The 72,089-nt window shown below is 45.1% G+C and overlaps 1 protein-coding gene across 1 annotated transcript; it reads left to right on the top strand.

The window, feature by feature from the left end:
• Window positions 1–20,346: 20,346 nt before the first annotated feature.
• Window positions 20,347–35,017, top strand: mei4 (meiosis-specific, MEI4 homolog (S. cerevisiae)). Its single transcript, XM_067989189.1, has 3 exons — window positions 20,347–20,431; window positions 25,050–25,304; window positions 32,876–35,017. Exons 1-3 carry the CDS (start codon window positions 20,368–20,370, stop codon window positions 33,508–33,510), a joined length of 954 nt encoding a protein of 317 aa, XP_067845290.1. The 5' UTR covers window positions 20,347–20,367; the 3' UTR covers window positions 33,511–35,017.
• Window positions 35,018–72,089: the final 37,072 nt, after the last annotated feature.

The following is a 72,089-nucleotide window of genomic DNA, read 5'->3' as shown; positions in this document are numbered from 1 at the left end:
GTCAGCCAGGATTTTAGGTCCTGACCATTAACAAGTGACCCTTTCTGGAAAGTGCACATCTTCTGTATGCCAGAGAATAGGATTGCATTTGCTTGTTCAATCAAATAGCCTGTCCTGCTCACTGCCCAGTCTCACACATGAAGAATGGCTACTTGGACATGGTGCCTGCACCCATAAAATTGTACTCGACGATGAGGCAGAAATGTTCCGAAGTGGAAAGGAGAAAAAGGGAGAAAATTGAAGCAAAAAAGGTATATTTTATAGTTGAACAGGAACACTATTATTCCAACAAAGCACTTTTTCTTAAAATGAAGGTGACAAAAATATCTGGTTAATATCCTCATTTTGCTTCACATCAAAGGAATGGTATGCTTACAGTGGAATTGCTAATACTACATTTTTACCACCACTTTTATTTTTACAATTACTGGCAGATCTCTCATGATGTTGCTCACAATGAGTCAGAGGTTTTATATGAACATTGGTGCTATGTCAAGTGGTATTACCAGGGGCACTGACTTGTCGGTACATGAGGACAGTCTTGAAATCTGACAGCACTTGGCTGCAAGCCAAGACTCTGGCAATAATGGGATGGAGTCTGAGCGTCAAACAGTATTTTTAGGAGGTTTAAGGGTCTGGGAGCACTGTAAGGCTGGGGTGGGGGGGGGCGCAGGAATATTGGGGAAGGAGTCCTGGTAACACTGGAGCAGTCCCTGGGATCTGTGATCACTGAGAGAGAGAGGCGTCCTGAGATCTAGAAGATTTGTGGGGGGGGAAAGTTCAAAATCTGGGAGCAGTCGAGGTGGTCCTGGGATTATAGAGTACTGGGAATATGGTTGAGGGGTTTGTGAGCACTGAGACGTAAGCCTGGAAGTGGGAATGGAGAAGCCTGAGGTTGGCTGGCATCCATAAAGTCTGGGGAAGGGGTTTTGGAGCATTGGGTGAAGAGTCTGGCATTATTGGAGGATTGCGATGATCTGGTGTTATGGAGGGGCACAGGATCTAGCAGCCTGTAGGGATGAGGCTCAGGAGAATGGGACCTAAACTACCCTAGCCTCCTTTTAGACCATTAGATGTCACCTTCCGCCTCCTTCCCTGACCCATTCGCAGCTGCTTTTGTGTCCTTCGATACTCCCCCACCATTGGTAGTACCCGTTTTTACATTCCTACTTTAAAGCATTTAAGGATGAGCTTTGTGAATTTAATCTCTAGTTGTTTTCAAAGTCTTTAGGAAAAAGCAAAGAAACTCTTAAATCCTCCTATTGTTGCACATATTGCATGCTGTAAACTCAATGCACAGATGTGGTTGAATCCTAACTCCAACTGTTGTGAAATAAAAAATATCCAGTCAAAGCCCAGGCTTTGAGACAGGTTGAGGATTTGAAGTAAAAACTTTAATGAAGATATTAAAAGACAATTCAATGGGAAAATTGAATTAATTTACTGTAAAATATGTAATTTTTTTGATTCTGTCACAAAGAAAAAAAATGATTTTTTTTCAAAAAGCATTTTGTGTGAAACAAACTCTGGCATACTCATCCTTTAAAATATGCTATTACAGACCTAATCCATTTCACCTAAAAAAACTTTGAACATTTGTATGCAATAGTTTATACATTGTTTTTTATCCATGCTGTGATGATACAATGATGTGGAGATGCCAGTGATGGACTGGGGTGTACAAATGTAAGGAATCTTACAACACCAGGTTATAGTCCAACAGTTTTATTTGAAAATCGATTTTCAAATAAAACTGTTGGACTATAACCTGGTGTTGTAAGATTCCTTACATTTGTGATGATACAATAGTAGTATAACATTGTTAACAGCACTATGATTAATCAACCGGCTATGTCAGACAATAGCACAATCATTGCAGCCCAAATGACAGCCACTGTTCACGCATAAAAGTGTACAGTAACACTAATAATTAGTTAAAATTGTTTTACCACAACTAGGCTCACTTATCTGTCATGCTTAATATGTTGCTTCAATATGAAGAAAAGCCTCCTTCCTCCCTAGACATCAAGGGGTTAAATTTCTGAGGGGATTCTCCCGCTCGCCCACTGTAACTTCGGCAGAAGAGCTGTGGGAGCCCCGGAGAAATGGTGTTAGTGGTGTTTACGCCATTTTCTGGGATTTCTGCAGCTCTTCCACCATACTTATGGTGGATGAGTGTGAGAACCCCACAGAAATTCATCCCTTTATGCTCTCCATTAGCTAGACTTTTTTGATAACCTGGACGAACTTGGGTAATTGGAACAAGAACACACGGTTGATGAATTTTATGCAGGCATTTGGTCAGAGGAAAAAATTATACTGGAAGATCAATGGACAAATCAAAGGTAGCTTACTACATGTTCCAAATGTGAAATGTAGGAGAGACTGATTAAATGAAACCTCTGTCCAGACCACAGAACAAGACTTTATCAGGAATTACTCTGCCTGCTAGTCAAGTAAATTCAGACTCGATTTTACATATTTTACTTCTCAAACCCGATAATGAAAGAACTTGCATTTATATAGAACCTTTCACGTCCTCAGGATGTCCCAAAATGCTTTATAGCCCAATGAAGTATTTTTGAAGAGTAGTCACAGTTGTAATGTAGGCAAACGCGATAGCTTATTTGTGCACAGCAATGAGATAACTGACCAGATAATCAGTTTTAGTGTTGATGGTTGAGAGCTAAATATTGGCCAGGACACCAGAAGAACACCCCTACTCTTCTTCAAATGGTGCCGTGGAATCTTTTACCTCCACCTGAGAGGGTCATCTGTCAGATGGAATCTCTGGCAGTGCAGCACTCCCTCAGTACTACACTGAAGTGTCCGCCTAGAGTTTGTGCTCAAGTCTCTGGAGTGGGGCTTGAATCCACAATTCTTCTGATTCAGAGATGGATAAATATCAGATGAGGAATGGGATTCTATAGATAGACATAATAAGGTATTCTATGAAACATGCTAGTTCCATATTCACGGCTACCCCCTCAACCTTGCTGTTCCCTATGATCTCCCTGACAAGGTCATCTCCGACCACTTCCTTTATCGCTCACCATGCATTTTCCCCCAACTATCTTCTATGCCTACTTCCTTCTGTGTCTGCCCTTGGAAACCTCTCCACTGCCCCCCCCCCCACCCCCACCCCACCGCTTACAACTGCACTTTCAAACTCCCAAAACTACTGAAAACTCGAGGATCATCCTGGAGGCAAAAGATAACCACTGGTTTCTTTTTTCCACTATCAACAGCCTCCTTAAATGCCTCTCCCCTCCCCCTTCCACTGTCACCTCCTAACAACGGGTACAAGAAGGATTTATTCATCACCAAGACAGAAATCATCTGCTGCCTTTGTTGCTTCCGTCTTCCCTTTGCCCACCAGGTCAAACCTCCGTATATCATAACACTAAACCCCCATACCTCTCTAGTTTCTCTCCCATCTCCCCAATGTCCTCTCTGAGCCCATCTCATCCATGAAACCCATTTCCTGCTTCCTTGACCCCATTTGCACCAAATTGCTGATCACCCAACTTTCCTTCCTGGCCTCCATGCGAGCTGCCTTAAATGGTTTCCTCTTCTCAAGCAGTCCCTCTCCCTTTAATTACTGTTGTTATCATCCCCTTCCTCAGAAAACCCACCCTCAACCCTCTGTCCTTGACAACTACCACCTCATCTCCAATCTACCTTTCCTCTCCAAAGTTCTTGAACGTGCTGTCATCTTCCATCTCTCCTGCAAATTCCCTGTCTGAATCCTTCCAAATAGGTTTCTGCCCCTCCCACAACAGCCCTAACGAAGTCACAAACGGCATTCATTCTGTGATAGTGACGATGGTGCATTGTCTCTCCTTGACCTCTTTTTAGCCTCTGACATGGTCGACCACCGCTCTGTTGCTCAGCTTGGTGGGACCGCCTTCACTGGTTTCTATCCTTACCTATCTGATCATAGCCAGAGCATCTCTACCAATAGCTTCTCTTCTCACTGCTGCACCATAACCTGGATCCATCATTGGTCCCCTCCTTTTCTTCAACTACATTTTAGGGGGATAGAATATAAAAACAGGGAGGTATTGCTGCAGTTATATAAGGTATTGGTGAGACCGCACCTGGAATACTGCATACAGTTTTGGTGTCCATACTTAAGAAAAGACATACTTGCTCTCGAGGCAGTACAAAGAAGGTTCACTCGGTTAATCCTGGGGATGAGGGGGCGGACATATGAGGAGAGGTTGAGTAGATTGGGACTCTACTCATTAGAGTTCAGAAGAATGAGAGGCGATCTTATTGAAACATATAAGATTGTGAAGGGGCTTGATCGGGTGGATGCGGTGAGGATGTTCCCAAGGATGGGTGAAACTAGAACTAGGGGGCATAATCTTAGAATAAGGGGCTGCTCTTTCAAAACTGAGATGAGGAGAAACTTCTTCACTCAGAGGGTGGTAGGTCTGTGGAATTTGTAGTCCCAGGAAGCTGTGGAAGCTACATCATTAAATAAATTTAAAACAGAAATAGACAGTTTCCTAGAAGTAAAGGGAATTAGGGGTTACGGGGAGTGGGCAGGAAATTGGATATGAATTTAAATTTGAGGTTAGGATCAGATCAGCCATGATCTTATTGAATGGCGGAGCAGGCTCGAGGGGCCGATTGGCCTACTCCTGCTCCTATTTCTTATGTTCTTACATGCTGCTCCTTGGTGTCATAATCTGCAGACATCAGGTCAACATCCACATGTACAGTGAAGACACCCTGCTCTGCCTCTCCACCACCTCTCTCGACTCCTCCACTGCCTCTGTGCTGTCAGACCACTTGTCAAACATCCAGTCTTGGATAAACCGTAATTTCTTCCAGTCAAACATTGGGCAAACCAAAGCCATCGTTTTCGGCACCCATCACAAACTGTGACTGACACTGACTTGATCTCCCTCTCCTGCCACTGTGTCAAATTGAACAAGACTGCTTGTAACTTTGGTATTCTATTCAGACCAGAGCTGAGCTTCCAAACCCATATTCCCTCCATCACAAAGCCAGCTACTTCCACCTCCGTAACATCACCTGCCTCCACTCCTACCTATGCCCAACTGTCGCTGAAAGCCTCTTCCATACCTTTGTCACAACTATTCCAATGATCTCCTATTGGCCTCCCATCTTTCACCCTCCGTAAACTTTAGCTGATCCAAAACTCTGCTGCCCATATCGTATCCCGCACCAGTTCTTTTCACCCATCACCCCTGTCCTCACTGGCCCCCAGAAGCCTCAAACATAAAATTCTCATCCTTGTGTTTAAATTCCTCCATGGCCTTGCCTCTCCCTATTTCATAAACCTGCAGAAGCTCTACAACTCTCATGAAATCTCTGTTCCTATGACTCCGGCCTCTTGTGTAAGCCCCCTTCCTTCGTTCCAACGCCGGCAGCCGTACTTTCAGTTGCATAGGCCCCACACTCTGGAATTTCCTCCATAAATATCCCTCCTTCTTAAGACCTTCCTTAAAATTCACCTATTTGCTTTTTTTCATGTAGTGCCACTGAAAGCAAGAAAAGGAAATTCCCAATAGGTAAGTCTTTGTGCTCAGTGTAAACTGTTGGAAGGAAAAATCGCAACTTGACACCAAATGGCATACAGACAGCTAACAAATGTATTTGGCTACAGGAAAAAATCCACAAAAAGTATCAAAAACATGTCAAAAATTTTCTTAAACTGCCTCTCTTTATATGCTTTTCCACCTTCTCTGGAGTGGGAAGCAACCCTGGATGGTGTTTTTATGACAAGAACAGGAAATAGTGCAAATGAGGTACCAACAATGGAGAGTGGGGCATATGACATAATTTTCATCTTATTTACATTGAACTGTGGACAGTTTCTGTGGCCACTGACAGAAGAAATGAGGTAGACACAATAATGGGCAGATAGCCAGCATAATGGATCGCTGTCCCATTTCCTTGGTTACAAAATCTAGACTTTTATTTTTGTAGTCTGGAGTCAGCATTTGCTGATTGGTATTTTTTGATAAATGTGCAATTCAAATTCACACAGCTGAATAACCTATTATAGGCCAGGAAATTTATCATGTTTTTAATTGACTAAAACTGAATGGAATAGATTTGGCACACATGACGTTCCTTTGGAAGATAAAAACAAAGACTTTGCTTTTTTTTGTAACCAGAGTAAGTAAAAAGCAATTTCTCCTTTGCCAAAAAGTTAGCTTCGGGCTTGATTCCTACATTGTGAAGCACGATCCTTGTCAGTCGTAATGTTTTATGAAGAAAATTACTGATATGGATAAAATTGATCACTTACCCAAATACATCTACACATATATAGACACGTGCAGAGCTCGACAGCAAATCAGATGTTGGTCAATATTGAGCCGAAATAGTGAGGTCATCCTGCCACTTTATAAATCATTGCTGCGACCACACTTAGAATATTGCATAGTCCAGTCACATCGGTACAAAAAGGATACTGGTGCTATTGAGAGGATATACAAGAGTGCAACCAGAATGATTGAGGGGCAGAGTGATTGGATTATGAGGAGTGTGCTTGTGCAAATTGGGCATGTTCTCACTGGAAAAGGGAAGGTTGAGAGGTGATTGCGTTTTTTTAGGATTCTAAAGGGACTAGATAATGTAGACCATGACAAGCTGTTTCACCTTGTCCAGAACAGTAGAACCAGAGGACATGGCCTGCACTTGAAGGTGGTAGCAGAAAGTGTTGATTCATTCAAATGCAAACTAAATAGATTTCTTACAGAAGATACTATTTTGGGATACAATATATGAGTAATTTGAGACATGACATATAATAAATGTAGTATGCTTGGGAAGAATAGGTGACTTTAGACCTATGGTTTCCAAAGCTCGGAGTTTTCCTCACCTCATGTCTCTGTCTATTGTAAACTAATTGCTAGAGATTGTCAAGATTAGTCAACAACTCCATTATTGTTGTACCTTGTGACGATCAGGACGGTAGAAGGTGAATTAGATGGACCTTGAATTTCCTTGGGGTGGCCTGATTATATACTCAATGCAAGCTCCTGGCCTGGATTGAGCCTTCTGTCAGATTGTGGGGTGTGGGGGCGGGGGGAGTGTGGAAGGGGACGAAATATAGCACAGTTGGAGGTCTTAAAAAGGCTACAGCTGCAAATTAAAAGTGAACTTGTTTCTTTATAGGCGATGATAGCAGGCAGAAAATAGAATAGTGCAGCAACACAAAGAATGCCTCCATTCCTTGATGTAGCAGTTCTTTCCGCAAGTGGGTAAAAGGAGGGTTGCCCTGTTTGGCACTGCAGGGCAGAATGCTTACACCTCTTTCATAGTTTCACATGAATGCCCAGTGCACATAATTCCTTTTTTGAACTTAAATCCACCATGAACCTTGTGGCAACTTTAGGAGAATCTGCAGTGGATCCCCTTTGGCAGAGGCTCTTCACACCATGGGAGTCTCTTTCACAAATGTGATGTGATGCTATACAGGCCTTGGGTTCAATCTCCAAAAAGCTTTTGTGTAGCTTCAACATGCTGGGGGATCAGATGGAGAAAGACATTATGCTAGGCTTTGTGTGACAGGTTCCATGCATATAACTGGACATGCCGAGGGAATGTCCAGCAGCAGTGAAATTGCTATAATAGGTATGCACTAGGCTGCTGTCTCTTAAGGCAACAGCACATCCAGCCCGCTGCTCAAATTACAATAGATGTGGCAGAAAGCAGGCAGGAATAGCTGGCCATCACAGCAGCTCAAGTGATGGATGCACCTAGAAGAAGCATTAGGTTTGGTTCTCGAAGACACAAAGCACCCAAGGAGAAGCACTGGGGTAAAACATATGTACTGATCACTTTCAGGGTAATGAATTTTATACTTAATTTCAACAGAGTTTTCTTTTGATAATGTAGGGTGAGATATGAGCAGATCAAAGGATTGTCATTCATAGTAGTTGTGTAAGTGCAGAGGACAATGTTGATGAAGATCTACTTGACCATTGCATTATGCACATATGGACAGGACTGTTCATGCATTGGGTGTATCGAGCATTTAGGTCAAGATCTCATCTATGAGTTCCTGGGAGATTACTCTATCTGGATGAAAAAGTTTTTCAGTAGGGATATCTCCTGGCTCATGGTCACGGTCTTGCTTTGCTCTTGGCTGAGCATGGGCCTCCTCCTCCAACTGCTCTATGATTAGGCCTGTCTCGATGGCAAAGTAATACAGCATGCAGCAGACACTGATAATTTTGGAGACCCTGGCAGGGCTGTCCTGATCTCTCCAGGCATCTGAAGATCTGCTTCAAGATGCTTATAATATGCTCAGTTATTATCCTAGTGGTTGCATGTGCCTTGTTGTATCTTCACTCAGCTCTTATTCTTGGCCGTCACATGGGTGTCATGAGTCAATGCTAAAGAAGGTAGATTTGTCTTATAGGAACCATCCTACCATTCTTCAAATAACCCAGGCACAGAGGATTGTCCTAAATTGCAGAAATCATAACTGGAAAGCAGGCACTGATTTGTGTGATCCTGTGTTGCTGGTCACTGACCACCTGCACACTGATGGGACTCCTTGAAGTTCATGAAGACCCTCTCATGGCTGGATGGCCACATGATTGCAGTGGTCTCTCATTCCACTGCCAATTTTCCATGGAGAAAGTGATGAAGGTATTTGCCCTGGTTGACAACAGATCAGTGACCTGCTTGATGTATGTGTGCGCAATGGATTGAGTGATTTTGCTAATGTTCCCTGTAGTATTTTGAGGGGGAAATTGTATTAAATGGTTAAATTCTTTATATTAACATTAGCTTTTAAGTGAGTTTCCGATAGCAATGTTCAGTTAGTAAAAAGGATTCCAGTCAAACAGTGCTTTAGCTGATAAGGAGGCTACAAAACTGCCTCTGTTAGCTCTAACCCTAAAAGGACACCTACTACAGATAGTCAGGCTTGGGGAGTTATTTTTGTTAAAACTGAAGTTATTGCAGCTAAATGGATGAGGTAATGTGGAAACATGCGGATTCTCACATAGCCAAAGTAAAAGAAAGATATAAAAAGAGGGGTGTTAGAATAGATACTTCAAAATTCGAAAAGTTGGCCAGCCGATTGCCTCGAGCTTGAAACCTGTGACATGGTGAACGCTCCAGTACCTTGTATTGTAAGTATAACCCTGAATATGTGTAATTATTATTAATAATGGTTATCATTGTCTATGTGCAATTGTTGGTAATAGTTATCATTGTATGCTTAATTCCTATGAAAGCCAGTAAATGCCTTTGAGCCCGATTATCTTGTGGAATAACTTATAAATGTAGAAGAACATATATTCCCTAACAGTTGGCACACCAGATGAAGGGGGCAAAAGTGTTGGCATATTTTATTTTGACATCCTATGTGATTGTGTCTATGGTAAACTATGCTCCTCATCCTTCTCGGCCTGTCTGCAGCCTTTGACACAGTTGACCACACCATCCTCCTCCAACGCCTCTTCTCCGTCGTCCAGCTGGGTGGGACTGCCTCGCCTGGTTCCATTCCTATCTATCCAGTCGTAGCCAGAGAATCATCTTCGCCTTGGCAACATCATCCGAAAACACGACGTCAGGTTCCACACGTACGCTGACAACATCCAGCTCTACCTCACCACCACCGCTTTCGACCCCTCCATTGCCTCCAATTTGTCACGCTGCTTGTCCGACATCCAGTACTGGATGAGCAGAAATTTCCTTCAACTAAATATTGGGAAGACCAAAACCATTGTCTTCGGTTCCTGCCACACACTCCATTCTCTAGGCATCGACTCCATCCCTCTCCTGGCCACTGTCTGGGGCTGAACCAGACCATTCGCAATCTTGGCATCCGATATGACCCTGAGATGAGCTTCCGACCACATATCCACTCCATCACCAAAAACGCCTACTTCCACCTCCGTAACATCGCCCATCTCCGCCCCTGCCTCAGCTCATCTGCTGTTGAAACCCTCATCCATGCCTTTGCTACCTCTAGACTCGACTATTCCAATGCTCTACTGGCCAGCCTCCCACCTTGCACCCTCCATAAATTTGAACTCACCCAAAACTTTGATGCCCGTATCCTAACTCGCACCAAGTCTCGTTCACTCATCACCACTGTGCTCGCAGACCTACATTAGCTCCCAGTCCTGCAACGCCTGGATTTTAAAATTCTCATCCTTGATTTCAAATCCCTCCCTGGCCTTGCCCATCCCTGCCCTACAACCCTCCGAGATCTCTGCGCCCCTCCAATTCTGGCCTCTTGTGCATCCCTGATTTTAATCACTCCACCATTGGCGGCCATGCCTTCAGCTGCCTATGCCCTAAGCTCCGGAATTCCCTCCCTAAACCTCTCCGCCTCTCTCTCCTCCTTTAAGACGCTCCTTAAAACCTATCTTTTTGACCAAGCTTTTGATCACCTGTCCTAATATCTCCTGGTGTGGCTCGGTGTCAAATTTTGTTTTATAACTCTCCTGTGAAGCGCCTGGGGTAGTTTTACTACATTAAAGTGGCTAAGTAATTGCAAGTTGTTGTTGTTGACAGCGATTTTAGGATTGCGACCTGTATTTCTTACACTTTTAACACTGTTGCATTACAATAAATTTTTCTGCCATGGCACTTTCAAACTCTAAACTAGATGAGAGTTTAGAGAAACTTATTCTTGAATTTCAAGGATCACAATTTGCGTTCGACAGAGTTGAACACGAAGACGCATATAAATAGCTTAGAGCCCCCTTTGAGAGGGGTCTGTGGGTTATTTATAACCTGCCAAGTCTAGATACAGTGCTCAACCCTGTATAATAAATTCAGTGAGGTGTGTAGACAGAGTTTGGAATGTGGGATGGTTTTCCGGTTGGAACCAGCAGTGACAGATGCAGGAATCAGACTGTTGACTGGTGCTCAGATGCCACTATCACCTGTACTCTGCATCAGTATACCCCTCCCTTTGTCCAAAGTTAGAATGAAAAGAGAGAGGTTAAAACTTCACAGCAATGGTCAGAAAGTAAAGTTGTGGTGAGGAGAAAATGGTATAAGCAAGAGGCTGCAGGATTAGAAAAAAAACATAAAGGTGAGATAACTGTAGTCCCTGTGAAGCTTGCAGGAGGGCAGAAAGCCCCAGGCTCACCAATGCAGCTGTGGAAGTGCAGCTGGATGGAGTCAATCAGAGGAGGGAGGAACTGTTTGGAACAAAGTAATGTGGGATCCCAAGGAGATTTGCTCAGGGGAAGTAGATGGAGGTGGCCAGGGCAGTCAGCACCAATGGCAATGCCCCACACACGTGAACTCAGTTCCTCGAAAAAGTTTAATGACCGTAGCAGGTCAGGCAAGCTAAGAAGAGCCAGCCTCACTGTTGAAGAATGCACTATACTAAGCATGTCAGCCACTGACAATGACTCCCCTTCACATTATGTTAACATACATGAATTGCTCAGTACTCACTCAGCCTGACATGCTATCATTCACTAAAAGCTTCACCTGGAATCTAATTGCTTGACTCTATGGGCTACATGCTGACACAGGGGTTTACCGCATGTCATGGTAGCCAAAGCTAATTCTCACTTTATGCATGCTTTCTCAAGAAAACTACAGGCCATAATACGAGAGAGAACTGCGGCAGGTGGTGGACCTCCAAACCCTCACCCCTTATGAGAAGGAAGCCCTCTATACCCTGTGGCAGGAGGCAATAGAAGGTGCTAGAGAACGGAAAATAGAAGCACAAGTGCAAACTGCAGGTTTGTGATTACATTCTGCTTCTCTTTCTTCTCATAGTACTGTATAGAATCATAGAATGGTTACAGCACAGGAGGCCATTTGGCCCATCGAGCCCGTGCTGGCTCTCTGCAAGAACAATCCAGCTAGTCCCACTTCCCTGCCCTTTCCCCGAAGCCCTGCAGATTTTTTTCCTTCACGTACTTATCCAATTCCCTTTTGAAAGCCATGATTGAATCTGCCTCCACCACCCTTTCAGGCAGTGCATTCCAGATCATAACCACTTACTGCGTAAAAAAGATTTTTCCCATATCACCTTTGGTTCTGTTCTGTATCCCTCATTAATATCATGAAACACTCATGCCACTCCTTCTGCTGAAAGCGACGTGAAGTCCGCTTTTTAAGTGTCAGCCTTGGCTCAGTGGTAGCACTCCCGCCTCTGAGTCAGACATTCGTGGGTTCAAATCCCACTCTAGAGATTTGAGCACATAATCTGGGCTGGCACTTTAGTATAGTACTGAGGGAGTACTTGCTGAAGTGCTTTCAGATGAGATATTAAATTGAGGCCCCGTCTGCCCTCTCAGGTGGACATAAAAGATTCCAGGGGACGATTCTTGGCCAATATTAATCCCAACATCATTAAAACAGATTATCTAGTCATCATCTCATTGCTGTTTGCGGGACCTTGCTGTACACAAACTGTCTGCTGTGTTTCCGTACATTACAACAGTGACTACACTTCAAAAATACTTCATTGGCTGAAAAGCACTTTGGTTCATTATATAAATGCAAGTTCGTGCTTTCTTTTCATAGTAACCCTCGGTTTCTCTTTCTCGCCTCTCGGTGTGCCAGAGAAAGCAGAAGCAAAAGCTTACTGTCGGCTGCTAGTATAAATTTGTGAGATGAAGTCTTTGCCCTCTGACATGTCAATCACAGAAAACTTAGCTAATCAAGACCCTGCTCTTTTTCCATTGGTCTTATGTGTCAATCAAAGTCACTACCCAGGTGGTGGCGTATCCTTTGTACTGTGACCAGAGGGCTTCTTGAAGTTTGGCTGCCTATGTCTCATGCTGAGTGAGTTGAATATAATGACATTTAAGTAGCAAAGTGTCCAAATGGTAATTCTAAAGAACAAATGGCACATCTCTGACAACAGCAAAAGATGTTTCGGATAGCGGTCTCTGGAGTGTTAAACCAATTAATACTTAAGACCACCACTGCAGGGCTAAAACTAGCTTACACCTTGAATAGTCCTTTTCCAGACAACTGTCTGTTCTAAGCTGATAGTTTTCTGCTGACAAGAAAGCTTTGTGGAGTCTTGGGAACCAACCCCATACATGCTGTTTCTTGCTGTCCATGAGGGGCCTTCATCATCTTGGGCCTCTTTGTAAGGCAAATTTATGCAGCATGCACACTACTATGTTCCTTAAGACCCTTGACAGGTTATATTGCAACATGCCCCTGGAACAATATTGCCCCCTGAAGCTCGCCTTCAACATGCCAACTCTGTGCTCAATGATAACTTTTGTTGATGAATACAGCAGTGTTCAGCTGGTGTCCTGGCAAAGTGCACATGTATCATCAGCCTTGGCTATGGAGGATACTCTTGCCCTCCCAGGAGCCACCCAGAGACTTGCTTTTCTAGCATGGTGGACTGCCTTAAAACATAGACATCCTGGCATCTCAAAAGGAGGCGAGCACTCATTTGCATTACGGTTGCTTTTTCTATCACATCTAGCAAACCTTGAGCGGACAAGCAAATTTGGATTTACATAACACGTTTCACGACCTCAGGATGTCGCAAAGCACTTTACAGCAAATTAAGTACTTTTGAGGTGTAGCCATTGTAGTAATGTAGGGAAATGTGGCAGCCAATTTTCACACAGCAAGGTCCCACAAGCAGCTATGAGGTAAATGACAAGTTAAACAGTTTTAGTGTTATTGATTCAAGGATAAATTTTAGCCAGGACACCAGAAGACCTCCCTTGCTCTTCTTCAAATAATACCATGGGATCTTTTATCACCACTTGAGGGCAGGCAGGGCCACAGTTTAACGTCTCATTCAAAAGATGGCACCTCAGACAATGCAGCACTCCATCTGTACTGTACTGAAGTGTTAGCCTTGATTATGTGCTCAAGTCTCTGAAGGAGGGTTTGAGCCTATAATCTTCTGACTCAAAAGAGAGTGCTTTACCATTAAGCCAAAGCCACACCTAAATGCCCATTTTATACTAGCTTGAGTATGAACGACCATAACGAAGGTGGAAATATGTTTTTCCAGTAATGGGTTGCAAGCGGCCCTTCCTGCCCAACCCATGCAGAATCCTTCACACTCCAACCCGAGTCACTTTCAGATCCTCCTCTCGCATCCTTCCTCACCTGTATTTGTATTCATCCTACTGTACATGCCGACTTTAACTGTGATGCTGTAGCTAAGCATACCATTAAAGCTTTAGTCTTAGTTCATGGAAGCACTCTTCGCTGATTCTTTCCCCTCCCTTATCCAGGTTATAAAGGCACTCCTTTGATTCTCTTCATCTCCCCCCCACCCCCCTTCCAAAGTTGAGAGCACTCTTCTTCGATTTCTCTCACTTCCTAGAGCGGCGAGGTGGCCAAGGCGGCGGACCTGCGAGGAAACAGAGGCGGCGAGCGGGGGTACTAAAGGTGAGCCCCGAGGCGGCAGCGAGGCCTAGAGCGGCGAGGCGGCCAAGGCGGCGGACCTGCGAGGAAACAGAGGCGGCGAGCGGGGGTACTAAAGGTGAGCCCCGAGGCGGCAGCGAGGCCTAGAGCGGCGAGGCGGCAGACCTGCAAGGAAACAGAGGTGGGGAGCGGGGGTACTAAACGTGAGCCCTGAGGCGGGGAGCGGGGGTACTAAAGGTGAGCCCCGAGGCGGGGAGCGGGGGTACTAAAGGTGAGCCCCGAGGCGGGGAGCGGGGGTACTAAAGGTGAGCCCCGAGGCGGGGAGCGGGGGTATTAAAGGTGAGCCCCGAGGCGGGGAGCGGGGGTATTAAAGGTGAGCCCCGAGGCGGGGAGCGGGGGTACTAAAGGTGAGCCCCGAAGCGGGGAGCGGGGGTATTAAAGGTGAGCCCCGAGGCGGGGAGCGGGGGTATTAAAGGTGAGCCCCGAGGCAGGGAGCGGGGGTACTAAAGGTGAGCCCCGAGGCGGGGAGCGGGGGTACTCAACGTGAGCCCCGAGGCGGGGAGCGGGGGTACTAAAGGTGAGCCCCGAGGCGGGGAGCGGGGGTACTCAACGTGAGCCCCGAGGCGGGGAGCGGGGGTACTAAAGGTGAGCCCCGAGGCAGGGAGCGGGGGTACTCAACGTGAGCCCCGAGGCGGGGAGCGGGGGTATTAAAGGTGAGCCCCGAGGCGGGGAGCGGGGGTATTAAAGGTGAGCCCCGAGGCGGGGAGCGGGGGTACTAAAGGTGAGCCCCGAAGCGGGGAGCGGGGGTATTAAAGGTGAGCCCTGAGGCGGGGAGCGGGGGTACTAAAGGTGAGTCCCGAGGCGGGGAGCAGGGGTATTAAAGGTGAGCCCCGAGGCGGGGAGCGGAGGTACTAAAGGTGAGCCCCGAGGCGGGGAGCAGGGGTATTAAAGGTGAGCCCCGAGGCGGGGAGCTGGGGTACTAAAGGTGAGCCCCGAGGCGGGGAGCGGGGGTATTAAAGGTGAGCCCCGAGGCGGGGAGCGGGGGTACTAAAGGTGAGCCCCGAGGCGGGGAGCGGGGGTATTAAAGGTGAGCCCCGAGGCGGGGAGCGGGGGTACTAAAGGTGAGCCCCGAGGCGGGGAGCAGGGGTATTAAAGGTGAGCCCCGAGGCGGTTTACAAATCCAGGTTCCGGGAGAGGGAAGCAAAAAGTATTCGTAGTGTGACGTCACCAAAAAGCAGGTAAGTGATTGGTTGGTGAGTATTTTCTTTCTCAATTTTTCTAAACTTATATTTTGTGGTTACTACAGTCTCTGTGTAGCGGGGACGACTGTTAAGCAGGGGCCCTTGAGTATATCACTTAATTCCAGTGTGATTGGTGGGATCCATTTAATTTTCATTTAATTTAAATCAATTAAAGGGTAAGTCATGGCAGGACAGCTCGGCCCCGTGGCATGCTCCTCTTGCTCTATGTGGGAAATCAGGGACACTTTCTGTGTCCCTGACGACCATGTGTGCGGGAAGTGTATCCAGCTGCAGCTACTGACAGACCGCATTGCGGCACTGGAGCTGCGGATGGATACATACTGGTGCATTCGCGATGCTGAGAACCACGTGGATAGCTCGTTTAGCGAGTTGGTCACACCGCAGGTAAAGGATGTACAGGCAGGAAGTGAATGGGTGACCACCAGGCAGAGTAAGAGGTGCAGGCAGGTAGTGCAGGGGTCCCCTGTGGCCATCCCCCTCTCAAACAGATATACCACTTTGGATACTGTTGCGGGGGATGACTTATTTAATTTAAGGAGTTAGGAGATAAATTAAAAAGCAGGACTTCAAAGGTAGTGATCTCAGGATTACTACCAGTGCCACGTGCTAGTGAGTATAGGAACAGGAAAATAGACAGGATGAATGCGTGGCTGCAGGGATGGTGTAGGAGGGAGGGATTTAGATTCCTGGGATATTGGGAGCGGTTCTGGGAAAGGTGGGACCTGTACAAGCGTGACGGGTTACACCCGAGCAGGACCGGGACCAATGTCCTCGCGGGGGTGTTTGCTAGTGCTGTTGGGGAAGGTTCAAACTAGAGTGGCAGGGGGATGGGAACCTGAGCGGGGAGTCAGAAGGGAATAAAATTGAGAGCAGCAAGAGAGGGGAAGACCCAGGGGAAATTTACAATACAAATAGTACAAACAGTTGTTCAAGAACAAGTGAGAGGGAAAAGCGTAGAGCAGCGGAAAGAAAGTGTACTTTAGGCACGACAGATAAAATAAAAACTAGAAGGCGTAAGGCGATTAACCCAGCATTAAACCTGTGGCAGGGGGTTGGGAACCTGAGCAGGGAGACAGAGGAAAGCGTGTCAGGAAGGGACAGAAGGTATGGAGTAAAAGGTAAAGTGTTAAAAAAGGAAAAAGCAGGAACTAAGTGTCACAAAACATATTTGAAAGTTCTTTATCTGAATGCACGTAGCATTCGTAACAAAATGGACGAGTTAATGGCACAAATAACTACGTATGGGTATGATCTTGTGGCCATTGCAGAAACATGGCTGTAGGGTGACAACGACTGGGAATTAAATATGCCAGGGTATTTAACAATCAGGAAGGACAGGCAGGAAGAGGAGGTGGGGTGGCTATGTTAATAAAGGAAGGAATCACTGTAATACAGAGAAATGATATTGGGACAAAGGATCATGATAATGAAACAGTTTGGGTAGAGATAAGGAATAATAAGGGGAAAAAAACACTAGTGGGCGTAGTATATAGGCCTCCTAATAGTTGCAACTCTGCTGGAAGAAGTATTAATCAGGAAATAGTCGAGGCATGTAATAAGGGTACAGCTATAATTATGGGGGATTTTAACTATCATATTAACTGGACAAATCAAATTGGGCAGGGCAGCCTTGAGGAAGAGTTTATTGAGTGTATTAGGGATGGATTTCTTGAGCAGTATGGAACTGATCCTACAAGGGAGCAAGCAACCTTGGACCTGGTCCTGTGTAATGAGCCAGGATTAATTAACAATGTCCTAGTTAAGGATCCCCTTGCAATGAGTGACCATAACATGGTTACATTCCATATCCAATTAGAGGGTGAGAAGGTTGGTTTTCAAACAAGCGTACTGAGCTTGAATAAAGGAGACTATGATGGTATGAGAGCGGAATTGATTAAAGTGGACTGGGAAAATAGATTAAAGGGTAAGACGGTACATGAGCACTGGTGTTCATTCAAGGAGTTATTTTACAACTTTCAAAAAATATATATTCCACTGAGGAAAAAAGGGTGTAAAAGAAGTGACAGCCATCCGTGGCTAAGTAAAGAAATTAAGGATAGCATCCGACTAAAAACAAGGACATATAAAGGTAGCCAGACTTGGTGGGAGGATAGAAGATTGGGAAGTCTTCAAAAGACAGCAAAAAGTAACGAAAGGATTGATTAAGAAAGGGAAGATAGATTATGAAAATAAATTAGCAAAAAATATAAAAACAGATAGCAAGAGTTTCTACAGTTATATAAAAAGAAAAAGGGTGGCTAAGGCAAACGTAGGTCCCTGAGAGGATGAGACCAGGAAGTTAATGGTGGGAAACATGGAGATGGCAAAAATGCTGAACAAATATTTGTTTCAGTCTTTACGGTAGAGGACACTAAGAATATCCCAACGCTGGACAAACAGGGGGCTCTAGGGGGGGAGGAGCTAAATAGGATTAAAATCACTAAGGAATTGGTACTTAGTAAATTAATAGGACTCAAGGCGGATAAATCCCCTGGACCTGATGGCTTACATCCTAGGGTCTTGAGGGAAGTGGCAGTGGGGATTGTGGATGCTTTGGTAATAATTTTCCAAAATTCTCTGGACTCGGCAAAGGTCCCGGCAGATTGGAAAACTGCTAATGTAACACCCTTATTTAAAAAGGGTAGTAGGCAGAAGGCTGGAAATTATAGACCAGTTATCCTAACATCTGTGGTGGGTAAAATTTTGGAGTCTATTATTAAGGAGACAGTCGCAGAACATTTGGATAAACATAATTTAATAGGACAAAGTCAGCATGGCTTTACGAAGGGGAAGTCATGTCTGACAAATTTGCTTGAGTTCTTTGAGGACATAACGTACAGGGTGGATAAAGGGGAACCAGTGGACGTAGTGTATTTAGACTTCCAGAAGGCATTCGACAAGGTGCCACATAAAAGATTATTGCTCAATATAAAGAATCACTGGATTGGGGGTAATATTCTGTCATGGGTGGAGGATTGGTTATCTAACAGGAAGCAGAGAGTTGGGATAAATGGTTCATTCTCGGACTGGCAACCAGTAGCCAGTGGTGTTCCGCAGGGGTCGGTGCTGGGTCCCCAACTCTTTACAATCTATATTAACGATTTGGAGGAGGGGACCCAGTGTAACATATCAAGGTTTGCAGATGATACAAAGATGGGAGGGAAAGTGGAGAGTGAGGAGGACATAAAAAACCTACAGGGGGATATAGACAGGCTGGGTGAGTGGGCGGAGATTTTGCAGATGCAATACAATATTGGAAAATGTGAGGTTATGCACTTTGGCAGGAAATATCAGAGAGCAAGTTATTATCTTAATGGCGTGAAACTGGAACTCTACTCATTGGAGTTCAGAAGAATGAGAGGCGATCTTATTGAAACATATGAGATTGTGAAGGGGCTTGATCGGGTGGATGCGGTGAGGATGTTCCCAAGGATGGGTGAAACTAGAACTAGGGGGCATAATCTTAGAATAAGGGGCTGCTCTTTCAAAACTGAGATGAGGAGAAACTTCTTCACTCAGAGGGTAGTAGGTCTGTGGAATCTGCTGCCCTAGGAAGCTGTGGAAGCTACATCATTAAATAAATTTAAAACAGAAATAGACAGTTTCCTAGAAGTAAAGGGAATTAGGGGTTACAGGGAGCGGGCAGGAAATTGGACATGAAGCTGAGTTCGGATCAGTCAAGGCCCTGTGGGTGGCGGAGCGGGCCCAGGGGCTGAGTGGCCGGGTCCTGCTCCTACTTCTTGTGTTCTTTAGATTTGACGTTAGGATCAGATCAGTCATGATCTTATTGAATGGTGGAGCAGGCTCGAGGGGCCGATTGGCCTGCTCCTGCTCCTATTTCTTATGTTCTTATGTTCTTTCACAGCTCATTCTGGGGCTCTTCTCCGATTCTTTGCTCTTGCCCCAGTTCATGCTGGAATTTTCCTCCAATTTCCCCCTCCAGTTTTTGGAGGCACTCTTCTCTAATTCTCCGTGTCTCAGTTTAAGACATTTTTCTTCATTCACCCCACATTCCTCAGTTTCCAGCTGGTGGTCTTCTCCAAATCTCTTCCAGCTCTTCCTGACACTGTTCTCTGATATTTCAGTTCGGACTAATTCTCCGACTGTCTCCCCTTAATTCAAACTAGTACTCTTCTTCGATTATTCACCACCCCCTCCCCCAGTTCATTTTTCTCCAATTCTCCCCCAGCTTACGCTGACACTCTTCTTGAATTCTTCCACTACCCCCGAGTTCATACTGGCATTTAAGATATTACAAAATCAGGAGCGTTTCCCACAGTATGTGGCAAAGTTCCAATCCCCAGATCTCGGCTTCAAGTAGGATTGAGGAGTGGTGCCAATTTTCTTCTGCAAACAGGGACAGAAACTGCACCTGTTGGGCTTACATAGAATTTACAGCACAGAAAGGGGCCATTCTGGTAATCCTAGTAAATCTGTTTTGCATCTTCTCCAGTGTATCTATATCCTTTGGTAATATGGAGACTAAAACTGTGCACAGTGTAACTCCAGTGCGGTTTAAAACCAGACTTATAAATTGCTAAGGAAGTCCCTCGGACCTCGCTTATAGACCTAAATGTGTTAAACCTGAAGTAATGGTTCACTGACCTGACTCCTTCCCCGAGGGACCACACCGCTCTCCCCTCCCCCTCTCGGCCCGCGCGCGCGGATGACGCCGCTGTGAGTGACGCGTTGCGAGGTGTGAAAGCGCGTGAAGGAAGCGGCGGGAGAGGCGCGAGCTCGGCCGATCGGCAGGGAGCGCGCGGACTGTGCTATCATGGAGGAAGAGGAGGTGGCAGCGGGTTGCGTTGAGGACAGGGAAGAGGTCGAGGCCTGGGAGAGTGAGTGCCGACTGCAACTGAACTGGAGGGGGAAGAGTCCGGGGGCTGATAAACGCCCAGTAGGCCTCACTGTGAATTAAGAGTCAGTGCCAGCGCTTTAAGCAATGTGTTGGGAAGGAGTGGGGTGGATTGCAGCCACATTTGGTGCTGTCTTCATCTTTCAGAGCGGTGGGAATCACAATGCGCAGCATTTTCAAATCAAGATGTGTGAGCCTCCCTGTGTGAGTAGGACATCTACAGCCCAATAGCATGTTTGCGTCAGAACAGGCAGCAAAAGTAACCGAATGCGCACAGCCTGCACTGGCAGCAGCACCTGTAGTGATGCACATGGATGCTGCAAGGGCTTGCCCAATAACTGGGTACTGAGTAACGAACAATTGTGTTGTATCGTGACATATAGGGTTGCTATCTTTGGATGTTTTCCTGGAGGTTTTATCACATGCCCTCCAACCGCCATGCCCAGTCAAACATCCTTTCTCCCCATCTCATTGAAGCATACATAATATTAAATGGTATAAGAACTTGTTTCTTTAAGATAAATGTTCGGAATAATTTGCCAGGCAGGATAGTGGAGGCAAACAGTTGGATTATGTGATGAGAAAGTTAAGGAATTAGAGAATGGCCTTTTCTTAATCTTGATTTTTGTTATGTTCTTAAATTTGTAACAAGTGGACCCCCCCCCCCCCCCCAAACCGGTAAGGTACAGGTTCTGGTGAAGAAGAGGATTGGCTTCAGTTGTAATAGTACTTTTAATAGTCTACTTGACATTCATTAGCCAGGATTACATGTAAGCAGTGGCCTACTGGGTGAGGCACTGGATGGCTGATACTAACCAGGGAACTATAACCTAGTACGAGATGCTCCCTTCATGAGAGGGGTTTTAAGCAGAGGTAATTGGAGGAAACACACAGAAGAATTAGAGCAATAAGGAGTAAATTCAAATTGAAGCAACTATCAACTTCTGAAAAAACACACAATTTCACAATTACGATAAACAAATAGGACAGTTTTTAAAAAACGTTCTCTGTAACCTTTTCTCCCTGTTAAACATCTCCCTAGGCAGCACACACTTACATGCATGGTAGTGCAACTCTTGAACTAACTGTTTGAAGTGATTTGTTATCCAGTCTCTCCGCCTCTGCCAATTTTCCCAGTTAGCTGTTGAGAATATATGGGGAGGGTTGGATTGGAACACACTTCTGTGCAAGTCACACATCTGCTTTTTAAAATATAGAACTGCTGCTGAATGTGCCTTGGTTATAGTACAGGGTGCATTTGTCAACAATGGAACAAGCAGTTGCTGAAAAATCATGAAATTAAAACTTAGGGTATGCATTTGCCATGTTATTTCAAAGTTGGGCTTGTGGTTTTGATAGTCTGGCCAAGACCTTCCTCGATGTCCTGAAAAGTGGTGCATACAAGTCAGCAATAATGAAAATGAGGTCATGCCGGATCCAAGATAGCAGATCAGGCACAAATGCTGGTACCTAAAGGTCAGAAAGTGTTTGGAAAATCCTCTCCCAATGATGCTTTTGGCTCTTTTGCTGTTTGAGACAACCCTACAAAGTAAAAATGGAATAATTTCTATAGAATGTTAGGTCAGTTGAAGATATGATGTTTTATTCCAAAGTTATTTTTACATAAATATTCGTATTAGAAAAAAAAGTTGAAATGTATAAGTAACAGTTGAAAAACACATACTAGCTAGAATATCAATATTAAGCAAATTTACTTCTGACAAAACAACAATTGTGATCATTAGGCTCCTACCTGCTTCCTCTTCTGTCTTCTCTCCTGACAGCTGTAAGCCATAAATATTAATGTTCTGCTTGAAAAGCAATATTGTAGAATCAATGAAACAACATCTACTTATTTTCCTAACTAAATTTTGCAGCCATTTACTATACAGGGAACAAACATTCTGGTAGGCATTCTGATACGTGCTGACTAGCAAAATTTTGCTAGCCCATTTTGATAATTGATATTGATGTGAAGCTTATAACATCGTGTTTTCCCTATTACACATTTTCAAGTTGGACTATTTATTTCTCAAAGCATTTTATGATATGCTGTTATTACTTGACCTGTTTTCTTATTAAAAGTATAATTTGTACCTAATGTTATAGATAGCTATGTTTAATAATGTTATATTACAATATAGATATCTGCAACTTGTTCAAACATAATAGTATAGATGGTGAAAATGCTCACCACAGTCTCCTTTCTTATTTGTTTGTACATTAAAGGCATTAATTCAGCACACAAATAGCCACCTTTTTTATACTGGGTTCTTGTCCAAGAGCAGCACCAAAACATTGTAAAGTATAAGAGAAAATATAGGCGCAAAATTTAGCTATATTGCACATCCAGTAGGATCTCATTTAGTTTCCTGATGGTGTTTTATAATAATACATGCATCTGAAAAATGACAGCTGAATGGTTGATCCAGATTGTAGTTGGTGCGTCTCTCACACGTACATTGAGAGGGAGAGGGGCAGATTTGCTGATCTCAAGATTACAGGCATTTATCATGGCATATTACTTTTCCTATATTTCTTAGAAAAAGTGTAAGAATGATCAACTACTCTTAAGTTGTTGAATTTTCAGAATTTTAAAAATGACGTGGATTTGAAAATAGATGGCTTTCTTCCTTTCCGATATACCCAATGTCTGTACGATGCATTCTTCTTGCTCTGTCTCTGAAATTCAGCCTCCTGTCCTCTCCTGTGTTTCTTAAGATTTCCTCGAGCTTTGCATTTCTGAGACAATCAACTTTACCATGCCTGTAAGTTCCTCCTGTGTTTTCTGTATCTTCAATATGTACCCTCCTGTCATTCATCTGAAATCTGCACATTTGAGATTGTCCTGTCTCTTGTTCTCCTTTTCATGATCCCGAATCCCCCTCCTAGCATGTCTCTGCTTCAACTACTCCCCACCTAACCCCATGTATCTTTTAAACCCCACCATATATTTCAGGAGTTGGAAATCAACTCTTGTGCCCGTGGGAGGAAACCTTTGTCTTTTATAATGGTTGGCTCCCAATCTGTATAGGTCGAAACTTCCAATGCTGCAATGAGACCCCTGGGCAGGTGCTAGAGAGGTGATACAAGCCCAGTACTAAATATCTGAAAAGATTGGGAAATGCTTCAATAAAGCCCTAAGCTGAATGCCTCACAGCAGGAAATGAAACTGATGCCATTATATGTGTGGACCCAGGTATTTCCTCACTGAGAGAATGGGCAGATGGGTAGAGAGTTAGCAGTTGTGGACGATTTCCAGCTCAGTGAATGGGTAGAATGGAACCACACATCAGGCAACAGAAACCATATCCATTGCACAGATGAATTGTGAAGAAGAAAAACATTAATGGTAAAAAGTATATGCAAAAGTAATTTTTTTTAAGTAAAGTGTTTAATAACATTGAAAGGTAACTGGAATTTTTGTTTTCTTCATCATAACGTTATTTTTTTTCCTGCTCTTTGCCTCCTAGACTTCTTGCAAATGTTATTCTGTAACTGATCACTTAAGGTTGCATAGTCCAGGCCAATGTAATTGAGTGTTTTATTTTCTCTTCCCCACCTGTTTTCTGCCTTGCATCATTCGCCCTCTCCCCTGCTGTCCAATAGCTTTGACAATATCGGAGACTAACCACATGGAGAATCCTTAGCAGGAACAGCCCATTGGTAGATTAGGCCATCTTAAGTCTATAATATTTTTAAACTAAGTACACTGCACTCTTTTATTTTTGAACTGAAGTAAACATTCCTATTACTGTCTCTGCCCACTCTCCCTCTTCAATTGTTACTGTTTCTGCTCTCTCCCGTTTCATTTTTCAAGTCTCCTGTGTACTCTTGACATTGCAAAATACTGGCATTACTGGGATAAGGTGCTGCTTTGTCATTGAAATTGCAGACAGTGAAAAGTTTCATTTTTAAAAATATGATCTTTGATTCTAAATAATTTAATAGCCTATTGAATGTAAAATTAAAAGTGAATGAGCTTGACCTAGGTTTTATGTGAACTTGATTAGTTGGGCAGTTAAAGATGAAATTAATTCTTCTGAGTTGCGTGATTCTAAATGAGAGAGATCTACACCATATCTGTTTCTCAGTTATCTTTTTATTACATTTTATAATATTAATCTGGTTAGAGACAGCCTGAAAACAGGGATTTTGTCCAGTGGAATGTCACTGATGTGACTTCAGGAAACTCAGCTGTAGTGCTACTTGACACTCCTACTCATTAATCATTCTACATACAGTACTGATGCTAATAATTATTACAATAGAAATTTATAAGGAAGTCTGAGGAGTGGTGATAATGCACAGCTGTATAGTATAAAACATTCTTCAAACTAACATTGCATTGTTATATGATTAAATGCCACATTATAAAATTAGTTTCCAATAGTACATACTTATTTTAACTGATAATTGAATGCAAAACAGAGTTTATAGTTTCAACTTCAAACATGGCTAACACATTTTGTTTCCTTTTCAAATGGGCAGTAACTGGTTAGTAATACAATCCTATTTCATGACAATATTTAAAGTTGTGATTGATCAGCTCTAACGTATTATTCTGGTGATATTGATTACATTTTCTTGTGTCTTAATAGGACGACAGCTGAATGGCGATGTGCTAACATGGTATCTAAAAACGTCAAAATTAGCATTAGCTTTAGCTGTAATTGGCAGCACACCCCCAGAGAAAAACAGCAGAGAGTATGCAGAACACTTGGCCAAAACCTTATGTCAGAAGGAGGTAGAATGGAAGCTAAAGGCTGAGGCGTGGAAAGCTGAAGTGCTACACCTACGCCAAGAGTTGTTTCTGAGTCGAATGCAATCTGTAGGAAGGTCAAATGATGGTATTGGTAAGTGTGTCACAATGCTTCATATAATTAGCATCTTAGTTAATATCATTCGGTTACATTTATCTTCATTATATCAATTCATTTCAGTTTGAAAGAACAAAAAAAAGGTTTTTGTTGGAAATTTGAAATGATTTAATATCGAAGACCCACGTGTCTTTTTGTAGCTTTATGATGTGTACATTTTTATTACATCTGACAGCCTAAAAATGAGGGCAGTGTACATAACAAATTTCATACAAAAGGCATTGCTCAACAGGGTTGTACAAACCAAAGAGTAGTCAAAATTGTTAAGAGCAGGAAGTATACCAAAAGTACTTTAAAATTAAAGGACCCTATTTTCAAAAATGCAGTATTATGTTTTTAATCCAATGTAAGTTTGTGTTCTTTTTAAATCATGTAAAATTTTAATTGAGAGACTTGTGCTAACATTAAACTGTTGAAAAAGACTTGGGAATTTTTCACAGCAAAGAAAAAAAAATTGTCTTAGCATTGGGGTGAATTGCTTTCTATCACATAGTTAGGATTTAGGACAAGAATGAGTTGCAGGGACTAGTGGCCAATATCCCAATAGCTGGTCCCACAAGTTGAATGCTTGGGGCCAGAGCTGCAATGACTGGATGCTAGATGAGCTGCTTTATGGGGGAGCCAACAGTTTTCATCTTTGTGTCATGTATATAGCATTATGGCAGATTTGGGTTAGGGGGTTAATGTGGGTGTAACTTACTATCATGGTGAATGGATATGTATAATAGTTGATCTCCTGTGACATTGCACATAGGGAGTTAAGGCCACTAGTTATCCTGCTAGTGACCATACCCCATTGGGAAGCAACCCTATTTAAAACCATCCCTTCCTAATGGTCCTTTAACCAATTTGCGATCTATCTTGCAATATCACTCTTGACACCATGGCATTAATTTTAGCACATAGTTCTTGGCACTTTTTATTGAAAGCTTTTTGTAAATCCAACTGGATGGCATCAACCAGATCTCCTTGATCTATCGTTAGTGACTTCTTCGAAAACTGGATTGGGTTTGTCAAAACTTAAGCCATGTTGAGTATCCCCTATCAAGTCAGAGCATTTTAGGTGATCATTAATAGCATCCTTTGATATTTTTCATAATTTTCCCCCCACTGAGGTTAAACTCACCTGTAGTAACATTTTCACCACACAAGTGCCAGGCAATGACCATCTCCAACAAGAGAAAATCTAACCACCTCCCCTCGACATTCAACGGCATTACCATTGCCGAATCCCCCACCATCAACATCCTAGGGGTCACCATTGACCGGAAACTTAACTGGACCAGCCACATAAATACTGTGGCTACAAGAGCAGGTCAGAAGCTGGGTATTCTGCGGCGAGTGACTCACCACCTGACTCCCCAAAGCCTTTCCATCATCTATAAGGAACAAGTCAGGAGTGTGATGAAATACTCTTCACTTGCCTGGATGAGTGCAGCTCCAACAACACTCAAGAAGCTTGACACCATCCAGGACAAAGCAGCCTGCTTGATTGGCACCCCCTCCACCATCCTAAACATTCCCGCCACCACCGATGCACAGTGGCTGCAGTGTGTACCGTCTACAGGTTGCACTGCAGCAACTCGCCAAGGCTTCTTCGACAGCACCTCCCAAACCCACGACCTCGACCACCTAGAAGGACAAGGACAACAGGCACATGGGAACAGCACCACCTGCGGAGTCCAGCACGTGAGTGCAAAAGACAAGGCTGAAGCGTTTGCAACCATCTTCAGCCAGAAGTGCCGAGTGGATAATCCATCTCAGCCTCCTCCCGATATCCCCACCATCACGGAAGCCAGTCTTCGGCCAATTCGATTCACTCCACGTGATATCAAGAAACGGCTGAGTGCACTGGATACAGCAAAGGCTATGGGTCCCGACAAAATCCCGGCTGTAGAAGACTTGTGCTCCAGAACTAGCTGCGCCTCTAGCCAAGCTGTTCCAGTACAGCTACAACACTGGCATCCACCCGACAATGTGGAAAATTGCCCAGGTATGTCCTGTCCACAAAAAGCAGGACAAATCCAATCCGGCCAATTACCGCCCCATCAGTCTACTCTCAATCATCAGCAAAGTGATGGAAGGTGTCGTCGACAGTGCTATCAAGCGGCACTTACTCACCAATAACCTGCTCACCGATGCTCAGTTTGGGTTCCTCCAGGACCACTCGGCTCCAGACCTCATTACAGCCTCGGTCCAAACATGGACAAAAGAGCTGAATTCCAGAGGTGAGGTGAGAGTGACTGCCCTTGACATCAAGGCAGCATTTGACCGAGTGTGGCACCAAGGAGCCCTAGTAAAATTGAAGTCAATGGGAATCAGGGGGAAAACTCTCCAGTGGCTGGAGTCATACCTAGCACAAAGGAAGATGGTAGTGGTTGTTGGAGGCCAATCATCTCAGCCCCAGGGCATTGCTGCAGAAGTTCCTCAGGGCAGTGTCCTAGGCCCAACCATCTTCAGCTGCTTCATCAATGACCTTCCCTCCATCATAAGGTCAGAAATGGGGATGTTCGCTGATGACTGCACAGTGTTCAGTTCCATTCGCAACCCCTCAGATAATGAAGCAGTCCAAGCCTGCATGCAGCAAGACCTGGACAACATCCAGGCTTGGGCTCATAAGTGGCAAGTAACATTCGCGCCAGATAAGTGCCAGGCAATGACCATCTCCAACAAGAGAGAGTCTAACCACCTCCCCTTGACATTCAACGGCATTACCATCGCCGAATCCCCCACCATCAACATCCTGGGGGTCACCATTGACCAGAAACTTAACTGGACCAGCCATATAAATACTGTGGCTACGAGAGCAGGTCAGAGGCTGGGTATTCTGCGGCGAGTGACTCACCTCCTGACTCCCCAAAGCCTTTCCACCATCTACAAGGCACAAGTCAGGAGTGTGATGGAATACTCTTCACTTGCCTGGATGAGTGCAGCTCCAACAACACTCAAGAAGCTCGACACCATCCAAGATAAAGCAGCCCGCTTGATTGGCACCCCATCCACCACCCTAAACATTCACTCCCTTCACCACCGGCGCACTGTGGCTGCAGTGTGCACCATCCACAGGATGCACTGCAGCAACTCGCCAAGGCTTCTTCGACAGCACCTCCCAAACCCGCGACCTCTACCACCTAGAAGGACAAGGGCAGCAGGCGCATGGGAACAACACCACCTGCACGTTCCCCTCCAAGTCGCACACCATCCCGACTTGGAAATATATCGCCATTCCTTCATTGTCGCTGGGTCAAAATCCTGGAACTCCCTTCCTAACATCACTGTGGGAGAACCGTCACCACACGGACCGCAGCGGTTCAAGAAGGCGGCTCACCACCACCTTCTCGAGGGCAATTAGGGATGGGCAATAAATGCCGGCCTTGCCAGCGACGCCCACATCCTGTGAACGAATAAAAAAAAACATTCCCCTCCAAGTCGCACACCATCCCAACTTAAAAATATATTGCTGTTCCTTCATCGTTGCTGGGTCAAAATCCTGGAACTCCCTTCCTAACAGCACTGTAGGAGAACCTTCACCACACAGACTGCAGCGGTTCAAGGCGGCGGCTCACCACCACCTTCTCAAGGGCAATTAATGCTGACTTTGCCAGTGACGCCTCCGTCCAACGAACGAATTTTAAAAAAAGTTGCCAGATTGTGATTTTAATCCTTTTTCTTAATAAGGGCACCACATGTGCCTTCGTGCAATCATTTGGCACTTCCCTGGATCTCATTGAACTATTAAATATTTACTAAGGCACCATCCACGACCTCTGACATTTCCTTCCATATCCTAGGATAAAGTAAATCTGGCCTTGCTGTTTTTTCCACCCTGAGTCACTTTAATTTAGCCTACACAACATCCCCTTAGGGCAGTTTTAACCCTTTCACAGTTGAAAAGATAAATATTTCCATTTAACTCTTTTGCTATGCCCTAGTCACCTATAATTCTGTTCAAATTAACCTGCAGCAGTCCTATTTGTTCTTGAACCAACCTGAGTTCTAACATAAGCAAAAAATGTTTTCCTGTTATTTTGGCTATGTTCAACTATTCTCCTTTCTAGATTCATTTAACTTGTCTGTTATTGCTTGTATTAACGCTAACTGCCTTTTTTACGTTTCCTTGTCTGAAAGACTCTTATTCATTTTATAAGTTTTAAAATATCTGAGTGCAAGTTGCCTAAGTCCCCATGAAGCTATTGTGGTTTTCCTCTCATCTGCACTTCTTCTCATATAAAGCTTCACAGTCTTTCGGCATTTTGAAAAAAATTATCCCAACTCCTTTGCATGGTGCAAATATCATAGAATCATAGAAATTTACAGCACAGAAGGAGGCCATTCAGCCTCTGTGCTGGCTAAAAAAAGAGCTATCCAGCCTAATCCCACTTTCCAGCACTTTGTCCGTAGCCTTGTGGTTATGTCACTTCAAGTGCATACATAGTTAAGTACTTTTTAAACGCAATGAGGGTTTCTGCCTCTACCACCCTTTCAAGCAGTGAGTTCCAGACCCTTACCACCCTCTGGGTGAAAACATTTCTCTTCAGCTCCCCTCTAATCCTTCTACCAATTACTTTAAATCTATGCCCCCTGGTTATTGACCTCTCTGCTAAGGGAAATAGGTCCTTCCTATCCTCACTCTTTACGCCCCCTCATAATTTTATATACTTTGATTTAATCTCCCCTCGGCCTCCTCTGTTCCAAAGAAAACAACTCCAGCCTATCCATTCTTTCCTCATAGCTAAAATTCTCCAGTCCTGGCAACATCCTTGTAAATCTCCTCTGTACCCTCTAGTGCAATTACATCTTTCCTGTAATGTGGTGACCAGAACTGTACACAGTACTCTAGCTGTGGCCAAACTAGTGTTTTATACAGTTCTAGCAAAACCTCCCTACTCTTATATTCTTTGCCTTGGCTATTAAAGGAAAGTATCCCATATGCTTTTTTAACCATCTTACCTTCCTTTTCATTTAACCACTGTTAGCTTTCTCTTTATTTCTATTAACTGAGCCATTGGAAAACATGGCACCAATGTGCTACAGCCCATTATTTTAAATCTTATAATTGTGTAGTCGGAACTAGCAAGACGCTCCCCCAGCTATAGATCATCCATCAGCTGTGACTCATTAGTGAACACTAAATCTAAGAGATTAGCTCCTCCAATGCTGGTCCTCATACTGAATTAAGAAGCAATAATCAATTGCATCAATAATTGCTTTTTAGGGCAGGGCTCCCATCTTGTGTGGCTGTCCCCCTTTTGTCCACTTTATAAGTGAATAATTGAAATCTCCCTTGACCACTACCCTCCCTTCATTAGCTGCCATAGTGAATTGATTACAGAGCTGCTGAGCCATGGTCTATAACACAATCCTAGAAGCAATCTTGTATTTCTGATGAACTCCAGTTGGAACCAGTGTATTTCACCACTATTTTCTCCATTTGCAATATCCCTTCGCAACATTAATTTTAATGCTTTTCTAACAGAGATGGGCATTTGACTCCTACCTACCCTGTCTTTTCTGAACAATGTATATTGATTGTATATCCCAGAGACGGAAATATTATTCCCACTGTTTTCTGAGTCCAACCTAAAGAAATGTTTCAAGATTCTCCAAGTACTTAATTTAGAGTCTCAGATGAAGTTAAATATGGGCTCTAGGCGTCATGGAGTTCTGTCTTCCCACATCACCTGATGCATAAGATTTAAACAGGTGAACTGAAGATATAGTGAAAGTCCATTGTACTTATCCGTGATCTGGGAACCTTCTAATGCCTCTGGATACAAAACTGTCAATCAAATCAGAACAAAGGCCCAATGGTGGGAGAAGGTCACGTACCATGTTAATATGCAACGACATGCACTGTGATTCTCTGGAAATGCTAATGTGTATCCAGTCAGCTTTTGTAAGTTGAAGTTGAAGTTTATGTTTTGATGGCCTACACATTAGGAATAAAGATTGTGTCTCAAGTTCACATTCTTTGGCTTCTGTTTGATCGGCAGCTACAAAATTAAAACATTCAGGGAGCAAAAATTCATGGTGCTTTGATCCTGGCTAATTTAGCCAGCTGCTGGGTGGGAAACGGAAGAAGAAAATGATAATGAGGTCCTGCTGTTAATATCGGCAGGCGTTCCGCGTCCCTGGGCTTTCCAGATTTCTCCCCAGCTAACGCGCACCCTCGCCACCTCCCCGTTAATATCGGGGCCAAAGAGTCACAGAAAGTCAATACAGCAGATTTTAATTGATTAGAGAACTTTTAACTTATACTTCCTGCTCTAACGTGAAAATAATAAAAGATGTAACACCTTGCCAACTTTCCTAATAATACTGAACCTTAATACAAACTTATATGTGAGGATTAATCTGTCCTTACTGAGTCTGTGTGTATACCTATATCTCAGTGGGCTCAAACAAACTAAATATTTGTTGCAAGCTTAGGTAAAAGATGTACCTCTTCCCTATGAAGTTCATACTGAGACAAAGGAAATCAAGTAAGTATTTTCATAATTAAATAAAGCTGCCAATTATCTGTAGTATTAAGATATAGGAAATGCATGGAATCCTACCCCATAGTATGTTAGCAAACTCAATTTGATTAGCTTGCCTTTCATCCTCAAATTAGATTTAACTGTTTCTAACACTTGGATTGACTGTGAGACTTTTACTGTTTCATGAACAGTTGTCTTGCCTGACTAATTTCAGAACGAAGCAAGTAGCCTGTCCCTACAGAACCTACTGGGGGGCTACATTTTAGGTTGGGTTCAGTATAGATTCAGTTTTCACCATACTCATCACAGTGGCCCATAGTAGAGAAAGGGTAATTTTGTGACACTCAATTCCCAGGGTGTTAGCAGGGAGCGTGGTAACTGTGATAGGGCTACAACATTATAGCCTCTATTTTCTTACCCAACCTTGCTGATAATGAGGCTCTGTGTGGGAGCAAAGCCTCACAAAATTGCCCAGTGTATTTCTCCAATGTCTTTACACAGAAAAACATAACATTAATTTCCATGTCAATAAACAATGAGCAGTACATTTTATTGTAACTATCCCAATGATGTGAAGATCAAAAATGGATAAAGCATCACTCTTCTAGTTTAATAGGTCATATTTTAATCATGTAATGGGATCATTAGTCTGCTGTTTCAAATGTAATAATGCATATCGTGAACTTGGTGAATGATGAGAAGAACTAGATTTGCACTGCATGGCATGTTGTACAGCTCTAACCAAAGTGTAAAATGACATCTGGTTGGATTGTTGGCTGAACTTTGTAGCCCACCGTGGAATATTTTATTGCAGTAGGATAGCGGAGGGAAAGGTTCATCAGAAGCTCCAGAACCTGATCTCCACTTCCAACCAGCACTTGTGGCAACAATATGCGCAATAGCACAAGTCAGCCCACAAGGGAAGTTTGTACTCAATGGAATGTTCTCTAAGTTAACTTGGACATAGTGAAGCATTATATATCATATATTGGAGTTGTAGAGCCATAATATATTAAAAAATACAATTTTTACAAATGTTTGACTTTAAAAAAAAATTTTGTTTTCCAGGAGCTGACTCTGTTTCCTGTCTAGAATTTCCAACTCAAGATCTTATGGGATCCAGGAATGAGTCTACTCCTCTAGAAGATTCTGGTTGTGATATATCTAATGGACAAGGATCAGATACCCAGGACCTATTAACTAATCATAGCCCTGGACACCTTGATTCTTATTCACTAAATAGTGAAAAAATTACGGCATTAGTCAATTCCACATTGCTGCCTGCTGATTCAAACACTGCCAGAAGAGAAGAATTACAAGAGAAAGAGAAAATGCTCAATTTTCACACTCAGTTTCTACAGAGTTTAATAAGAATTAGAAAGATTGCAACTGACAGAACTCCAACGGCAGGAATACTGGCTCCGGACAGTGACTACTCAGTGGTGACAGATTCAGTCTCGCATCTTGCTCAGAGTTTGCTAGTTTTCAGTACGAAGCCTAGATCCCTACCCCCAGCATCTTTGCTGATGGAAGCAATGCAGACTCTAGTCTGCTTAATGGATGATGGCAAATTGCCAAAGCTGGTCCTTGCACAGTGTATCAAGAGGGTGGAGGAGCTTGTCAAGGAATTGGTGAAAGTCATTTTGGACAACATAGAAGTAAATAGGGTAAGCAGATTTTGCGTACTGTTGTGTTCCTCTTAAAAGTATCTGCATTTAACCAACAAAAGGCTTCAGCTTAACCAACGTTGTCCGCATGAGGATTTTCCCTTGTTGTTGTTTGCTCCAAGTACGAGTACATGTTGTAGGGACATTTATTTATATTAAGGGACTTGATGGTTTAAAGAGCAGCCTATATCCAGAGAAGGACAATGTGGATATAAGATGTTTGCATACTATTAAAATTGTGATATTTTGATTGGGGTTCTTGAAATTGAATAGCGACAGGTTTAATATAGAAACTAAAACAGTAAGGATCTGAAAATATACCATTAGATACTAACGTTGTTTGTCTGAAATTTTTCTGTCTGCTGTTTTATTGGAGGTGTTAGCCCACTTTAAATGTCATTGTTCTCATTAAAATAACAGAGAGACAAATTCCACATGAATATGTGAGAATATCTGTATACTATATCCAATGCATCATTTCATGATTTAAGGGAACTATTTTCAAATGGCTGGCTTAAGGCCTTGCTGTCCACTAAAAGCAAGCCAGAATCTCTGCTGTAGCCCCTTTCTGATTGAGTTGGCAAGACTGTTTTTCATATATGAGCACACAGATATGGTCTGACTCAACAGTAGAGTTTTAGCCAGGATTTTTTTTTGCAAAATATATGTTGTAGAATATAGCGAACATATGCAGTTAGTGTCCTTTTCCCGCTGAGGAAAAGAGCCTAGACATTAATCAGTTTCCTTCTTTGTAACTTTAACTAGTATCAATGTGGTGTTAGGGTTTTGAGTTACCATGAACACTACTCTTCCTGTGCTGAAATGTCAGGAGCTGGTGACAATTAATGCTGATCCACATCAGGTTTACATAAAATTCGCAAGAGAACACCAATCCATTGCCATGTCTGTGGACACACGTTGAGAAATTATTACAGGAATGGAGACGTAGTGCAGTTATTTGAAGATAGATAACTAAGATTTCTGGAAAAAAGTATGCCAATTGTTATTTAATGATATGATTTATTTCTGGTATAGCTTATTATCAATAGGTTGATCCTGGATGATTGTGTTGCACAGGACTTTATGACACTATACCTTAGTGCTACTTTTACTGATTCTGGGTTGTCATTTTGGATAGAGCCATATAAAAATGTATGAAATTTGATGTGTAAGTAGAGAAACATCTTGTGCTGTAGATTGCTAATGTATTTTATTTTATTCAAATAATGTTAATAAGTCCTTCAGGTATATGTGTACAGAAATAATTGTTAAAAAGACCAATGGTGTGAAATTGTGCTGTACTATATTATGAATATTAATATGTTTGTATGAATTCCTTTCCCCACTTTTAACAGAGGTGTTAAACTGTTTATTTAGCACATCTATATTCAAATATCGCACCATGTAGCATCACACCACAAGTGACCCTGGAGGCAACATGTTTTGTTTTTAAAATGGAACATTGTTGTCTTGTGGCACAGAGGTATGGCTACGGAATAGAGAGTGATGTAGAATGAGTATATTTCAATAATTAATAATAAAGAGTAGCATTTTAGACAATGCATTGGTGATTAGCAGACATATAGGGGTCCATTTGAGGATGGCCGAGCGGGTGCGTTCGTGGCGGGGGGGCTCTGAAAATTCGGGGTTCCCGGGGCGGGTCCAGAGCCTGGCTCCAACCCGCCCACTTCCGGGTTCCCCAATGACGCGCTTAGATGCACGTGCAGCCCCCGCATGCGGTACTCCCACCGGCAATTAAAGCCAGCGGGATCCCACTTAAAGCAATTATTTTGATACTTCAGATCGTTTGCAGACCTGATTGGGAGGATACTTTAGGAGCGGTGGGATTTTCAGGTCAACTGAGCTTGTTTCCTGTACTGGAAAAAAACACTCCGAGTTGAAACAGACGTGTTGCAGCCACCAGTCTGTGGGAGCTGCAACGGTCCATTTGACAGGGGGGAGGGGGGCAGACCCTCACTCATTGCAGGAGGCCACTCTGTCACTTTGGACAAAGTTTGGCCTCCACCACCCTCCTCTTAACACAAAAATTCACCAACTTGGAACCTCAACCCCGTGTGCAGACACATTTACCTATCTTGCGGACCCCCTCAAACGTATATCTTCTGGATTGTAGCTGCCATAGCTGCAGTCATGACCTCCTCGGAGGACGAACAGCATCACCAGCCTCGCTGGCCATGCCGTCCACCTCTGACACGTGGAGCTCCACAACACAGTGTTGTGACACATCCACCTGCACAGCAGGAGGGAGGGCAACGGCAGAGAGAGATGTGTCGCAGAAGGCACTACCCTCGCCACAGGGTCCACAGACCGAGGCTCAGCTTCCTGGACCTCTCTGAGCAGCAGTGCACACGGAGGCTCAGAGTCGCTCGACATGTAATCATGGACATCTGCAGCCTCCTTGATGCCGAGCTGCTCCCGGCTGGCCCGAGCACCATCTTCTTACCTGTCGCTGTCAAAGTCACCACTGCCCTCAACAACTTCTCCTCCGCATCCTTCCAGGGTGCCACCGGGGACATCGCCGGCGTCTCTCAATCATCTGCACAAAAGAGCCCTGCAAATACACCTACACCCACTCTACAGTGACACAATGGGTGTCATCAGTTGTGGGTCTTCATAGTGATCCTCAGGAAAGGGCATTATTGTACAAACCAGACAAGATCTGCAAAGATGTGGCAGTAGTGGTGATAACAAATGTTAATGTGCTTTGCAAAGCAAACAAAACTAAATCAAAAACATGACATTCTGTCATACACCCTTGTGCATCCCCTTTGTGCTCACAAAACCTTAGCCTTACGTTTACGGGAACCCCTACGTGGTGCTACCCCTGTGGCTTCAGCAGAGGTAGTGGCAGGTTGCTCTTGTCCATGCCCTGACCGATGAGATGCTTTGGGCCGACGACCTCTGGGTTTGGGTGCCCGTGAGGGCCCCTCCAAAGACTCTTCCATCTGCACCTGTGCAGGGGCAAACTCGGCCACCTGGAGAGGAGGCAGCATTGCGGGTACTGGTTGAGAGGGGGGCAACGGGTGAGACGTGGAAGCGCTTTGAGTGGCGTCCCCACTTCCATGTCCCCTTTCACCATCATCCCTCTCCTGGCCCAGGCCCATGTCACTGCTTCCACCCTGGCTGGACGACAGTTTAGAGGACTTGTGTGAAGCCTTGGAAGGCCAGTTGTAATGTATCTGTCAGCCTGTTTAAGGCAGCAGAATGTTGCTCACCCTGAATCCGAACGGCCATTGTCAGGGCCTGAATGGACTCATTGTTGAGCCGTGCTAGAAGCTCGATGGAGGCTAGCAGGACTCCTCCATCTTCTGCGCGATTGTGGAGAGTGCGCGTGGCAGCTGTTCCAGTACCTCGGCAATGTGCTGCTGGCCCTCGATGACTCTCCTTTTCATGGCTGGCCGCCAGGGTTCAGCATCTGGGTCCAGCTGAGCAGAGCCTGGAGAAGAGCGCTCCCACCGTTGCAGTCTCTCCACTGCTGCCCCTGCCACCAGGGTCTGCTCGCGCTCACGTGCGTGGTGACTCACCATGTGCAAGCCCAAGTAAGTGAGGACGGGGACCCACTGAGGTGTGTGTATCTGCGCTGGTGGATGGCTGGCTCAGATGTGACGATGGACCCTCAGAGACCGGCAGGTCCTCTGAGGAATCGCCCTCCGCAGTCACGGCACTCGCAGATGGCCCTGCAAGAGAACAGAAAGCAATATTAAACATGTGGACAAATGTTGAGGTGCTGCAGATGCCAAGTGATGTTAAGATAATTCGCTATCATGAGTGCTGAGTGTTAGATTTCTGTCACCAGCTGCGTGTGCGCTCCCAGTTTCGGCGTCCGCCACGGACAGGCACTCCAACGTCCGGCTTAGTTCCAATGCCTGCTGCTCCACGTCTGTTAAGGCCACCTGGTGTGGCGGGCCCCCTCTGGTCCTTGCCCTCTCCTGGGCATTCTAGCATCTCTTCTCCTAACAAGGCAAAACACAGAGAGGCGTGATTGAGTGATGGTTGCATAGTGACCCGCTGCATGCATTGATGTAGGTGGGGGTGACCGTGAGGGAGATGCATGGGAGGGTGTGTTTGAGACATAGCCATGAGATTGTATGAGGATTGGGTTGCATGGTAGTGTTTGAATGGGAACTGGGGCGATGAGTAAGTGCAGGCAAGGTGAGGATGATGGTTGAGTGGACGTGAGGAGTGATGCAAGAGCATTGTGGTGGCAGTGCAGAAGGAGTTGTGTGGTGGTGAAGATGATGTGGAAGATGGAGTGTGGGAAAATGCGTAAGTATACTCACTTTGGCTGACCTGGTTAGGTCATTAAAGCGTCTGCTGCACTGGACCCAGGTTCGGCACACATTGCTGCTGTTGGTGACTTCATCTGCCACCTCGAGCCAGGCCTTCGTGGCAGAGGGAGGCCACCTCCTCCCATCAGATGGGAAAAAATTTCCCTCCTCCTCCTAACCTCATTGAGCAGCACCTGGAGTGAGGAGCCAGAGAACCTTGGAGCAGCCTTGCCTCTGGTCTGCTCCGTGCTCCAAAAATGGTTCTTTGCTGCAGCAGGAGCATTGAAGGACTGCCCATTTAAATAGGGCTCCTCCTGCTGACAGCCTGTTACCCACGCGCCCAGTCGAAATTGGCTGGCAAACATGTGGCAAGTCGTGCCGGGGGGGGGAGGGAGGTGATTGTGGTAGCGGGGGCATGGGGTGGTGGGAGGGAGGTGATTGGGGTGAGGTGGAGGGGTGGGAGGGAGGTGATTGGGGTGAGGTGGGATGTGGGAGAGAGGTGATTGGGGTAGTCCTTGAACACACTTGGGCTTGGGCTTCCTTGAACTTTTTTTTTAAGCAGTGGGCCAAAAAAAATGACAAGTTTCCTGGGCTGTTTTTGAGCTGCTTGTTCGGCTGATTAACACCCGGTACAAATGGACGGAGTTTGTGCAGCGCAGGCTCCACCCATTTGTACCTGACAATTGCAATCAGGCTCCTAGAACCACCGTAGAACTCCGATTTGCATATTTAAGCAGCCTCCTACCTGTTTCAAGTGGGCGGACTGCTCGTCCATTTACAGCCCTGTCTGAAAATTGCATCAGATAGGCTTTGGGCATTAATGTGTCCCCCGCCCCAACGATTTTCAATTACTGTCCGCTTGTTTCTTAGGCACGAAACAGGCAGCTGGCAGTTGAAAATTCCCCCCAAGATTCACTAAATCTACAACTTTGTAGCTTCTTTTCCATGTTTCTAAAGTACTTATTTTATAATACACAGCAGCTGTCTGTGCCGAATATGTAACTTGTAATTTGCACAGATAGTTGTCTGCAGTGTTCATTAGAGGACAATTAAGTTACAATTGCAGTTATTCTGACGTATTATTTTGCAACAAAATACTTTTACAAAATGGTGACTGCTTGTACGTTGATAGTACAGTAGGTGGAGTTGACATTCCTTTACGAATGCTATTTGAAAATGTTCTTTTGTTTCAGCATGACCTCTCTTTTTTCCACTCTCTTGCTTGCTGAACTGAAAATAATAAATTAGGTGCTGGAAGCATGAGGATTTTGTTCTGTATATCACTAGACATTGCACTGAAATTGCCCCAACAGATTTAGTTCACAAGGAGCTCAAACGCTTTAGAAGGAGTTGATCCTCGGTGATCTTTCTGTGCCCTGGATTCCAACTTCACTTTGTAGTGTTTACTTGAAGTGAGTAATGTCCTCCCCAGCTGTCTGAAACTTTAAATGACGAACAACTTGACTCTTCACAATGTTAATACATTTCTATTGCTGCAGCTTTCTGAATCATATTGCCTTAATCTTAACAAAAACCTCTATGCACAGGGGAGTATTTTTTTATTACTAATATCTAATTAATGCAGATGAAACCTCATGGGAAATGATCATCAAGCAAATTTAAATTAAATTTGATCGTAATATCAGTTGTAAAATGTAAATTAATGTAAATGTAAACCTCGCTACATTGCCACTGAGTGACCATCTTAACCAGGAAGGATGGCGTGCTGAAAGTTCATTGATATTTAAATTTATATTTCCCTTCAGCACTTTTTAGTGAGTTAATGCATGTGCTAGTTTAATAATATAAATTATTATTCAAGGGTGCATTTCCAATATGATGGTAGCATTGGCCTGAAGTGCTTTTGCTTCACACCAATGCTAAAGTTTTGTATTGTAAATCAGGGACCTTAGCGGGTGAATCATAGTTCACAAGTGAGCACTGGTAGGGACAGCTGTGGAGAGTTTGCGTCGGAAGGCGCAGACCTCTCCAAGCTCTGCTCAGATGGATAGAGATGCTGAACCCTGGGGGCCATCAATGAAAAGGAGAATATTAGTGGGTCAGCTGGAATTGTGCGAGGTATTGGCAGTCCTGCCAGATACACTTTGCACAATATCACAGAGGATGGAGGAGTTCAGCTCAAACTTTAGTGGAGTGATGTCACAGGCCCTTGCGAAGATGTCTTCCATTGAGAGTCTGGCCTCCTCTGTGGAACTTGAATCATGGCGCACTAATGAGCTCCTGCAGGCCCTGACAGTGGCCCTGCTAACTCTGAATGCCAAAATGTCTACTGGCTTAAACAGGCAGGCAGATAGATTAGACCTGAGCTTCCAAGGCATCACTGATGTCCTCCAAGCTGCTCTCCCACATCGAGAGGGATGATGGCGATATGGGAGCTGAAAATGCAAAGTCCTCTCAAAGCATTTGCACGTCTCACCCACTGCCCCCCCCCCCCCACCCCAACCAGTATCCAACATGCTGCCTCCTCCCCCGCTGACCCAGTCTGCCCCTGCACAGATTCAGGTGGGAGCAGTCATTGGCAGGGCTCTCACGGGCTCCAACACCCAGAGGTCGTTAAAATGAATAACGATGTTACTAATGATTTTTTTCATTCATTCATGGGATGTGGGCGTCGCTGGCCAGGCCAGCATTTATTGCCCATCCCGAATTGCCCTTGAGAAGGTGATGATGAGCCGCCGCCTTGAACCGCTGCAGTCCGTGTGGTGAAGGTTCTCCCACAGTGCTGTTAGATAGGGAGTTCCAGGATTTTGACCCAGCGACGCTGAAGGAACGACGATATATTTCCAAGTCGGGATGGTGTATGACTTTGAGGGGAACATGCAGGTGGTGTTGTTCCTATGTGCCTGCCTGCCCTTGTCCTGCTAGGTGGTAGAGGTCGTGGGTTTGGGAGGTGCTGTTGAAGAAGCCGTGGCGAGTTGCTGCAGTGCATCCTGTGGATGGTACACACTGCAGCCACAGCGCGCCGGTGGTGAGGGAGTGAATATTTAGGGTGGTGGATGGGCTGCCAATCAAGTGGGTTGCTTTGTCCTGGATGGTGTTGAGCTTCTTGAGTGTTGTTGGAGCTGCACTCATCCAGGCAAGTGGAGAGTATTCCATCACACTCCTGACTTGTGCCTTGTAGATGGTGGAAAGGCTTTGGGGAGCCAGGAGATGAGTCACTCACCGCAGAATACCCAGCCTCTGACCTGCTCTTGTAGCCACAGTATTTATGTGGCTGGTCCAATTAAGCTTCTGGTCAATGGTGGCCCCCAGGACGTTGATGGTGGGGCATTTGGCGATGGTAATGCCGTTGAATATCAAGGGGAGGTGGTTAGACTCTCTTGTTGGAGATGGTCATTGCCTGGTGCGAATGTTACTTGCCACTTATGAGCCCAAGCCTGGATGTTGTCCAGGTCTTGCTGCATGCGGGCATGGACTGCTTCATTATCTGAGGGGTTGCGAATGGAACTGAACACTGTGCAATCATCAGCGCACATTTCTGATCTTATGATGGAGGGAAGGTATTGATGAAGCAGCTGAAGATGGTTGGGCCTAGGAGACTGCCCTGAGGAACTCCTGCAGCAATGTCCTGGGGCTGAGATGATTGGCCCCCAACAACCATTACCATCTTCCTTTGTGCTAGGTATGACTCCAGCCACTGGAGAGTTTTCCCCCTGATTCCCATTGACTTCAATTTTACTAGGGCTTCTTGGTGCCACACTCTCTCATTGAATGGCGAAACAGGCTCGAGGGGCTAAATGCGACTGCCACTTGCTGCCTCCTGTAATGCACAACCTTCTGCAAGCAAGCGGGACGTGTGTCTGGGTGATGTGCCTGTCATGGTTGAATAGCTTCCAGTGTGTGCGGCCTGTGAGTTGTGGGTGTGCGGTTTGCAACAGTGGTAATGTATAAGGGTTAGAGGAAGCATCTGATTGGAAGAGTTGAGTACTGATGGAAAGCGTTTGTTGGTATGGGGGTGTAGTGCGTGGAGCAGTGGATGCGGCTAGTGGTGCAGTTGGTAGGAGACGCCACTTGACAGTTGACCTCACTCACCTTGACCACTCGTGTCAAAGCATTGAACTTCTTCCTGCACTGCATCCATGTTCATGGTGCTGTGTGCCTAGCATTGATTTTGTCCGCCACTGCCTTTCGTCTGGAGGGCCTCTAGCATTGATTTTGTCCGCCACTGCCTTTCGTCTGGAGGGCCTCTTGCACCCCCTCCCCTCCCCACCGGCTATAGCATGCCCCTCCTTCTGCCCACCTCTTTTACCAAGGCCTCTAGTGCATCAACAGAGAACCTTGGTGCACGCGCTTGCGCAGGCCTAGTACAAACTCAGATTGGTGAGGTGTGGCATGCAGATTGAAGGATGTGGGATTTAGTAGTTTGCAACCTTTATTCAATGTTTCAACATAACTCCCTTCATTTGAGTTCATCTGACTCCATTCACTTCATTTGATCCTGTTTCATTTCATTTGACTTCATTTGAAGCTGGGGTTGTTCTCCTTGGAACAGAGATGGTTGCGAGGAGATTTGATAGAGGTATTCAAGATCATGAAGGGTCTAGACAGAGTAGATAGAGATAAACTGTTCCCATTGGTGGAAGGATCAAGAACCAGAGGACATAGATTTAAGGTGATTGGCAAACGAGCCAAAGGTGATATGAGGAAAAACTTTTTTACTCAGCGAGTGGTTAGGATCTGCAATGCACTGCCCAAAGGGGTGGTGGAGACAGATTCAGTCATGGCCTTCAAAAGGGAACTGGATAAGTACTTGAAAGGAAAAAATTTGCAGGGCTACGGGGATAGGGTGGGGGAGTAGGACTAGCTGGATTGCTCTTGCATAGAGACGGCACGGACTTGATGGGCCGAATGGCCGCCTTCCGTGCCGTAACCTTTCTATGATCCTGTGATAACTCATCAGTGTGCGATGTCTGATCTCCGTTCAAACTCCGTGCAGGCAGCAGACTGTTATTTTCAGCAAATAACAGGCACCGGCTCCCTTTGAGATTTTAAGAGACAGCCTGCCTTTGAGAGATTGGGGCGCCCCCACCTGGTGGAAAGTGCGAATTGCATTGAATCCTCGCACCTCGAGTCTCGTCCTCCCTACGCAGGGAGCACCGGGCGCGGGTTAATAGCGGATTGCTCTATCCACGCCCGGTTTTTGGGATTATCCAATTTAACCCCCGCTGTCTCAGCTAAGAGAATGATTGGGCTCGAGATTTTAGTGGTTCACCAACCTGACCTTATTGCATGAAGATGGGATTGTACTCAAACCTTACCTTAAGTTCCTCCCAAGAATAGTTCTGACTTTCATCTTTCTCAGGAGATTGTCATACGTTTCCTTTATCCACTCTCACCTACTTCATGGTTGGAGAGAAGGTTCCACCATCTGGATTCTAAGTGCATCATACCTTTTTATAAAGGTAGAACAAAGTCATTGTGTAAAAACAAATAGTTGGCCGTGATTCATGGGATACAGACCTTTAAGCCTTCCATTTCTAAGGGTCTTGCAAAGAGGTAGGTATAATACATTCAACATTGCTGCCACATAGTGGGGAGGAAATCTTATGGAAACTTAACTCAAGTAGTTAGCCCTCTTGGTTGATCATTAAATATATTCAAGAAGGAGATAGATATATTTCTTAATGCCAAAGAGATCAAGGGATATAGGGAAAAAGCAGGAACAGGGTACTGAGTTAGACGATTAGCCATGGTCATTTTGAATGGTGGAGCAGGCCCGAAGGGCTGAATGGCCTACTCTTGCTCCTATTTTCCATGTTTCTATGTTTCTATTATGCCATGGGCTAACCTCCTAAGATGCAAAATCACTTAACCCATGAATGTCTCTGCGCTGAAGGCCTTGCACTGATTGGGGTGGGGGATAAGACAGTATGTCATGTTTCTAGATTGTTTTGATCATTTTTTCACCAAAAAATTTGTCAATGAGTTATATTTTACTGGTGTGATATAAATTAAATTTGATTTGCTCAAGTTTAAGATTCTCCTTACAGCCATATGTTGCAACCACTGAGTCAATGTGTGTGTGGGGGTGGGGGGGTTACAGTTTATATGTTAATAAGCTAGGTGTCAGAGGTGTTTTTGCACAAAGACCACAAATTAATTTGTTAAATTGCCAAAGGCTTTGTATGAACGTCCACACCTATTATTGTTGGGATGACCACTCCACGTAGGGGAACGATAGCTGCTTTTATTGATAGGCCTACTGGCGAATCACTAAATAAATAAGTCACCCACTTCCTGTGGTCAGAAGTAACAAAATGAGATAAACCCATGTTCGAGGTCAGTTACTCCAGTTGGTTCTGGGAAGGGATCCTGGCCTAGCAAGGGAAAATACACATATCTCAAGTTTAGAGCCTGTCAAAAGCAGAAGGCTGACCAGGAAAGGTTAAGTTAGACATGGGATAGTGTAGCATAGTGGTTATGTTACTGGACTAGTAATCCAGAGGCCTGGACTAATAATCTGGAGTCATGAGTTTAAATCCTGCCATGGTAGCTGGGGGATTTAAATTCAATTAATTAAATTCAATTAATTAAATAAAATCTGGAATTAAAATACTAGTATCAGTAATGGCAGCCATGAAACTACCCAATGGTTGTTTAAAAACCCTGGTTCACTAATGTCCTTTAAGGAAGGAAACCTGCCGTCCTTACCCGGTTTGGCCTACTCCAGACTCACAGCAATGTGGTTGATTCTTAATTTCCCTCTGAAATGGCCAAGCAAGCCACTCAGTTGTAAAATCTCGCTAAAAAAAGTCATCATAAGAATAAAACCGGACGGACCACCCGGCATCGCACCACTAGGCACCGGACACGACAAAGGCAAACCAAGCCCAGTCGACCCTGCAAAGTCCTCCTCACGAACATCTGGGAACTTATGCCAAAATTGGGAGAGCTGTCCCACAGACTAGTCAAGCAACAGCCTGACATAGCCATACTCACAGAATCATACCTTTCAGCCAACGTCCCAGACTCTTCCATCACCATCCCTGGATATGTCCTGTCCCACCGGCAGGACAGACCCACCAGAGGTGGCGGTACAGTGATATACAGTCAGGAGGGAGTGGCCCTGGGAGTCCTCAACATTGACTCTGGACCCCATGACATCAGGTCAAACATGGGCAAGGAAACCTCCTGCTGATTACCACCTACCGTCCTCCCTCAGCTGATGAATCAGTCCTCCTCCATGTTGAACACCACTTGGAGGAAGCACTGAGGCTAGCAAGGGCACAGAATGTACTCTGGGTGGGGGACTTCAATGTCCATCACCAAGAGTGGCTCGGTAGCAACACTACTGACCGAGCTGGCCAAGTCCTGAAGGACATAGCTGCCAGACTGGGCCTGCGGCAGGTGGTGAGTGAACCAACATGAGGGAAAAACTTACTTGACCTCGTCCTCATCAATCTACCTGTCGCAAATGCATCTGTCCATGCCAGTATTGGTAGGAGTGACCACCGCACAGTCCTCGTGGAGACAAAGTCCCTTCTTTGCACTGAGGACACCATCCAACGTGTTGTGTGGCACTCCCACCGTGCTAAATGGGATAGATTCAGAACAGATCTAGCAGCTCAAAACTGGGCATCCATGAGACGCTGTGGGCCATCAGCAGCAGCAGAATTGTATTCCAGCACAATCTGTAACCTCATGGCCCGGCATATTCCTCACTCTACCATTACCAACAAACCAGGGGATCAACCCTGGTTCAATGAGGAGTGTAGAAGGGTATGCCAGGAGCAGCACCAGGCATACCTAAAAATGAGGTGCCAACCTGGTGAAGCTACAACTCAGGACTACATGCATGCTAAACATTGGAAGCAACATGCTATAGACAGAGCTAAGCAATCCCACAACCAACGGATCAGATCAAAGCTCTGCAGTCTTGCCACGTCCAGTTGTGAATGGTGGTGGACAATTAAACGACTAACGGGAGGAGGAGGCTCTGCAAACATCCCCATCCTCAATGATGGCGGGATCCAGCACGTGAGTGCAAAAGACAAGGCTAAAGCGTTTGCAAGCATCTCAGCCTCCTCCCGATATCCCCACCATCACAGAAACCAGTCTTCGGCCAATTCAATTCACTCCCTGTGATATTAAGAAACGGCTGAGTGCACTGGATACAGCAAAGGCTATGGGCCCCGACAACATCCCGGCTGTAGTGCTGAAGACTTGTGCTCCAGAACTAGCTACGCCTCTAGCCAAGCTGTTTCAGTACAGCTACAACACTGGCATCTACCCGACAATGTGGAAAATTGCCCAGGTATGTCCGGTCCACAAAAAGCAGGACGAATCCAATCCGGCCAATTACCGCCCCATCAGTCTACTCTCAATCATCAGCAAAGTGATGGAAGGTGTCGTCGACAGTGCTATCAAGCAGCACTTACTCACCAATAACCTGCTCACCGATGCCCAGTTGGGGTTCCGCCAGGACCACTCGGCTCCAGACCTCATTACAGCCTTGGTCCAAACATGGACAAAAGAGCTGAATTCCAGAGGTGAGGTGAGAGTGACTGCCCTTGACATCAAGGCAGCATGTGACCGAGTGTGGCACCAAGGAGCCCTAGTAAAATTGAAGTCAATGGGAATCATGATGAAAACTCTCCAGTGGCTGTAGTCATACTTAGCACAAAGGAAGATGGTAGTAGTTGTTGGAGGCCAATCATCTCAGCCTCAGGACATTGCTGTAGGAATTCCTCAGGGCAGTGTCCTTGGCCCAACCATCTTCAGCTTCTTCATCAATGACCTTCCCTCCATCATAAGGTCAGAAATGGGGATGTTCGCTGATGATTGCACAGTGTTCAGTTCCTTTCGCAACCCCTCAAATAATGATGCAGTCCGAGACTTGGACAACGTCCAGGCTTGGGCTCATAAGTGGCAAGTAACATTCACGCCAGACAAGTGCCAGGCAATGACCATCTCCAACAAGAGAGAGTCTAACCACCTCCCCTTGACATTCAACGGCATTACCATCGCCAAATCCCCCACCATCAACATCCTGGGGGTCATCGTTGACCAGAAACTTAACTGGACCAGCAATATAAATACTGTGGCTACAAGAGCAGGTCAAAGGCTGGGTATTCTGTGGCAAGTGCCTCACCTCTTGACTCCCCAAAGCCTTTCCACCATCTACAAAGCACAAGTCAGGAGTGTGATGGAATACTCTCCACTTGCCTGGATGAGTGCAGCTCCAACAACACTCAAGAAGCTCGACACCATTGAGGACAAAGCAGCTCACTTGATTGGCACCCCATCAACCACCCTAAACATTCACTCCCTTCACCACTGGCGCACAGTGGCTGCAGTGTATACCATCCACAGGATGCACTGCAGTAACTCGCCAAGGCTTCTTCGACAGCACCTCCCAAACCCGCAACCTCTACCACCTAGCAGGACAAGATCAGCAGGCACATGGGAACAACACCACCTGCGTGTTCCCCTCCAAGTCACACACCATTCCGACTTGGAAATATATCACCGTTCCTTCATCATTGCTGGGTCAAAATCCTGGAACTCCCTAACAGCACTGTGGGAGAACCTTCACCACACAGACTGCAGCGGTTGACCACCTTCTCAATGGCAATTAGGGATGGCCAATAAATGCCGGCCTTGCCAGCGATGCCCATAACCCATGAATGAATAATAAAAAAAAAAATTAATTTTCATTATTCATGAGTAGTAAAGTAATTGGGGTGATTTTCGATAGCTGGCCGCCGGTTTTCGCCTGAAAATTGGGTGTCTGCCAGTTGAAAATCGGAGGGGAGGACCTTGTCCACCTCATTGATACCCAAGGTAGTTTTGAAGCAGGCCTGTAAATGGACGATTAGCCCATTTTACTGAAACGGGCGGGTGGCTGCTTAAATATGCAAATTGGAGTCTGTGACGGTTGTCGGACCTCGATTGCAATTTTCAGGCACACTCTGCCCACTTGTACCAGCCTTTGAATAGCCTAACCTGTGGTCCTTAAATGGACTGTGGAGACTGCTCAGAAAATCGCCCAGGGAATTTGTAAAATTTATTATTGTGCTGTGTGTAGGATGCGTCTTATGTTCTATTATCATATTTTCTGTTCTTAATTGCAACTTCCTCCCTTCTCCCTCTTGATATGTTATTAATTTATATATCTTTAATATACAGTACTCAATTTTTTTTCCATTAAGCAGGCTGGCTGTAATATTACTCGATTTTATTGAAAATTCCAAAAGGCAAAGACCTTTGTGTGTGCAGAGATGCTTGTGTGTTGCTAAGCAGAATGTACAGTTTATAATTGTATTAAAATATATTTTTTTTAGTTTCCCTTTATAAATAGACATTTAGCTTATATGAAGATTTTTCGTTGGAATGCTTCAGTGGAAAGAACATGTTGCCACTTACTACCATATTTTATGATTAAGGGGTTGAATTTCTGTGAGAGTTCTCCTGATCATCTGCCATAATTTCAGTGGAAGACCCATGAAAACTCCAGAGAAATGGTGTAAGTGCTTATTTTACAGTGAACGAGCTGGAGAACCCCCATGGAAATTAATGGCACCAACGCTGCAGTTATAGTGTGAATGTAAGCTGAATCCAGAGTCAGGGCCTGACGCAACACCAGAGAGAAATAGAGTGAAGCTTTCTGTAGTAGAGTCTGGGGTGAAATTGGGCCATTTAGTGCCTGTTTTTTAGGTGCTACGTGGCCAACTAAGCCTCAAATGGGGTCCGAGATGCGTGTGCATGCTTCCGACGGGAAGTGTGCAGGACGCCATCTTGGCAAAAGGGCTCGTGCATGCGCAACTAACAACTGCCAGCAGCATGCAGGGTAGGACAATTATCAGTGCAATGCAGATTTAAAGGGACCGCTGCTATTTTGGAACACCACAGTCCATCCAGTCCACTGTCTTGACCTTGCACAGCTGAACATGACTTAAAGTGCATGAAGGACTCCACCCCCCCCCCCCCCCCCCCCCAACCAGAGGTATTTAAAGGGATCGTGCAGGCTCCATGGAGCCTGCTCTTATGCGCCACCTTCTCCTGCAAGAGAGAGGGAAGTGTGTCAGTGAGCGTCCTGCAAGATGTGGAATCAATTTGGGCCTAAATACCTGAATCACACTGCTCAGGGGTGAAATTGGGCAGTTTAGCGCATGTTTTTTAAGCACTAGGTAGAAATTGCAGAGGTGCTGGTCATAATCATCTAATCCTCCTTAGAAATGGGGGTGGTGCCAGAGGACTGGAGAATTGCAAATGTTACACCCTTGTTCAAGAAAGGGTGTAAGGATAAGCCCAGCAACTACAGGCCAGTCAATTTAACCTCGGTGGTGGGGAAGCTTTTAGAAACAACAATCTGGGACAAAATTAATAGTTACTTGGACAAGTGTGGATTAATAAAGGGAAGCCAGCACAGATTTGTTAAAGGCAAATCGTGTTTAACTAACTTGATTGAGTTTTTTGATGAGGTAACAGAGAGGGGCGATGAGGGCAATGCGGCTGATGTGGTGTATATGGACTTTCAAAAGGCATTTGATGAAGTGCCCCATAATAGGCTTGTCAGCAAAATTGAAGCCCATGGAATAAAAGGGGCAGTGGCAGCATGGATACGAAATTGGCTAAGTGACAGGATACAGAGAGTAGCGTTTTTCGGATTGGAGGAAGGTATATAGTGATGCTCCCCAGGACCACTGCGTACTAGGACCACTGCTTTTTTGATCAATATTAATGACTTGGACTTGGGTGTACAGGGCATAATTTCAAAGTTTGCAGATGACATAAAACTTTGAAGTGTAGTAAAGAGTGAGGAGGAAAGTAATAGACTTCAAGAGGGCATAGAAAGGCTGGTGGTTAGGAGGAGATATGAAAGTAGTGTTCAAAATCATGACTGGTTTAGATAAAGTAAATAAAGAGAAACTGTTTCCATTGGTGGAAGGGTCGAGAACCAGAGGGCACAGATTTAAGGTGATTGGCAAAATAACCAGAGGTGAGATGAGGAAAAACTTCTTTACGTAGCGAGTAGTTATGATCTGGAATGCGCTGCCTGACAGGGTGGTGGAAGCAGATTCAATCGTGGCTTTCAAAAAGTAATTGGATAAATACTTGAAGGGAAAAAATTTGCAGGGCTACAGGGAAGAGCGGGGGGTGGGACTAATTGAATTGCTCTTACAAAGAGCTGGCATGGACTCGATGTGCTGAATGGCCTCCTTCTGTGCTGTAACCATTCTATGATTCTATGTTTGGGTGACGTGGCTGCAATGGTTGAATTGGTACCAGTGTGTGCGAACTGTGAGTTATGGTTGTGAGGCTTGCTACAGTGCTAAGTGTATGTGATAAACATATGATTTGAATGGTTGAGTACTGACTGAAAAAGATTGTTGGTAGGTGAGTGATGGGGTGTAGTGAATTGAGCAGTGGATGAGGCTAGTTGTGCAGTTGGGATGATATGCCACTTGAAGCTTGAACTCACTCACATGGACAACTCGTTTTAAGTCATTGAACTTCTTCCTGCACTGCATTCATGTTCTTGGAGCTATGCTCCTGGCATTTATCTCCTCCCCTACTTCCTCCCACTGCCTCTTCAGCATATGTCTGGTGGGCTTCCTGCCCCCCTGCGTATACAGGATGCCCCTCCTTCTCTCCATCTTACAACTAGGCCTCCAGTGCATCATCACAGAACTTTGGTGCACGCTCTCTCCCTGGTATAGCCATTCTTCAAAGTATCACAGCACAGTTTAGTTTTGAAACGACTCCCACAACTTCTTGCAGTTACAATGCACTTCCCCTTTAAGAAGTGCAGGCTGTCTTTAAGAAGCGTGAGCCACTTGCGATATCGAGGTCCCCTGCTGATGTGTGCAGCCTATCAACAATGCAGGTAGTGCTGGCTGCACGCAGCAGTCATTTAGAACAGCAGGCAGCACAAAAGTAATGTGCTGCCTGCATCGCTATGAATGGGAGCGGGTTAATTGCGTACCACGATCCCCGCGCCCATTTTCAGAGTTTATCCAATGTAACCCCCACAAATTTAGTATATGTGCGCAGCTGAAACCGTTTGTACTGATAAAATTTGTGCTGTAAATTAAAGACACCCCTGTCTGTTTAAGAGAATTTTTGGCTGGAATTCTTTGGTTTTCCTTTAATGCAACAAAAACATTGCTGCCCCTTTCATGTGTCAGGAATTGGTTCCTTTTCTCTACATTAGGATCAGTTATAAGCAGGTACAGTACAGGCAGTTGCAAAAGGTTTGCCACTTATTTTTGAATTCCCCTTCCCCCATAGGCATCGATTCTGCCAACAGTATTGGCAGTTTTCTGGTTCTCTGCCTATGTGCCTGTTCGCTTTTAATTTCAAGCATTTTATATTTATTTTGAGATTGGTTCTGCCTTCAAAATTCTGTATAGTTTCAGAAAGCATTTGATGTACAATACTCCTGGTGTCGGTTGCTATGTCAGTTTCCAGGTCTAGATAAACAGCTAGCTATTCCTTCTAAAGATGAGAAAAAGTACAATGATCCATTACACCAACCAACATCAATGCCCTAGATTCAGGACATTGGTGCAGAAAGCACCAAATTGTTGTTTTTGCATCTTCACACACTCCCCTTAGAGAATAGTGTGAAATTGTGGAAGGATTTGCAGGCTGATTAACAGTCTGACAGGCTGTGACACGAACATTATCTTCCATGGCCATAACCATCTTTATACCAGTTGATAGGGTGGTTAATCTTATACAGCGGGAGGGTTTTATGGGTTCCCACACCAATATGATGAGGGGAGCGGCACCCACATCCACCGGATGTGAGCATTTTGCTGGAAGTCAACCCAGAATTCAGAGCCGGAGTTCTGATCTCCACTAACGCCAAGTTATGTTGAATGCGCAACATTCTCCTTATGTGTCTGCATGTGAGCAGCAGAGATGGAACATCTGAGCTCTGTTCAGTACGTTCCTTGATGCTCAGAATCCATGGAGGAGCTGCAGAGAAGAACCATGAGTCTGGTCCTTAGCATCGAAAGGTTGAATTATGAGGATAGGCTGGAGAAACTAGGCTTGTTAACCTTGAAAGGAGGTGACAGAAAAGGAACCTTTTAGAAGTGTACAAGCTATTAAATTACGTAGGAAAGATTAATCTGGAGCACTACATCATGGAATGCCAGGATACTAGAACAAGGAGAGTTAGGTTTAAACTGGAGGAAGGAAAGTTTAGAAATCAGTAAGAACTTCTCTATGCAAAGAGTAATCAGCACATGGGTAGTCATAACTGATGGGCTGAAAATGTATGATGAGGTTGTGCTGAAATATACTCTAGAAGTTAGACTGTGAAATTGTTGTTGGTGAAACTTTTTCATTTACGTCATCCAAGCTCAAAGAGACTCACGGACATTCCTTTATAATAGATTTTTCTTTTTTGAGCTTTCCAATTCAGTTATGCCTTGGAGCTTTGCACTGCTGCTTCTAGTCACTTGCGCTAGAGAGGATACGGACCTTTGGGAGGCACTGTAGTTTTGTCATCTGATAGGAAGATGTGATTCTACCAGAAAATACACAATTTTAACAGATTGCAACACTTCATCTGTGTATAACGAATAAACAAGGCAGTAATTCAGTAGTTGGATGTCGTCAAAAGCTACTTATGTTGTAATTCCATCAGTTTTGAACACACTTCCAGTCATTTATTTTGATATACACACATGAACTAGAGACTAGGCATAGGGAGATGCTGGGATTGGGAGAGGAGGCAAATCTATGATAAGATGTAAATGGATGAACACCAGAAGCATTACAAATAAGATGCTGGAACTGGAGGTTTTGTGGCAGTAAGGAACTACGATGTGGCAATATCAGAAACATGGCTAAATCCAGAAGATGGAAATGAATATAACATTCAGGGGTACAGAGTATTTAAATAAAGCAGAGTGAATTTTTAAAAAGAAAGAGGTGTAGCTCTATCTGTCAGGGACATCTGTAAGGTAAGAGGAATTAATCCTGTAGTGGTAGGAAGCTACAAAATGAACTGCTCTGGTTAAATACTTAAAAAAATTTCAGGGTATGCGATGGGTAGGAAGGTTATTTTAATGGGAGACTTCAATCAAGCTAATATAAACTAGTAAAATCCAAGTGGTTTAATGTCAGAGTTGGTCGATGGAGTGCATGACTGCTTGTTGACCCAGTGCGCCATGAGAGGCAACAGTAATCTTGATTTGGTATTCAACAACAACAACTTGCATTTATATAGCGCCTTTAACGTAGTAAAACATCACTTCGAGGCACTTCGAGCGTTACCAAACAAAATTTGACACTGAGCCACATAAGGAGATATTAGGACAGATGACCAAAAGCTTGTTCAAAGAGATAGATTTTAAGGCGTGCCTTAAAGGAGGAGAGAGAGGTGGTGAGCTTTAGGGAGGGAATTCCAGAGCTTTGGATCTAGGCAGCTAAAGGCACCACCGCCAATGATGGAGCGATTAAAATTTGGGATGCGCAAGAGGCAAGAATTGGAGTAGCGCAGAGATCTCGGAGGGGTGTTGGGCTGGAGGAGGTTGCAGAGATGATGAGGGGCGAGGCCATGAGGGATTTGAAAACAAGGATGACAATTTTAAAATCGAGGCATTCCCGGACTGGGAGCCAATGTAGGTCAGCGAGCACAGAGGTGTTGGGAGAACGGGACTTGATGCGAGTTAGGATATGGGCAGCAGAGTTTTGGATGAGTTCAAGTTTATGGAAGGTAGAAGATGGGAGACCAGCCAGGAGAGCATTAGAATAGTCCAGTCTAGAGGTAGCAAAGGCATGGATGAGGGTTTCAGCAGCAGATGAGCTGAAGCAAGGGCGGAGATGGGCGATGTTACGGAGGTGGAAGTAGGCGGTCTTGGTGATGGAGCGGATATGTGGTCGGAAAGTCATCTCAGGGTCAAATAGGACGCCAAGGTTGCGAACGGTCTGGTACAGCCTCAGACAGTGGTCAGGGAGAGGGATGGAGTCGGTGGCTAGGGAATGGAGTTTGTGGCGGGGACCAAATACAATGGCTTCGTTCTTCCCAACATTTAGTTGGAGGAAATTTTTGCTCATCCAATATTGGATGTCAGACAAGCAGTATGACAAATGAAAGACAGTGGAGGGGTTGAGGGAGGTGGTAGTGAGGTAGAGCTGGATGTAGTCAGCGTACATGTGAAATCTGGCGTGTTTTCAGATGATGTCGCCGAGGGGCAGCATGTAGATGAGAAATAGGAGGGGGCCAAGGATAGATCCTTGGGGGACTCCAGAGGTAACCGTGTGGGAGTGGGAGTGGGAAGAGAAGCCATTGCAGGTGATTCTCTGGCTACGACGGGATAGATAAGAATGGAACCAGGCGAGTGCAGTCCCACCCAGCTGGACGATGGAGGAGAGGCGTTGGAGGAGGATAATGTGGTCAACCATGTCAAAGGCTGCACAGACAGTTCAAGAAGGATGAGGAGGGATAGTTTACCACAGTCAGTTGCATAGGATGTCATTTGTGACTTTGATGAGGGCTGTTTCAGTACTGTGGTAGGGGTGGAAACCTGATTGGAGTGATTCAAACATGGAGTTGTGGGAGTGTTTGGGCATGGATTTGGGAGGCAACTGCACTTTCAAGGACTTTGGAGAGGGAAGGGAGGTTGGAGATGGGGGCAGTAGTTTGCAAGGACAGAGGAGTCAAGGGTGGGTTTTTTGAGGAGGGAGGTGATGGCTGAAGATTTGAAGGGGAGGGGGACAGTACCTGAGGAGAGGGAATCGTTAATAATATCAGCTAACATGGGGGCCAGGAAGGGATTCATTAGTGAAACGGAAGTTGTAGAACAACCGTGGCCAACAAACACAAAATGATTAAGTTTAACATGATCTTGGAATCATTAATATTTAATATTAGAAGCCAGGTACATAACTATAAAAGGACTAAATTCAATGAAATGACAAAACAGCTAAAGCAACTGGGGGAGTTATTCAACAGCGCATCAGTAGAAGACAAGCGGACATATCTTTAAAGGTGTAATGCTGTGCATGCAGGATAAATTCCTGTGTTTCGTCTCTTTGTCCCCACGACCAAACGCTTGTCCTCTTTCTGTCCTGACATTTAAAAGAGGTGGCACTGGTGAGATGACATCCATGCCAGAAATCATGCCAGCTCCATCTTTTTTGTGGACAGTGGAAAGTACACCAGGCATACTACAGTACAAAAGGGAAGCGGAGACAAATGCAGTGTGATCAGTTGCCATTAGAAAACTGGAAACAAAGACATTGCGAGCATATTTTTTTTAAAAATTGCCTCTTCAGCTGGAATGGTCAGTCAGCTTCCTTGACAGAATGGCACATTGCTGCTCTGACATTCTTGGTTCTCGGTAGGGTAAATGACCCTGTCGCCAGGATTTGGGATGGGGTCAATGTCAGGCCAGAGAGGCAGCTCTCTAGAGTTTCTACGCCTCAAATAATTCCAGTATTTTTGAGATAGTTGGGGCTGTGATGGAAGGATGAGCTGGATGGACTAAATGGCCTCCCCGATCTGTAGTTATTTTTGTGACCTATCATTGCTGCCTTGAATTAGCTACCATGAAAGTGATACAGGGACAACTTTCCCATCTATTTTATCTCCCTCTTTGTGAGAAGATGCATGACCTCTATCTGGCATTTTTCTACAGTAAGATGCCTGAGATTGGGAACCCATTGGAGTGGAGAATTGAACCTACATCACTGGGTAGCACCATACATGAGTGTTTCTCCTTGCTGTGCTGTAATGTGTTCAGTGTGTTATTGATTAACCCAGGGATTCCCTATCTGTGATCTGTCTGTGGATGGCAAGCCCTGGCTAGCACTACTACAAATTTACCTTATATAGTATTTGGTTCTTATCATAGATGGTGCTTTGTATATAATATGGCTTCATGGTCCCAATAGCCAGAGTTTGTGGTGCACATAAGGACTGCAGGCAGTAGTTTGGATATCCCTGAATTAACCAATTCTAAACTTTCCTGGTTTTGTTTTATTATTGAGATTTCATGGGCTTGATATTAAAAGTAAAAAACGGGTGGGTTGGGGGCGGGGGGGCATTGAAAATTGCCACCATTTCAGACCTGCCTCCAACCCACCCATTTCCGGTTTTCACGGGGGCGGGACGAGGGGCGGGCGGCCAACCCGCTCCCAGGAGGCGGGTCGGGCCTTAAAGCCTTTCAAGGAGGCTTCAGGCATCCATTTTTAACTAATTCCCCATTTCAACCCCGGGGGGCTGGGATTCCAGGGCCTTCTATTTTACGCCTCGTGAAAGGAGGCATGAAGGCACGAGGCTGCAGGTAAGTGCCTAGAAAGTCACAGTTTGTGGGCCTGGAGGAGCAGGAGTGCTTCCCCCAGGGCCAACAAGCCTACCTGCACCGACGCCCGCTTCTCCCCGCCCCCCCCCCCCCACCGATCGCAGCCCCCCGACCCCGAGCCTCCCCCTCGGACCCCCGATCCTCTGATCCTGATCCTTCGACCCCCGACCTGCCCCCTCAATGATCACGGACCCCCCGCATTGACCACTGACTCTGATCCCATCCCCCATGACTCACGACCCCCGTGCCCCCATGCCACCATGCTCATCCATGCAAACAAAGACATAGCTGCAGACTTACCTACAGACGTCCTCTCCCTGTCTGGTCTCCCGTCCGACTGAGACCAGCCTGCCAATCAGCGGTCAGTCGGATGGGAAACCGAGAAAAAAAACTGAAGATGCCCTTACATTAAAATCGTAAAGACGTCCGGGAAACCTGTACTAATGGGTTTCCCGATCTCAAATTGACTTCCCGGCTCTGTTTGAAAATTGAGCCCTATATGTTTGGGAAAGTTTCGAGGATTGGGTGGCTGATGGGCATTGGTGGGTAAGAGTGGCAGGTGGGTGTGAGATGAGAGCTGGGTGTACGGGAGGCACAAAAAGAAGTGGATGGGAATGCACAGGAAGGAGTTGGGTAGGCATTTGGTAGGAGAAAGAATTAGGCGGGTTGTGGGTAGCAGAAAGAGTTAGCTGGGAGGCTGTGTTCACCGTACTTCAGTCAAAAGTAGGAGGGTGACAAGTGTTTAAAATCACTGCGTTTTACAGATACCTGGTGGTCAGGAGCTGATGCTGGATTTGAAGGTAAGTTGTATAATCAATTAGAAAATAACAGGGTAACAGTGGAACCTTACTTATGAAATGAAAAAGGTAAAAGTTAGGATAGCCGATTGGTACCGTAAAGTTAAAATGAAGATGGTTCAATATGTACAAAACAGGTGCGAGAAATTCTGTTAGCTTAGAAGAAATTTGTGATATGCAAATATGATGTAAGTAGTGTGAGAAAAGGGTGAAGAAAATGCATGCTAGGCACACCTCCTGTATGTAAATATAAGAGCATCTAAAGTGCACAAAGTCAGAAAATACTTTTTAAATGATACAATCGACCAAAGATTTGCCTCTATTTACTCAGGCTGAAGTACAGCTAAGAAAGTCCGTGAATTGACTCTTGTCTGATTGGATTGTAAAAATCAATCTTTATGCCCATTGGAACTTCATAGAATCATTGAAAGGTTAAAGCACGAAAGGAGGCCATTCGGCCCTTCGAGTCCGCGCCGGCTCTATGCAAGAGCAATCCAGCTAGTCCTACTCCCCACCCTTTCCCCGTAGCCCTGCAAATTTTTTCCTTTCAAGTACTTATCCAGTTCCCTTATGAAGGCCATGATTGAATCTGCCTCCACCCCCACCTTGGGCAGTGCATTCCAGATCCGAAACACTCGCTGTGTAAAAAAGTTTTTCCTCATGTCACCTTTGGTTCTTTTGCCAATCACCTTAAATCTATGTCCTCTGGTCCTTGATCCGTCTGCCAATGGGAACAGTTTCTTTCTGTCTAGACCCTTCATGATTTTGAATACCTCTATCAAATCTCCTCGCAACCGCCTCTGTTTAAAGGAGAACAACACCAGCTTCTCCAATCTATCCACGTAACTAAAGTCCCTCATCCCTGGAATCATTCTAGTAAATCTCTTCTGCACCCTCTCTAAGGCCTTCACATCTTTCCTGAAGTGCGGTGCCCAGAACTGGACACAATACTCCAGTTGTGGCCGAACCAGTGTTTTATAAAGGTTTATCATGACTTCCATACTTTTGTACTCTATGCCTCTATTGAAAAAGCCCAGGGTCCCCGATGCTTTTTTAACCGCTTTCTGAACTTACCCTGCCACCTTCATATACCCCCAGATCTCTCTATTCCTGTACCCTTTTAGAGTTGTGCCCTCTAGTTTATATTGCCTCTCCTCATTCTTCCTACCAAAATGTATCACTTCGCATTTTTCTGCGTTAAATTTCATCTGCCACGTGTCCGCCCATGCCACCAGCCTGTCTATATCCTCTTGAAGTCTATCACTATCCTCCTCACTATTTTCTACCCTTCCAAGTTTTGTGCCATCTCCAAATTTTGAAATTGTTCCCTGTACACCCAAGTCTTAAGTCATTAATATATATCGAGAAAAGCAGTGGTCCCAGCACTGACCCCTGGGGAACACCACTGTTCACCTCCCTCCAGTCTGAAAAACAACTGTTTACCACTACTCTCTGTTTCTTGTCCCTTAGCCAATTCTGTATCCATGTTGTTACTGCCCCCTTTATTCCATGGGCCGCAATCTAGATAATAAGCCTGCCGTGCGGCACTTTATTAAACGCCTTTTGAAAGTCCATATACACCACATCAACTATATTGCCCTCATGTACCCTCTCTGTTACCTCATCAAAAAACGCAATCAAATTAGTGAAACACGATTTGCCCTGAACAAATCCGTGCTGGCTTCCCCTAATCAATCCACACTCGTCCAAGTGACTGTTAATTCTATCCTGGATTATCGTTTCTAAAAGTTTCCCCACCGCTGAGGTTAAACTGATTGGCCTATAGTTGCTGGGTTTATCCTTACATCTTTTTTTGAACAAGGGTGTAACATTTGCAATTCTCCAGTAGCATAGTGGTCATGTTAATGGACTAGTAATCCAGAGGCCTGGACTAATAATCTGGAGTCATGAGTTCAAATCCCGCCACGGCAGCTGGGGAATTTAAATTCAATTAATTAAATAAAATCTGGAATTAAAATACCAGTATCAGTAATGGTGGCCATGAAACTACTGGATTGTCATAAAAACCCATCTGGTTCACTAATGTCTTTCAGGGAAGGAAACCTGCTGTCCTTACCCGGTCTGGCCTATATGTGACTCCAGACCCATAGCAATGTGGTTGATTCTGAATTGCCCTCTGAAATGGCCTAGCAAGCCACTCAGTTGTAAAATCTCGCTTTAAAAAATTCATCATAAGAATAAAACCGGACGGACCACCTGGCATCGGACCACTAGGTACCGGACACGACAACGGCAAACCAAGCCCAGTCGACCCTGCAAAGTCCTCCTCACTAACATCTGGGGACTTGTGCCAAAATTGGGAGAGCTGTCCCACAGACGAGTCAAACAACAGCCTGACATAGCCATCCTCACAGAATCAAACCTGTCAGCCAATGTCCCAGACTCTTCCATCACCATCCCTGGGTATGTCCTGTCCCACCGGCAGGACAGACCCACCAGAGGTGGCGGTACAGTGATATACAGGCAGGAAGGAGTGGCCCTGGGAGTCCTCAACATTGACTCTGGGCCCCATGAAATCTCATGGCATCAGGTCAAACATGGGCAAGGAAATGTCCTGCTGATTACCACCAACCGCCCTCCCTCAGCTGATGAACAGTCTTCCTCCATGTTGAACACCACTTGGAGGAAGCACTGAGGGTAGCAAGGGCACAGAATGTACTCTGGGTGGGGGACTTCAAAGTCCATCACCAAGAGTGGCTCGGTAGCACCACTACTGACCGAGCTGGCCGAGTCCTGAAGGACATAGCTGCCAGACTGGGCCTGCAGCAGGTGGTGAGTGAACCAACATGAGGGAAAAACTTACTTGACCTCGTCCTCACCAATCTACCTGTCGCAAATGCATCTGTCCATGCCAGTATTGGTAGGAGTGACCACCGCACAGTCCTCGTGGAGATGAAGTCCCTTCTTCGCACTGAGGATACCATCCAACGTGTTGTGTGGCACTCCCACCGTGCTAAATGGGATAGATTCAGAACAGATCTAGCAGCTCAAATCTGGGCATCCATGAGACGCTGTGGGCCATCAGCAGCAGCAGAATTGTATTCCAGCACAATCTGTAACCACATGGCCCGGCATATTCCTCGCTCTACCATTACCAACAAGCCAGGGGATCAACCCTGGTTCAATGAGGAGTGTAGAAGAGCATGCCAGGAGCAGCACCAGGCATACCTAAAAATGAGGTGCCAACTTGGTGAAGCTACAACTCAGGACTACATGCATGCTAAACATTGGAAGCAACATGCTATAGACAGAGCTAAGCAATTCCACAACCAACGGATCAGATCTAAAGCTCTGCAGTCTTGCCACATCCAGTCGTGAATGGTGGTGGACAATTAAACAACTAACCGGATGAGGATGCTCTGCAAACATCCCCATCCTCAATGATGCCGGAGTCCAGCACATGAGTGCAAAAGACAAGGCTGAAGTGTTTGCAACCATCTTCATCCAGAAGTGCCGAGTGAATGATCCATCTCAGCCTCCACCCGATATCCCCACCATCACAGAAGCCAGTCTCCAGCCAATTCGATTCACTCCACGTGATACCAGAAATGGCTGAGTGCACTGGATACAACAAAGGCTATGGGCCCCGACAACATCCTGGCTGTAGTGCTGAAGACTTGTGCTCCAGAACTAGCTGCGCCTCTAGCCAAACTGTTCCAGTACAGCTACAACACTGGCATCTACCCGACAATGTGGACAATTGCCCAGGTATGTCCGGTCCACAAAAAGCAGGACAAATCCAATCCGGCCAATTACCGCCCCATCAGTCTACTCTCAATCATCAGCAAAGTGATGGAAGGTGCCGTCGACAGTGCTATCAAGCAGCACAAACTCACCAATAACCTGCTCACCGATGCTCAGTTTGGGTTCCGCCAGGACCACTCGGCTCCAGACCTCATTACAGCCTTGGTCCAAACATGGACAAAAGAGCTGAATTCCAGATGTGAGGTGAGAGTGACTGCCCTTGACATCAAGGCAGCATTTGACCGAGTGTGGCACCAAGGAGCCCTAGTAAAATTGAAGTCAATGGGAATCAGGATGAAAACTCCCCAGTGGCTGGAGTCATACCTAGCACAAAGGAAGATGGGTGTTGGAGGCCAATCATCTCAGCCTCAGGACATTGCTGCAGGAGTTCCTCAGGACAGTATCCTTGGCCCAACCATCTTCAGCTTCTTCATCAATGACTTTCCCTCCATCATAAGGTCAGAAATGGGGATGTTCGCTGGTGATTTCACAGTGTTCAGTTCCATTCGCAGCCCCTCGAATAATGAAGCAGTCCGAGCCCGCATGCAGCAAGACCTCGACAACATCTAGGCTTGGGCTTATAAGTGGCAAGTAACATTCGCACCAGACAAGTGCCAGGCAATGACCATCTCCAACAAGAGAGAGTCTAACCACCTCCCCTTGACATTCAACGGCATTACCATCGCCGAATCCCCTACCATCAACATCCTGGGGGTCACCATTGACCAGAAGCTTAACTGGACCATCCATATAAATACTGTGGCTGCAAGAGCAGGTCAGAGGCTGGGTATTCTGTGGCGAGTGACTCATCTCCTGGCTCCCCAAAGCCTTTCCACCATCTACAAGGCATAAGTCAGGAGTGCGATGGAACACTCTCCATTAACCTGGATGAGCGCAGCTCCAACAACGCTCAAGAAGCTCGACACCATCCAGGACAAAGCAACCCACTCGATTGGCACCCACTCCACCACCCTAAACATTCACTCCCTTCACCATCGGTGCACAGTGGCTGCAGTGTGTACCATCCACAGGATGCGCTGCAGCAACTCGCCAAGGCTTCTTCGACAGCACCTCCCAAAGACGCGACCTCTGCCACCTAGAAGGACACGAGCAGCAAGCATATGGGAACAACACCACCTGCACGTTCCCCTCCAAGTCACACACCATCCCGACTTGGAAATATATCGCCGTTCCTTCATCGTCGCTGGGTCAAATCCTAGAACTCTCTTCCTAACAGCACTGTGGGAGAACCTTCACCACACGGACTGCAGCGGTTCAAGAAGGCGGCTCACCATCACCTTCTCGAGGGCAATTAGGGATGGGCAATAAATGCCGGCCTCACAAGCGACGCCCATGTCCTATCAACGAATTAAAAAGAAGATGGAAAAGATTCGAGGTCCTGCAGTCAGAGTTTTAGGAGCTATGGAGGAAGTTAAAAGGTGGACCTGAAAGGTCATAATCTCTTTATTCCTCCCAGTGCCACGCCCTAATGAGAATAGGAATAGTAGGATAAGACAGGTTAATGTGTGGCTGGAGAAATGTTGTAGGAGGAAGGGCTTCAGATTCCTGCGGCATTGGGTCCAGTTCTGGGGCAGGAGGGATCTGTTCAAGATGTTCGGGTTGCTTCTCAACAGAACTGGGACCAATGTCCTCGTGGGGAAGTTAACTAGTGCTGTGGGGGAGGGTTTAAACTAATTTGGCAAGGGGATGGGCACCAGGATGAAATATTGAAGAGGAGAAACATGGTGCTCAGAGGACTGAGAGGGACAAATCGCAGTGGCTCTGGCCACAATCTTCCAATCCTTCTTAGATATGGGGACGGTGCTAGAGGACTGGAGGTTTGCAAATGTTATACCTCTGTTCAAAAAAGGGGATAAACCTGGCAATTACAGGCCAGTCAGTCTAACGTCGGTGGTGGGGAAACTTTTAGAGACAATAATCCGGGACAAAATTAATTAGCACTTGGCAAAGTATGGGCTCATAAATGAAAGTCAGCACGGATTTGTTAAAGGAAAATCGTGTTGGCTAACTTGATTGAGTTCTTTGATGAAGTAATGGAGAGGGTTGATGAGGGTAGTGCGGTTGAAGTTGTGTATATGGACTTTCAAAAAGCTATCGATAAAGTATCACATAATTGACTTGTTAGCAAAGTTAAAGCCCATGGGATTAAAGGGACAGTGGCAGCGTGGATCCAAATTGGCTAAGGGACAGAAAGCAGAGAATAGTGGTGAACGGTTGTTTTTCAGACAGGAAGTATACAGTGGTGTTCCCCAGGGGTCAGTATAAGGACCACTGTTTTTTTTGATATATGTTAATGACCTGAACTTGGGTATCGAGGATATAACTTCAAAATTTGCAGATAGAATCATAGGATGGTTACAGCATGGAAGGAGGCCATTTGGCCCATCGAGTCCGTGCTCGCTCTCTGCAAGATCAATCCAGCTAGTCCCATTCCCCCGCCCTCCCCGTAGCTGTGCACATTTTTTCCCTTCAAGTACTTATCCAATTCCCTTTTGAACACACTTCATACATTCCTCCCCCTCTTTGCCCTTTACACTATTACAAGCCCAGTCTATATTGGGAGGTGCTGTCGAAGAAGCCTTGGTGAGTGCTGCAGTGCATCCTGTAGATGGTACACACTGCAGCCATGGTGAGCTGGTGGTGAAGGGAGTGAATGTTTAGGGTGGTAAGTGGGGTACCAATCAAGTGAGCTGCTTTGTCCTGGATGGTTTCGAGCTTCTTGAGTGTTGTTGGAGCTGCACTCATCCAGGCAAGTGGAGAGTATTCCATCACACTCCTGACTTGTGCCTTGTAGATGGTGGAAAGGCTTTGGGGTGTCAGGAGGTGAGTCACTCACCACAGAATACCCAGCCTCTGACCTGCTCTTGTAGCCACAGTATTTATGTGGCTGGTCCAGTTAAGTTTCTGGTCAATGGTGACCCCCAGGATGTTGATGGTGGGGGATTCGGCAATGGTAATGCTGTTGAATGACAAGGGGAGGTGGTTAGACTCTCTCTTGTTGGAGATGGTCATTGCCTGGCACTTGTCTGGTGCGAATGTTACTTGTCACTTCTCAGCCCAAGCCTGAATTTTGTCCAATCTTGCTTCATTATCTGAGGGATTGTGAATGGAACTGAACACCGTGCAATCATCAGCGAACATCCCCATTTCCGACCTTATGATGGAGGGAAGGTCATTGATGAAGCAGCTGAAGATGGTTGGGCCTAGGACACTGTCCTGAGGAACTCCTGCGGCAATGTCCTGAGGCTGAGATGATTGGCCTCCAACAACCACTACCACCTTCCTTTGTGCTAGGTATGACTCCAGCCACTGGAGAGTTTTCCCCCTGATTCCCATTGACTTCAATTTTACTAGGGCTCCTTGGTGCCACACTCGGTCAAATGCTGCCTTGATGTCAAGGGCAGTCACTCTCACCTCACCTCTGGAATTCAGCTCTTTTGTCCATGTTTGGACCAAGGCTGTAATGAGGTCTGGAGCCGAGTGGTTCTGGCGGAACCCAAACTGAGTATTGGTGAGAAGATTATTGGTGAGTTTGTGCTGCTTGATAGCACTGTCGACGACACCTTCCATCACTTTGCTGATGATTGAGAGTAGACTGATGGGACAGTAATTGGCCGGATTGGTTATCCTGCTTTTTGTGGACAGTTTTCCACATTGTCGGGTAGATGTCAGTGTTGTAGTTGTACTGGAACAGTTTGGCTAGAGGCGCAGCTAGTTCTGGAGCACAAGTCTTCAGCACTACAGCCGGGATGTTGTTGGGACCATAGCCTTTGTTGTATCCAGTGCATTCAGCCGTTTCTTGATATCACGTGGAGTGAATTGAATTGGCTGAAGACTGGCTTCTGTGATGGTGGGGATATCGGGTGGAGGCCGAGATGGATCATCTACTCGGCACTTCTGGCTGAAGATGGTTGCAAACGCTTCAGCCTTGTCTTTTGCACTCATGTGCTGGACTCTGCTATCATTGAGGATGGGGATGTTTACAGAGCCTCCACCTCCCGTTAGTTATTTAATTGTCCACCACCATTCATAACTGGATGTGGCAGAACTGCAGTGCTTTGGTTGTGGTTGTGATCCGTTGGTTGTGGAATCGCTTCGCTCTGTCTATAGCATGTTGCTTCCGCTATTTCGCGTGCATGTAGTCCTGAGTTGTAGCTTCACCAGGCTGGCACCTCATTTTTAGATGTGCCTGGTGCTGCTCCTGACATACTCTTCTACACTCCTCATTGAACCAGGGTTGATCCACTGGCTCATTGGTAATGGTAGAGTTTTGAATATGCCAGGCCATGAGGTTACAGATTGTGGTGGAATGTAATTCTGCTGCTGCTGATGGCCCACAGCACCTCAAGGATGCCCAGTTTTGAGCTGCTAAATCTGTTCTGAATCGATCCCTTTTAGTACGGTGGTAGTGCTACACAACACATTGGATGGTGTCCTAATTGTGAAGATGGGACTTTGTACGGTGGTCACTCCTACCAATACTGTCATGGACAGATGCATCAGGTAGATTGGTGAGGACGAGGTCAAGTAGGTTTTCCCCTCGTGTTGGTTCGCTTACCACCTGCCGCAGGCCCAGTCTGGCAGCTATGTCCTTCAGGACTCGGCCAGCTCGGTCAGTAGTGGTGCTACCGAGCCACTCTTGGTGATGGACATTGAAGTCTCCCACCCAGAGTACATTCTGTGCCCTTGCTGCCCTCAGTGCTTCCTCCAATGGTAATGGAAGAGTCTGGGACGTTGGCTGGAAGGTATGATTCTGTGAGTATGGCTATGTCAGGCCTGGTCTGGAGTCACATATAGGCCAGACCGGTAAGGATGGCAAGTTTCCTTCCCATTAGTGAACCAGATGGGTTTTTACAAGAATCCGGTAGTTTCATGGCCACCATTACTGATGCTAGTTTTTTATATTCCAGATTTAATTTAATTAATTGAATTTTTAAAATTCCCCAGCTGCCATGACGCAATTTGAACTCATTACTCCGGATTATTAGTCCAGGCCTCTGGATTACTAGTTCAGTAACATAACCACTATGCTATCGTACCCATGCAAAACTCATTAAAAATAACTGTAGACCTTTCCAAAAGGACATTAGTATGATAGTTCAAGACTTGTTCTCACAATCAAGATCTTGTTTAAACACAATCACAAGTAATTAAATAGAATTGGCACTAACTTTGACACTACTTCGATCTTCAAAGTATTTTGGTTCAAGCATACTGAGTGCTAATGAAATCTTCAGGTGAATAGCTTACTGGAGTTACTGTGGTATGAAGGAATGGAATAATTTATGGCCTGTTTATTTAAGGCCACAAAATCCAAATTATCAGAACAGAAAGCTGAGGGTAAATTTTAGGATGCAGCATTCCTGGCACAGAGCTTTGCACGGCAGGAGTGCATACTGGTAAATCGGGCATTGAGGCCAATGCACCCACAGTTTTCTGTCCATTAAAATTAATGGATGAAAAATCACACAAGGTGCACTAACCTCTGCACTCAAATTCACATATGTGCTCTTGTTCAGCGATGGGTTCGATGTTGGGTGTACTAAATTGTAGCATTCACCCCAATCTAACTGATCAGCTACTCCCTGTGGTTAAGTGATGTAAACAGGAACATCCCAATGTCAATTGGAGGCTAATTGTTGTTGCTTGGTGAAAATTGTCTTTTTAAGATGTTGTTTGTTCATTGATAGGCTCCCTAGGGATTAGTTGCTGTTAAATTAATACTTCCTAATCTATTTAAAATTTTATTCCAAGATTTTTCCCTGATCATATCATGGAGAACATGCATCTAGAGATAAGGAAGTGAATTATTGCTACCAATAATTGTTGCTACCAATAATTCACTGAGATAGGTGGTATGAATTAAGCTTTGATATTTCCCCATAGACTGTAAACAATAAGCAGTTGTTAGCCTGCTATTGGGTATCGATAAACAATTGTGTTGGGAAGCCTGATATTCTGGGCACTCGACAGGCGGTGATCCGCCAGGCCACTAAACTCCCCTGACCTGAAGGAGAAGGTGCCAGAGCAGTAGGGGGAGAGACCAAGGTGAGAATTAGTGATAAGTACCACACCACCTCCAGAGGTGGTGGAAAGTATAGCCAGGCGGGGAGGCATCAGTAAGAGGCAAGAACTGGAAGCTTCCTTTGAGCATCCCAAAGGTTTTCTCAATTCTTATCCTTGTCTTTGTGTGTGCTTCAGTGTGGCAATCCTCTACACCACTGGTGATCCTATGAGTAGGTGGCACAAGTAGCTGCCCTTTTTTAATTGGTGGAGTAGCACATGAGAGTTTTACAGAGACAATGGGTGATATGTCCGAGGGAAGGCGAGGCTTACAGAAAGTACAGTCTCCACCATATATCGTGAGCATGTTCGTGCTAATGCGATTTGCTCGCTATATGCGGTGGACGGTAAAACCATCTGAATGAAGTTGCCCGAAGTCTCCACTTCCTAGCTGCCTCCCTGTTATTAACAGTGCGGACAGCTGATTGAAGCAGCCTGGAGGTCTCCATCAGTTGTTCGCACTGTTAACTGTTAACAAATATGGGAGGCAGTCAGAAAGTGGAGCCTTTGTGCAGCTCTAATATGTTTAACGTGAGATTAGGTCAATGTCTCCTACAATGTCTTGGTTCTATTTGTGTCTCTCTGGTTCTAATGTCTGCCTGTTAATGTTGGTGAGCGAGATGTTGATTGGATGCAGCCATAAAAAATTCAGCTTTTAAATTGTTAAATACCAAATAGCTGGCGCGCTTAATACGGCTTAAGTGGTGCCTTTGTAATGGCACCATGGTGATGCCAAATGGTCAGCACCATGTGCCCGATATAGGCGGCTGCCTGTGTTAAGCGCGGACGTTGTTAGTGGTGGGGACTGCACTAATAACAGTGACAAAGAGTAGAAGAATAACAGGGAAATACAGAGATGACGAGGGAGTGTGTGAGAACCATACAGAGAAAATGAAAGATAAAGACAGAGTGAGCAAGACAAGAAAAATTGCAGAAAAGAAGGGAAGCAGAGGCACATTTACAATAAAAGAGGCACATGTTTATTGTCTGTGAGCAACGCCACATGCGATTGGCTAGTGAGACATTTTTTGAATGTGTACACATTTCTGTTGGCTGTGCCTGCTGTGGTTTCTGTATGGATGCCATCAGTATGTCTCAAGAGATGATTCTGTAATTTTTTGTGCATTATTTTCTAGGATAAGATAGTGTTTCCAGTCCAATAAATTTCAATTATTTCACAATTTATCCAAAGCAGTGCATCTGTCAGAAGGCATAACCTTCTGGTGCCAAAAAGGGCTGCATGCTGCCATCTGTGTCATTGTAGTTTTAGAGACGCGAACGTTTGTCTTTTTTCAGATCTACTAGTGAATCTCATGTGGAATTGCTGATAGGTAGTACAGGGCCTGGAGTGTTGTTTGTGATTTTTAGCACAGCCTTGCTCTGAAGCTCTGAACTCCTGTTCCTGTCCTGAAGCAACACCCCTACTGTAACTCTGACTCAGGCGTGTCAGCACTCCCTCTAAGTGGTTTCTGGAATCTTAACTAATAAAGAATTAAAAAAGGCACTTAGCTATTGAAAAAAAGAAATTGGTGGATGTTCACAATAGACACCCTAGTCATGGTGCGCAGTTATACTCCACCTGGTGCAATGCACAAATGGTTTGAGACAGGCTCCTGGAGGGGCTATTATATTTCTTGGCTATAGTGCAGTCTGGAATTGGGTCGGGACCCGGCTCTGGAGTTATATTGGTACTTTTAGGTTGATGTGCACTTGAAATCGCCATCATTGTAAAAGACTTCTATTCATTTTCCCACTCCACTTCTCACTATTCTCTGATGTTTTCCTTTCCTAATTAATTGATTTCTTATTCTCGCTGCTGCATTTCTCACTTCTTTTTGCTGTCATTATTTTTTGCATTAATTCTTTTTGAATCTTTGACATTCTTTCTCTGAACTTTTAATTATATAGATTCAATACAGAATCATTGGAAATGGCTCACGGTTTGTGGAGGGAGCTAACCTGTCAATAAGAAGGCACACAGGAGGTCTGCTTGGAGGCTTCTACCAATAGTGATTTGCCAGTGGCCCTTTTAGGCTGCCGAAATGTCGTGGCGAATGGAGGGCAAATGCTAGACAGTTGGGAATTTGAAAGTGCAGTTGCAAGTGACTTGGGGAGTTTTTTTCCAGGTTTGGACACAGAAGGAAGTGGGGTTGGGAGGGGGAAGGGGGATGTGAATGGAGAGGGAGACAAGGAAGTGATCAGCGATGGCCTTATTTGTGATTGACACGATAGGAATAGAGAGGCCACGTGAGACGGCAAAGTCGAGGAAGTGGCCCTGAAAATGGGTAGGCGTGTTTATATGGAGGGAGAGCTTAAGAGAGGACAGAAGGGCAGTGAACTCAGGAAAGAGGGCAAGATGAGTTGAGATGGAGGATGCAATTTCCGAGGATGAGAAGTCGCTCAGAGGCTGAGGGAAGAAAGCAGTGAAGATATCTTGGTGAGAAATTTGGCGTCGTATTTGGGTGGGTTTTGAAGTTTACTATTGAACCTGCTTCCATTCTGACAGTGAATTCCAGATCATGACAACTTGCTGCGATGAGACAATTCTCCTCATCTTCCCCCTGGTTCTTTTGCTAATTATCTTAAATATGTGTGGTCTGGTTATCAACCCTCCTAACAGTGGGAACAGTTTCTCTCTATCCACTCTGTCAATACCCTTCATAATTTTGAACACCTCACTGATAATCTCCCTTCCTGGCCCCCATGTTAGCTGATATTGTTAACGGTACCCTCTCCTATGGTACTGTCCCCCTCCCCTTCAAATCTGCCGCCATCACCCTCCTTCTCAAAAAACCCACCCTTGACCATTCTGTCCTGGCAAACTACCATCCCATCTCCAATCTCTTTCCTCTCAAGTCCTTGAACATGTTCTCGCCTCCTAAATCTATGCCAATATTTCCCGCAACTCCATGTTTGAACTCCTCCAATCAGGTTTCTGCCCTTGACACAGCACTGAAATGGTCCTTATCAAAGTAAAAAAATACATCCTATGTGACTGTGACCATGGTAAACTATCTCTCCTTATCCTTCTCACTTGTCTGCAGCCTTTGACATGGTTGACCATACCATCCTCCTCCACGCCTCTCCTCTGTTATCCAGCTGGGTGGGACCACCCTCGCCTGGTTCTGTTCCTATCTAGCCAATCATAGCCTCAGGATATTTTTACTACATTAAAGGCACTACATAAATCCAAGTTGTTGTTGTTCAAAAGTGAATTGGTTATATACTTGAAAAGGAAAATTTTGCAGGGCTATAGGGAAAGAGCAGGACCAATTCATAGCTGTTTCAAAGAGCCAGCACAGACATGATGGGCCGAATGGCCGCCTTCTTGTGCTGTAAGATTCTTTGATTCTGTTCAATGGTTAAATAATTTGGGCAGGGGATAGAAGAAATTGGGGGAGGATGGGGACTGGAGGATGTTCTGTCATGAGCTGGAGGGGCTTAATTGATATTTTTTTTTCTTACCTTATGTTCTTTGCATATTTTTTCCTAATTTCTCGGAGGTTCCTTTTCTGGAGATTACAAGAGGATGTTTTGGTGCAGTACTGCACCCCTGGCAATAGCAGTTCATGTTTGTGCAGATTTGCTACATACCAAATCTGCCTCTTCAACATGGGAGACCTAATCACATTGTAAATAGAAAGACTACTTTAACACCGACTGTAAAAATATTTTGAAATGGTCGTTCTTTACTAACCTGAGAGTTTTTAAATCAGCAGATTTCTTTGTTTCCTGCATTATGCAGCTGTAACACTTGCTGGACTTGTTTTATGTTCGGCTGGTTTCAGCACATTTTAGTGAGAAGACCAATACTTGAATGACTGTGTTTCTTTGTCTCTTGGTAATACAGCAATAATGAAAATGTCAACATACACTAGACATCGCTAGTTTTTTATATCACAGTTCTTTATTGATTTACATAGTGGTGAAGTTTTATTTAAACATATGTATGAACTTTTAGGAATGGGAAAAGGCCTGTCCTTTTTCAGTCTCAACCCCACCTATCTCAATCTCTGGCATCTCCAGAAATGCATCTAATTGCCCCTTAAGACCATTTATACCGTCTACTTCAATGTTCATTTCTGGTGTCAGCCGTGGCTCAGTGGGTAACACTCTTGCTGCTGAGTTAGCAGGTTGTGAGTTCACGTTCCACTCCAGAGACTTGAGCACATAATCTAGGCTGACACTCCATTGCAGTTCTGAGAGAGTGCTGCACTGTCGGAGGTGTCGTCTTTCGGATGAGACATTAAACCGAGGCCCCGTCTCAGGTGGATGTAAAAGATCCCATGGCACTATTTCGAAGAAGAGCAGGGGAGTTCTCCCTGGTGTCTTGGTCAATATTTATCCCTCAACCAATGTCACGAAAAACAACTTATCTGGTCATTACCGCTGTTTATGGGACCTTGTGCACAAATTCGCTGCCGCGTTTCCCAACATTACGAGAATGACTGCTTCAAAAGTAGTTAATTGGTTGTAAAGCGCTTTGGGACGTCCAGAGGTCATGAAAGGCGCTATATAAATGTAACTTCATTCTTCTCCCTATGGTAGTAAAAGTTGACAAAGGAAAATTGAATGAAAAATGTGGACATAGGAATTTACAATGAGAAAACTTGACATAAAAATGTGACGAGGAAATAAAGTTTGTAAACAAAAAATGTGCGGAGACGCGGGACGGCATATGCTGAGAAAATAATGGTGTGCATCTCGTTATTAATGTGCAAATTGGCCAGCATCTTGTGACGAGGAAGAGATATCGCGTGAATTGCGAATCGCCACAAGTTGCTGGACGATTTCTACCACGCAGCTGTTAGCTTTGCGAAAACGGCATCTCGCACTTAACTTCCCCATCAGTTTCATGAAGTTGCTGCATTTGCACATTAATTGCCCATTAAACTCATCACAGCGAAGACTAGTAATTATCAGCGTAAGTACCCCTTTAACGACGTGATAATTGTTCCTGACTGCCAATTAAACTCTCTGGCCCAGAAAGCGAACAATTAAAACTTCAGGTAACGAATTGTTGTTGGAGATTTTAAAAATGTCAAATTTTAAATTTAAATTTTTCTTTCTTACTTTTCCATTCTCTCTTTTTTCCCTCTCTCTTAATCCAATCTTTGTTTCCCTCTCTATTTCTTTTTCTGCACATGATTTGACATTAAATTCACCCACTTTAATTTACATTTCCTTCTCAGTCCTTCCTCGGTTTATTTCTCAATCATTCAATCTCATTGGTTAAGGAGATCCACTGTTGGTCCCTGTAAGCGAGAAAAATCTGGAAGCTAAAACAGAACTAACAGACTCAGGTGTTACCCAGATCAGTAGTTTATTACGAGTGCACACGGGAGTACAATCTCAGCCACCCCAGCTGGAGACCTTGTTCTCAAAGGAAAAGT

This window comes from Heptranchias perlo, chromosome 8 (assembly GCF_035084215.1).
Source record: "Heptranchias perlo isolate sHepPer1 chromosome 8, sHepPer1.hap1, whole genome shotgun sequence".
In the NCBI taxonomy this organism is placed as follows: Eukaryota; Metazoa; Chordata; class Chondrichthyes; order Hexanchiformes; family Hexanchidae; genus Heptranchias; species Heptranchias perlo.
The sequence above is the reverse complement of the archived record's forward strand: the minus strand, read 5'-3'. Positions and strand labels throughout refer to the sequence as shown.

Coding starts and splice junctions, on each gene's coding strand:
- mei4 (XM_067989189.1), top strand. CDS start 20,368: ATGGAGGAAGAGGAGGTGGCAGCGGGTTGCGTTGAGGACAGGGAAGAG. Junction 20,432..25,049: donor AGAGGTCGAGGCCTGGGAGA/GTGAGTGCCGAC, acceptor GTGTCTTAATAG/GACGACAGCTGAATGGCGAT. Junction 25,305..32,875: donor AAGGTCAAATGATGGTATTG/GTAAGTGTGTCA, acceptor TTTGTTTTCCAG/GAGCTGACTCTGTTTCCTGT.